Genomic DNA, 72,089 nt, shown 5'->3' with positions numbered 1-72,089 from the left:
AACCGGGGGGTGTTCGACTCATCCCCACATCAAATATAAAAAATTAACAGTGTATTTGTTGGTTAGGAAAGAAAAACACACAAATGGTGACACTCTGCTATAAATGGGTGACGTGTTTCAGGAAGACTTCAATCCCTTCTTCAGGGCTCTTTCAGGAGAAGGTCACAAATATTGAGTTCTAAAACAGAGCAAGGCAATTAGCAAACAAAAAGCAAGGGAGATAGAGAGATTTGAGTATATAGTAATAGTTAGCATGACTGTAGCATATCATCCACTGAAATATAGCAGATGAAAATTCTTCCCAAGTAAAAGCACCTCACCTATTATGCCCATTTGATCTATGTAGTATGTATTTCCCCCTTCTCCTACTGTACTCTAATGTTATTGCTATCTCGCTACTTGCCACTGGGGGGCGTCTTTGCATTGGGCCTGTGGCCCCATATGCTTCAGCCCATCTCACAGGGGCCTCCCGCATCATCATGTGGGCGGCTGATCTGTGGTGGTATTTGGGGAATCTGTTGCTGTCCGGGGTCACCATGGCCTGGACATATTCCTTTTCCCTCTGAGGTCATCAAGCCTATGCGCCGGTGGACCACCCATGCATGACGTCACTCCGCATCATGAGGGCTGGTGCCATGCATGGATGCTCTGGGGGATCCCATGGTCACCTTCTGCACGCTGTGTGCACTCCAGTGTCTACTGCGCATGTGTGGCTATGACGCGCGATGCACTCCCATTGGCGCAGACGCGATGGTGCACACGCACCTATTTTGGTGTGCACTGCGCAAGCGCTGGCATCTTTTTGTCACATTTAAGGCAGCCTGCATGATCCCTTCATGCATTGCTGCCATTAACTGGGATCCTGAACACTTTATCCAGATGGGACTCACTGGTAAGCCATTTTTGGACTAGTTCTCTTCTCTGTTATCATTCCACATGATTCTCGGTAAGGTAGGAATTTATTCTTGAAACCTTCTCCCTAGTATTATAAGCTAACAATCAGTGGCCAACCCTGGAATCTAGGGGACTACATAGACAGGCTACATATGTGAGATTTATAAGGTAATTTCTTAATTTACCACTAATATATATTCTCATTATAGACTACAATTTCCCCCTATGACCCTATAAGGTACCAGGATTCTCAGCGTCCTATATAACAAAGTGGTTTGTATCTGACCATTTGCGGCCATGCTCAATTGCCTTTATGTGGATCCTTGACTGAAATACATGGGGCCAAGGACATTCTATGTACCTTCATGCTGTGGCACAGTGAGAAACTCTTCTGCATTTGTTTTTACTTGGGAAGATTTTTCATCTGCTATATTTCTGTAGATGGTATGCTACAATCATGCTAACTATTACTATATGCACATATCTTCCATGCTTTTTGTTTGCTAATTGCCTTGCTCTGTTTTAGAACTCAATATTTGTGACCTCCTCCTGAAAGTCCCCTAAAGAAGGTATTGAAGATTTCCTGAAATGCGTCAGTAATTTAGAGGAGCGTGTCACCATTTATGTATTTATCTTTCCTAATCAACAAATACACTGTTGATTTTTTTATATTGGATGTCATACTTCAATATATTTTACGATGTACAATAAAATGTTGTGTTTTTACACAAATATTTCTTCATTTTTTCTGTTGCCTTTAACCACTTAAGCCCCAGACCATTTGGCTGGCCAAAGACCAGAGCACTTTTTTGCGATTCGGCACTGCGTCGCTTTAACTGACAATTGTGTGGTCGTGTGACATGGCTCCCAAACAAAATTGACATCCTTTTTTCCCACATATTTGATCACCTCTGCGGTTTTTATTTTTTGCGCTATAAACAAAAAAATAGCGACAATTTTGAAAAAATCACATTATTTTTTACTTTTTGCTATAATAAATATCCCCAAAAAATATATGAAAAAAACATTTTTTTCCTCAGTTTAGGCCGATACGTATTCTTCTACTTTTTTTGGTAAAAAAAAAAATTGCAATAAGCATTTATTGATTGAGCAAAAGTTATAGCGTTTACAAAATAGGGGATAGTTTTACGGCATTTTTTTAAAATTTATTTTATTAGTAATGGCGGCGATCAGCGATCTTTACCATGACAGCAACATTATGGCAGACAGATCGGACACTTTTGGTGCGATTTGGGGACCATTCACTTTTATACAGCGATCAGTGCAAGTAAAAATGCATTCATTACTGTGTAAATGTGATTGGCAGTGAAGGGGTTAACCACTAGGTGGCGTTGTAGGGGCTAAGTGTGTCCTAGGGCGTGATTCTAACTGTGGGGGGGAGGGGCTGTGTGTGACACAACACTGATCACCACTCCCGATTACAGGGAGCTGTGATCAGTGACAGTGTCACTAGGCAGAACAGGGAAATGCTTGTTTACATTAGCATTTCCCAGTTCTTCCTCTCCGTGAGATGATCGCGGGTATCCCCGCGGACATCGAGTCCATGGGACCTGTGATCACGCTCACAAATCTCCCGGCGCGCGCGCGCGCGTGCAAGCCACCTCTTAAAGGGCTAAGTACAGGTACGTGATTCTGCCTGTACATGCCCTTCTGCCAACGTATATCGGTGTGAGGCGGTCGGGAAGCAGTTAAAGTCCCATTAGTACCTGTGGGGGTTACTCACACTTTTTAACATATATTCAGGGATGTTGGCAACTTATCATATATGGCTTTCTGTGGGGGCTTAAATTCTATAGACGACACCACGCAGCTTCAGGATTCCATCTTATGCCCTGTACACACGGTCGGATTTTCCGACGGAAAATGTGTGATAGGACCTTGTTGTCGGAAATTCCGACCGCGTGTGGGCTCATCAAACATTTTCCATCCGAATTTCTGACACACAAAGTTTGAGCGCTTGCTTTAAAATTTTCCAACAACAAAATCCATTGTCGGAAATTCTGATCGTGTGTACACAAATCCGATGCACAAAGTGCCACGCATGCTCAGAATAAATTAAGAGATGAAAGCTATTGGCTACTGCCCCGTTTATAGTCCCGACATACGTGTTTTACATCATTGCGTTCAGAACGATCAGATTTTCCGACAACTTTGTGTGACTGTGTGTATGCAAGACAAGCTTGAGCCAACATCCGTCGAAAAAAATCCATGGATTTTGTTGTCGGAATGTCCGATCAACGTCCGACCGTGTGTACAGGGCATTAGAGTTTCCAACTAATGATTAGCCAGTCATTGATAGTATCCTAAAGGACATGTGGGTGACCCTGTGCAGCACTATTCATTCAGACATAATGACACTAGTTTAATAGTTTAGATCTGAAATACATAAGGTGAGCAACAGGGTGACCCATATTGAGAACAAAATGGGGGAATTTGCAGCTACTTTTAATGAACTGGTGGATGCCCATAATGAAAGAGATGATGATCTACAGTGGATTAAGGCAAAACTGTCAGATCTGGAAGACAGATCAAGAAAAAATAATATAAAAACATCTGGTCTGAAAGCTTGCTTCACTAATATACTGAAAGAAGCTCTTCCTGATACACCAATAGAAGATTTGGTGATTGATCCTTTCCACAGATTACTAAAACCAAAACACGTGCCAGCGCATCTTCCGAGAGATACAATTGCACGCATTTCTACCACATCAAGTACAGGCTGCTTATGCTCACTAGAAACCAAGAGCAACTCCCACAATGTCTGCAAGGCCTCACTTTATTTGGAGATCTTTCAGCATACACTATGCAGCAAAGGAAGAAGCTGGCAACTATCACCAAGCCACTTTGAAACCACAACATCATATAAAAATGGGCAAACCCATCTAAGCTACTAATCACATGAGAAAGAAACACTGTCAGGAAAGAAACTAGAGAAGAACTGGCAGATATACCAATATCCATTATGGCTGCGCAAATCCACGCATGCCCATTAGCAATTGGCATGTAACGGCGAATGCACGTTAGAGACGGCTAACGTGCGTACACAAAACGTGCTAATTACCAGTGTTCTGGTGTCCTATATAAGGACTCCAAGTGCTCTCATAAATTGCTGGATTATCTTCAGCTCTGTATCCTGTGTTCCTGTGTTCCTTGCTCCTGTTGGATTAACTGTTACCGACCTGGTTTACCCTGACCTGCTCTGGCTTCTCTCCTGGCTCTGAACCCAGCTTGTTTCATGGACCTGCTCTTGTCTGTCCAGATTGACTTCCTGTGTTTGACCCCAGCTTGATCACAACTAAACCTCCTGCCTCTGCTTCTATCTGCCTTCCTGTGTTTGACCCCCGGCCTGGCTTCTGACGACTTCTCTGCTTTTCCACCTGTTAAGATCCACCAGTACCTCCAGGGAATCATTGGCTGTGACCACCCTCTCTGCTCCCGGGTGTCCGCTCCTGGAATCATCAGACAGCTTCACCGGCAGGCAACACGTGCATCTCTGGGCATAGCACCCTCTGTCTCCAACTCCAGGGGTGCTCTGCAATCAGCCACAAGGGGAGCCCTCTCATCACCTCAGCCTCCAGCCTGGTGTGCGACAAACACTTTTGCCATTAACTCAGTTGAGGAGGGCCTGTTACAGCAGATCTGGCAAGCTCATGGAGTAAATCCCATTTCTTAACATTGATGTAACATGGGGGAAATCAGCTCAGATTCTATATAAAAATTGTTTCTTTTTATTTTTATCAGATTCTCACACATCTTTTTTTTGGCATAGATTTGAAATTATTAACCCTTTTGTTATCCAGTTTTTATTTTTCCAGGACGTTTTTATTTTGCGACCTGCAATGTATCCTTAGAGTGTGACCACGTATCATGATGGGATTCATCCTTGGAACACCTCACGTAACCAGCTTTCTGCCTCTCTAAAACCTTAACCTCACCTCAGGAAACGTTTGCCATGCACTTCGAATATTTGTAAGTAGTTATTTCTCAACACTCTAGGAAAAGTAGCAGTAAGAGGTTTAAAATATGCTCATTAACTGTTAAAGGACTCAACAACCCAGCAAAAAATGGAAATAGGCCTGTACCTTAAACTGTGACAGATAAATACCTACTCGCAACCAATTTCCCTATATTGCCAATTTCCCTATATATACTGCTCTAATGCAACTTCAAAGAAGAGAGGGGTCTCTTTAGCGATAAAGAACACTGTGTTATTTAAACTTGGGAAGATATATAATATTAATCTGTGAGATTACCAATGCTCTGCACACACTGATTAATGTTTACAGTATCTGCCTAATTTGAAACAACTATCCTTTCTAAAAAAGGATAGTTCCTTTCTATAAATTCCATGAAACAAGGTCATGTCACCCTCTGTGGGGTTTTTAATGCCGTACCTAACAGACAACTAGATATGTCTGACCCTACTCAAAATTGCCATTGCAGAGCTACATCATCTCACTTAATTTACTCCTAAAATTTGTTTGATGTTTGAAGATGCCACCATTCGACTGAAACTATTCTTTTTTCTCAAACTTGCACCTAACATACTCAAAAATGTACTTTTTCTCGGTTGATAAGTTTCTCTAGCAAAATATAAGCAAATCTGAAATACACAATATTATGTTGTCTGACCCAAGCACCAGTGTTGATCGCGATTGAAGGGACCCACACTGAAACAAAAGCAAACAGATGCCGCAATTATTTATTTTTGCTATCGCAATCAGAATACAAATCTATGAGAACTCATTCATTCTGAGAATTCTTTGATATAAACGCCTCTTCCCTTGACGATTCTTTTCACATTGTGGAACTCACATAAAGTATATCAGAGGAGGTTCTTATGAAACTGAGCAACACTGCAACTATCATGAAACAAACAAAAAAAAAGCAATGGACTCAGCAGTTTAAAGACTTTCACTCACTTATTCAAACATTAGAAATTTCAAACAAGAAAGCTCCTTCTCATACTATCAGTACACACTTATCCCAAGCAAGGCAGGAACTCAGTTCCATACTGCTTTCTTAGAACAACCATAATATTAAAATATTGAAATCTAACATTTATCACCATGGTAACATAGCAGGAATACTCTTTTCCAACCAGGTTAAAGAAAAGATCATAAAACAAAAAATGTCATACTCCGTACACCCAAAAACAGGCACCAAATTTTTTATTCCAAAGAGATGGATAAACGCCTTTAGCATCTACTACAGTTTGCTCTACAACCTCAGAGAAGACTCTATAACCCTACAACCTACCCATACTTAACTGATTTTGTTTTAGATTTGATCCCCTTACCCATAATCCTCTCTGATGATCTATTAATCCTCAATGAACATTCTCTAATAAAGAATTAGGAGATATTATTAAGACACTCCCTCACAACAAATTGCCAGGACCTGATATCTTTTCATCAGAATGTTACCAAATTTTTGTCTCACTACTGTCTCCTTATTTACTACCTATCTATAATTCTGCTGTGTCTAGAGCTTCATTCCCATCTTAAATGTTATTGCAAAGCGGGCAGTAAGGTTATTGCGAGAAAGAGCTGCGTCTAATTTTTACTTCGTAGTAAACCCAGGAGATCGCTTTTCACATCTGCAATAGATGGAGGAATGGCAAATGTCCAGCACTTGAGAATGATCCTTCTAGCAGACATGAAGCATGTAGCAAGCCAGGCTTTGTGGCGTGAATGTTGCACTTTCATAGATTTAGAGAGAGTACTGCCAAAGGAACCAAAGAGGAGCAGGTGGGGGTCATTGCTGGGTTGGTACCCTGTAACCATAGCTGCAAAGTTCTCTAAACGCTCTCAAAAGTGAGTGATTTGATGGCAGGACCAAAGCCTGTGGTACAGGAATGGTCTGTGCATTCCACACCAAGGGCAATGCTGCCATTCTGAAATTTGTGTGGAGGTCAGGTGAGGTATATAGGTTATGTGCACAATTTAGAATTTTTGTTCCCTTCAGAACTCATTGGAAACTAAGGCACAAGTTGTGTTGCAGCCAGCCAGTGCACGATATAAAGCCTGTGAGGAATGGAGGTCTTTGTTCCAGGAGAGGGATGAGGAAGTGAGTATTGGTTTAGTGAGGCGAGAGTTCAGAGGTCCGTAAATTACAGATATCTTGTGAGGTCCAGGAGAGTGTTCAGAATAGAGGTGCAAAATCTTAAGTCTCTGTTTGGGCATAGAGTTGACAGCTTGTTGGGCATAGAGAAGATGATGGGCAGGTAAATTGAAGTGGCTCATAAGTTAGTGGAATGGCAAAGCTTTACCAGTAGAATGGTCAAAGATTTGTACAAAATTAGTAAGCTCTTGAGAGGTCCAAGCAGTAAAGGCCACTTAGTGCTGCGTCTCAGGAACCATCGGGTGTCCTCGGATCAGAAGGCTAGGAGAAACAAAGGGCAGCAGACCCAATTTTTTCCTGGTCTCCCTCCAGGCTATAATCGTGTCACTTAGTAGTGAGTAGATTATGCTTTAGTGGAGGGGGGAGAGATTGAAGTTTGCAGTGCAGCAAAGCAGGTAAACTGCATGGGGCTGTCAATTTGGATTCCAGCTCCAAGTTTGAATATCTAGAGGTGCGAGTTATCTAATCTAGACCCACTCTCAGGAGGCAAGAAAGGTTATAGACCCTGATATTTGGTAGGTTGGCCCCCTTCATGCCTAGGGAGAAACAGTTTTTGTAGGGAGACCCACAGGCGACGATTTCGCCAAAGGTAGATGGTGAGAGCCTTATATAATTTTTGTAGATCCTAGTGGCATAGTAAGTGTGGAATAGTTTGTAGGGGATAGAGTAGTTTGGGGAAGCTGACCATTTTATACAGATGGCACCTCCTGAATAGCGGGAGAGTGAGGTCATCTCATGTTTCCAACTCACCAATGATTTTGGAAATAACTGGGGGAAAGTAAAGATGGTAGAGGGAAGAGAGAAGTTTACCTATTTTGATCCCAAGATAGGTGATGTGGGTCTTGGCTATAGAAAAGACTAAGTGCTAGCAAACCGTGCACATTAGTATTCCACTAATTAACAGATAAGGATTAAGTAATGATCATAAGTGAATAATGATAATAAACACCAATTCAGATGTCATGAAAAACGTGCTTAATTATAATATAGTGTCCACAAAATGCATATGTGAATATTCCGCTGGGTAAATCCGTGACTTCCACCATTGACAGAAACCGTCACCACAGAAAGATGGAGGCTTACCAGACAGCCCTTGTAAGACAGCATAAGATATCCTCCTCTTATGGATGTTGTCCTCCCTGTGGATGGTTCCTGATTGTGAGCGCTGTGATGGTGGTTTCCAGACTGAACCTCAGCAATAAAGGGAGGGGGGAGGGGGAATCCCCTCTCAGCGATGGTAAGAGTCCAAAAAAAAGGAAGAAGAAAATTCCAATAGTGTAAAAAAGTTTGACTTCTTTTATTTAGTTAAATCGCCAACAGGCATCCATGAATAAAAGTTCCTTGCAATGAGTTTAAAAAACAGCTCCAATGAAACAGAAAGTCCGCGCATGCGCAGTCCGTGCGTGCGTGTCAACCCTACGGCCGTTTCGTGATGATGTCATTTCTGACGAAACGGCCGTAGGGTTGACACGCACGCACGGACTGCGCATGCGTGGACTTTCTGTTTCATTGGAGCTGTTTTTTAAACTCCTTGCAAGGAACTTTTATTCATGGATGCCTGTTGGCGATTTAACTAAATAAAAGAAGTCAAACTTTTTTACACTATTGGAGTTTTCTTCTTCCTTTTTTTTGGACTCTTACCATCGCTGAGAGGGGATTCCCCCTCCCCCCTCCCTTTATTGCTGAGGTTCAGTCTGGAAACCACCATCACAGCGCTCACAATCAGGAACCATCCACAGGGAGGACAACATCCATAAGAGGAGGATATCTTATGCTGTCTTACAAGGGCTGTCTGGTAAGCCTCCATCTTTCTGTGGTGACGGTTTCTGTCAATGGTGGAAGTCACGGATTTACCCAGCGGAATATTCACATATGCATTTTGTGGACACTATATTATAATTAAGCACGTTTTTCATGACATCTGAATTGGTGTTTATTATTATTATTCACTTATGATCATTACTTAATCCTTATCTGTTAATTAGTGGAATACTAATGTGCACGGTTTGCTAGCACTTATGTTTTTGTTTTTTTCTTGATTACAAATTCCATTTGTCTACTGTTATAGTAGTCTTCCAGCGCTGCACTTTTTGTATATATATTTTGTTTTGTGCCCCCTATCAGGGTTATAGTGTTCAGCTGCAGGGCATTTAATTTAATTTAATTTTATTCATAAGTTTTCTGTCATTTATTTTCTTTGCACACCTAGCGCAAATTTTTCTTTTTAGATAAATATAGAAAAGACTAAGTTGGCTGTCCAAGGGGGAGGCAAGCGTGGTATAACTGTAGGATTTCACTTTTAGAGAAATGTATTCTAAGCCCTGAGTAAGTCCGAAATCGTATAGTAACATATATAGAGTTAGGTGAACGGTTTGGCCCGAGCATCAGTTTGGGCCAAACATTGGCTATTCGCCCTGTTCAGAGAACACCCAAATTTGCATGGTGTTCGGTTGGTGTTCTCCCCGCCGAACGCCCTGCAATGCACTGTAAGCTGCACAGTGCATTTGCACCCTGATTGGGCAAAGCTTTGCCCAATCAGGGCACAGTATAAGCTGGTTGTTAAGAAGTGGGGCCGTGGCATTCTTAAAAACCGATGAGTCATCAGCTGTCAATGGGCTGATGAGTAAAAAAATAAAATAAAATTGCTGGTAATTTTTTTTTTTTTAACGACGTGGGGTCCACCCCCTTTGGGTCTGGGATTAATTTTAAGGGGAACCCCATGCCAAAATTAACAAAAAAAACCAGCGTGGCGTCCCTTCCAAAAGCCATACCAGACCCTTATCCGGGCATGCAGCCTGGTAATTCAGGAAAGGGGTGGACAAGCAAGCACCCCCCTCTTGAACCATACCAGGCCACATGCCCTCAACATGGGGAGGGGGCTAAGTCACCTGATGGCACTGCCCCTTCTAACATTACGGACAGATGCTGGGTCAGTAACATCTGAAGGGGTGGTTCCATCAGGTGACGTAGCCAGATGACCCCGCTGTTGGCGGAAGCATTTTTATTTTTTTGTATTTTTTGGGTGTGCCAGGTGGCATGATTGATGATGGATTTACATCAGGGGACGTTGTTTTTTTTTTTTTTTTTTTTTTTTTTTTTCAATAAAGGAATTGTCAAAAACTGTCTCTGTGTTTTTATTACTTTATCACACTTGTTTGGTGAATAGGTAGTGTGGTACTATGTATCCCATACTCACTCACTTATGGGGACCGGGATCTGGGGGCCTCCATATTCATGTTAAAGGGGGCCTCCATATTCTGATAAGCCCCCTGCCCTCAGACCCCTACAACCACTGGCCACAGTTGTGGAGAGGAGGCTATTGTCCCCATTAACATGGGGATAAGGTGCTTTGGGGTGGGGGTGTAAAGCCCACCCTGCCCCAAAGCACCCACCCCCTATGTTGAGGGCATGTGGCCTGGCATGGTTTGGGGGGGCTTGCTTATCCCCCCCCTTTCCTGACCTGCCAGGCTGCATGCCCAGATAAGAGCCTGGTATAGATTTTGGGGGGACCCCATGCTGTTTAAAAAAAAATTGGTGTGGTATGGACTGGGGGGCACCCCAAGCCATTTTTTTGCTGGTAATTGCAACTGCAAGTCATTTTAATTGTGATTTTACTTTATTTTCTTTAGAAATGCCATTGTTGCTGCAGCATGTTCTATATATACAGATGTGCAACTTTATAGGGAGACTAAGGGGACCCCCAGGCACTATATTTAACAACTTGCTGACCAGCCACCACATTTGTACTGCAGCAGGGTGGCACAGCTGTGCAAATCTCGGCCATTGTACGTTGGCTGCTTTAAGAAGCTATAGGGTGCATGCGCACGCATCCGCGACACGACGGTGGAGCCTATGCACATGGCCGGTGCCCGCGATATCTGCTGACCACCCATGATCACTCCTCAGAGAGCCAGAATGGGGATCTGTCAATGTAAACAGATAGATTGCCATTCTAACAGGGGAGTAGAGAGAGTTCTGCTGTTCCTAGTGATCAGAAACAGTGATTTCTCTCCTCCACTGGTCAGTACACTGCCCCCATAGTTATAAACACCTCCCTAGGGAACACTTAACCCCTTGATCACCCCCTAGTGTTATTCCCTTCCTTGCCAGTGACATTTATACAGTAATCAGTGACTATTTTTATCTCTGATCGCTGTATAAATGTCAATGGTCCCCAAAAAACTGTCAAAAGTGTCTGATCTGTCTGCCGCAATGTTGCAGTCCTGCTAAAAAATGCAGATAGCTGCCATTACTAGTAAAAAATAATAAATAAATAAATAAATAAAATGACATAAATCCTCTATTTGTATAACTTTTGCACAAACCAATCAATATGCTCTTATTGCTATTTTTTTACCAAAAATATGTACCATATTTCCTAGTGTATAAGGCGACTGGGCATATAAGACGACCCCCTAATTTTACAGGGTTTTAAGATTTTTTGCCTGTACTCACTGTATAAGACACCCCCCCTTCTGAGGATTCCATTTTTTAAAAACATTTGGCATGGGGTTCCCCTTAATATCCATACCAGGGGCCTGATATGGAATTTAGGGGGACACCCACGCATTTTTTTTTCATTTTGGTTCGGGGTTCCCCTATGGGGGAATCCCATGCCATTTTTATCAATTAACCTTTATGTGTATTGCCGGACCAACAATTCATTATTGTAGCGAGTAGTTTTAGATGACTTTTTTTCCTTTAGAAATGTAATTTTGCTGTCAGACTGTTCTAAACACGGGAAACATGCACCACTTTACAGGCATACTATAGACACCCCCCAGGTACAAAATTTAAAGGAATATTACATTTTATTGTTTCACTTTAAGCATTAATTAAATCACTGCTCTCGAAAAAACAGCCTTGGTTCTACAGTGATACACCTATATGGAGGGCCAAGGGGGTAGCAGTAGGGTTTTCTAAAATGATTAATTCTCTTTGACCAACAGAATGATGGACCCTGAGGGTCACTATCTCTTTTTCAAGGGCAAGCTAGGGAATAAAATGTTCACTTTGGCAAATATATACTGTCCTAATAAAAACCTGATCGGATTTCTAAAGCAGGTTTTGGACAGGTTGATGGAGTTGAAGAAGGGGGAGGTTGTCCTGGCGGGGGACTTTAACTTTTGTGGGAACCCTTCCTTGGGTAGTACGCCCCAGGCACAGGGGATGAGAAAGGCGCAATTAAAAATGATTAGGCGCAGGCTGCATCAATGTCATATTATAGACGTGTGGAGAGTGCAGCATGCAAAAACAAATGATTATACTTTCTTCTCCCCTGTACACGGGACATACTCAAGACTAGACTATATGATGGTTGACCATAGCTTACTGGACCTAGTGGAGGATACTAAAATAGAAATAACCATGTTATCTGACCATTCCACAATCTCAATGAGGATAAGGATACCGGGGACCCAAAGACAACCATTTTCAAGGAATTTAAATGAAAATCTATTAAAAGATGATAAAGAGGTAGAAACAGTACAGAAAGAAATTGATTTTTTCTTTAAGGTCAATGATACAGGGGAAATACCAGATTCCACACTTTGGGAAGACCATAAAGCATATATCAGGGGGGTCCTCATATATATCGGGGTTGGAAAAAAAAAAAGAGAGATTAAAAAAAAGGGAAAACCTTATTGAGAAAATACATAGATTAGAACAAGAACACAAAAAACATAATGAACATCATCAGGAATGTTTCCACCAACTGATAAATAAAAGGGATGAACATAAAGATAGTATGGAACAAGATTCTAGGAGATCCCTCAATAGAATAGCAAGAGATAGATATTTCTGGAGGAAATAAGTCAAGTAAACACCTAGTGAGGTTACTGGATAAGAAAAGAGACATGAATTTTATTGAGAAAATTCAAAATAAAAATGGTGAGGTAATCTATACAACTAAAGAGATAGCAGAAGAATTCAGGAAGTACTATGAAGCCCTGTATACTATAAGACAAAAGGGACAACAGGAACAAAGAGAGGAAAGGAAGGTGGAAGAATTTTTGAATGGAGCAGGATTGCCAAGTCTGACTGAAGGAGACAGATCTGACTTGGACAGACCTATAACAGAGGAGGAAATCTACACAGCACTAAGGGATTCTCCCTCGGGAAAAAGTCTGGGACCAGACGGGTTTACTACTTATTACTTTAAAAATACAAAAAAAAATCATGGTTCCGAAGCTTTGCCATTATTAGAATGGCTTGGGTACCAACTGGGAAATGGAGGGAGATGCATTATCTGCAGCAATAACTCTAAAATTAAAAGAGGGTAAGAACAATATGTTGTGCTCTAGTTATAGGCCCATTGCCCTACTGAATGCAGACACCAAGCTTTATGCCGAGGTCCTAGCTGGCAGGTTGAAGGAAAAAATTACTATCCTGGTGCACCCAGACCAGGTAGGATTTATACCTGGAAGAGAAGGAAGGGACAACGGAGTGCGCTCATTGCTTCTTCTTGAGTCCATTAATTCCGGTGGGTCCCCAGGTCTAATCCTGTCGATGGATGCCGAAAAAGCTTTCGACAGGGTAGACTGGGGACTCACGATAAAAACATTGAAATCTATGGCAGTAGGACCAAGATTTATTAAATGGTTAAGAGTATTATACAATCACCCTCCGGCATCCGTTAAAGTAAACAAGGTTCTTTAGAAACCTTTCAAGATGGAGAATGGAACCAGACAGGGGTGTTCACTGTCTCCCCTCTTATTTGTATTAACCTTGGAACCCCTGTTGGCTTCTATCTGAAACAACCCAGACTGCAGTGAGGTAAAGATAGGGACAGAGGAACATAAACTTGGGGCGTTCGCCGATGATGTTCTCTTCTACATCACCAACCCAAGGATTTCGATTCCAAATTTGCTGCAGATTTTAGAAAGATATGGTGATATCTCAAATTTTAAGATAAATCTCAGCAAATCTGAAATCTTAAATGTAACTGTAGATAAACAGGAAAAAGAAAAAAACTTTCAAGGGAATTCCATTTTCCTTGGAGAAAGGACATAAAATACCTAGGAGTTAAACTGTCTAACTCACTGAAGAAAATATATCTAATAAATTATATTCCATTGCTAGATGAGATTAAGAAGGAAATTTAAAAGATATTAACGCACCCTCTCTCTTGGATCGGGCATATTAGCACAGTAAAAATGGTGCTGGCCCCGAAAATCCTTTATAAATTCCAGATGCTTCCAATTTCTCTCCCACAGCCATTCATGAGAGCTCTATGAGGTATAATTGCGAAGTTTGTCTGGTGTAACAAAAAACCACAAATAGCATACACGGTTCTGAGCAGGGGGAAAAAACAGGGAGGTTTAGCTATACTGGATTTTAAAAAGTACTACATTGCAGCAACACTTTCACGGGTTATGGAATGGTCAAGGGAGGTTTCAGATAAGAGATGGGTCAACATTGAACATAGTATGAGCAGCACACATCTAGGCCACACAATATGGAACCCTCTGCAATACAGAACACAGGCACAAAGACACCGGAGTTAACACTTAATACACTAAAACTATGGGACCAGATTCACTCACAAAATAAATGGGATTACAACTCACCCTTGATTTATTTGAAGGCTAATACATTTTTTGAACCAGGGATGAGGGAGGTGGGAGGAAATTGGATAAAGAATGGAAATACACAATTAAAAGATATAATTAAAGAAGGGAAAATTCGCACTTATGACGATTTAAGAACAGAGACAGATTTAATGGTGATTGATGCATGGCGGTACATCCAGTTGACGCACTTTGTTGAGAAACTTCCAAAGCCGATTAGAGGCAAAGAAGACTACAGGCCGCTGGAGCAGCTCTGTAAGAGAGAAAAATCAAAGAATAATATTTCACAACCTTATAAAATTCAAATAAAAAAAAAATATTCTTTCCGGTAAATTTTGGGTAAACTTCCAAAGGTCAACCAGGTGCAGTCCATGCGCAAAATGGGTTAAGGGGGTGGTGGCTTCTGTGGGGTGATCTCCGAGGGGGTCTGGCCCAGGGATTTGTCTTCCAGTGTGTGCATTATTGAGTTGAAATCACCCCGACTAATAGGGGGAGGTGAAGGATGGGCGCTATTTGTGTGGCCAGGTTTTGGAAGAAATGTTTTGTAGGGGAGTTGGGGCATAGATTATAGAGAGGGCCCTCTCTTTCTGATCGTTATGACGCAACCTTCCATGTATGCCTCCATCGAGAGGACTTCACAGGGAAGGGATTTGTGGATGAGAATAAAAATCCTTGCTTTCCCCTTGACTGCTGCTGACCCAATTACCTGGCCAACCCATAGCTTGAGCATGCAGATAAAATTATTCCTCTTGTGGGGTGAGTGTAGACACTTTACGTTCCAAGACATGACTTTTGTGTAAGGGTAGTATTAAGGAGGGGTCCCAAGTGGGGATTTGGCAAGCCACTAGAAAGGGATTTAAAGACGCCTAGGGGTGCCACCTATTTAAATTATGATTGAGGGGGTGCTTGGTTCCTGGGAGGGAGGGTTTAGAGGAACAACTGGCCCAACAGGGACCAAAAAGGTGGGACAAACAAAAACATGGCAAGCATAGCAGCAATAGTTGTGCATGGCATTTTCCCCAGTGGACAGCCAGTAAAGGCAGTGAATGCAGGCTCTGGGAAAGCCATGGCTGAGGAAAGCGATCAACAGAAAAAATAAAACATTCAAAGATGCTAACCCTGTGCTGGAGATGTAGTGAACGGATGGACAGCGGAGAGTTTGCTGTGCCCAGTTAGGAGAAAGGACATTAGCTAGGCACGTGTAGCTGGCATATTAGCGAGATTTGTAACAACCTGGGTTGTTGGAGAAGCAGAGCATTTTGGCTGGATCTCTCATCGGGCTGCACTGGTCTCTGGCTTTGAGTGGCCATGAAGGAGCTGGTGGCAGGGTTCTATTAACATGTGAAAATTTGTAAATAGCTAGTCCCCTTTTCCAGATGAGAGAATGATTTTGAATCCCCTGTTGGGTCGGTGAACCATAGTATGGCGGGATAGGCCAGAGTGAACTTTATACCTTTTTGGAAGAGCGCCACACAGATGAGTTGAAATGCTTTGCATCAGCTAGATATATCTTGAGAGTAGTCTGCAAAGAGGAGTAATTTGTGGCCTTTCAATTGGAATCATATGGAGTTGCGAAAGGAAAGCAGTATGGCAACTCTATCGACATAATTGAGGTAGCGAAAGATGACAGATCACCATTTATTCAGAGGGATGCCCATGCGGTGTGCTCTTTCCACCAAACAAGGGGCTGTGATCCCCAAGGCATCTGCAATGCGTGTAGCACGGATCTCATGCAGGGAACCAGGAACATAAGATTCAGTGAGACCCATAATTTTCAGGTTGTTCCGGTGGGAACAATTTTCAAGGTCATCGATTTTCTCCAAAGGATATTGCTGGGTTGGAGCATATTGTTGGTCAGCAGCATGAGAACCTTGGACCTCATCCTCCAGGTCTGAGAGGCGGTGCTCCAGCTCAGACAGGCATTTAGCATGGTCTCAAAGTTCTTTCCTCAATTGTGAGATACATGCTGCGATCGCCTTGTCTATTGCAGATGTGATAGTAGGTGAAAATAAGGCAGCTACTGCCTGGGCAGTCTTGCTGTATTGATCATCAGGGAGTACATGCATGGGAATTGCATAGGCTGCTAGAGAGGTCACCTTGTTTGTCTCCATGTTGTCTGCCAGACCATCCACGTGGGAGGCAGAGAGTGTCGGCTCCGGGCGGGAGACTGGAGCCATGCAGGAGCCTCCATGCACCAAATAGCGATCCATCCATGATCTCCGGTGGTGTCACAGAGGGAGTGAAGTGACTGGTGAGCATCTGCCAGCTATGGAGCAGGTTTTGTAAGCAGATTGCTCCAGAGCCGCCGGTTTTTACTCCCTTCAAATGTGGCGTCGGCACCGGAAGTCCCAGACTTTTTTTTAAACCGTGCAACAGTAAATATCTAAATTTGTCTGGGCTAATGGCAAGGCAAGATGCTCTCATAATATTTTAATAAAACAAAAAATGTAGGGAGAATGGGTATGCCTGTATTGAAGCATTACTACAGTATATGGCAGCCTTGTTGGAACAGATTAGAATCTGGTACTTACCAACACACCTGGAACATTGGAGTATACTAGAACAAAACTGGGGTTTCCCCAGCAGCCTCTCCTACTTTTATCCACAACCTCTCACATATTTTCAAGAAGTATAACCATCCAGCTATCCCAGCAGTCCTCTATGCTTTGGAATAATTCTGTAAAGTTAGCGAGGGATCAACAGAAAAAGACAATGAACCCCATACCCTTAGTTCCTTTAAATTCCTAATACCAAGGTCCCTAAAGACATGGATGAGCGAGATTGGGGTGGAGGAACTTGACTGGCCTGCACAGAGTCCTGACCTTTGTACAGGGGAAGACTGATATATCTCTCTCTGGAGTTCATACCTCTCGTAATACAAGAAAGAAATTTTGCTTTGGAAACCACAACTTGGCATTTCATGCTATTATTAAAGTGTAACTCCACTTTTGTTGAGAAAAAAACATTCCCCTCTGCGTGATCTATGTACTTCATCTTTTGTTATTCTGAGGAAATCACTGTTTTTTCCTCTGTGTCACTGTGCTGAGTTAGTCTAATGGGAGTCGTTTTATAATTATCAACCAAACTGCTGCAGCTGTAGAGCTCTTATGAGGAAAACTGCTGGGTCGGCATCCCCTTAGACGTGTTCCTATTGGGAGTATCTTACCAAAAATTACATATTGTTGCAGGGGATGCCAAAAACCTGACTTGTATCTTAGTGTAGGTGTCTGGGAAAATCATTTACAGAAAATTATCAACGTCTGTATTTCATTAATCCATGAATTTTTGCGTCCTTGATTTCCTTTTTACATATTCGTTTATATTCTTTGTAATATTTAAACAGCAATAGTGTCCCTTAATTTTTATATTTTTTACAGCTCTTTTCTTATTATTTATATATATATATATTTTTTTTAAACTTTAGTCGTGAGCCATATAGGTTTTATTTTCAACCTTTTATACTTTTTGCCCATGGGAATATACTTTGCAGTAGTAGTAGAGTTCACATACAGTCTACTTTGCTGTGAGCTCACATACAAAATTGCCATTTCTCTTCTGTGTTCATGGATGCCAATATTCCCTCCCAGTCTACGTCTTGGAGAGCAGCCCTCATCCTTGCAAAATTTGCTCTCCTAAAGTTAAGTGTATTTATATTTCCAGTATGAGTTTGTTGCTTACAGCTAACATGAAATCATATTATGGTCACTGCTACCCAGATTTTATTTATATGAACATTGGTAATAAGCTCTGCATGATTTGAGATTAACAAGTCCAGCAGAGCATCATTACTAGTCGGGGGCCTCAATAAACTGGAGCATAAAATTGTCTTGTAACAGGTTTATACATTTTTGCCCTTTACCTGTTCCAGCAGTGCCATTACTCCAGTCAATTTCTGGGTGGTTAAAATCCCCCATTATTACCACTGCTCTTCAGCCCTTTCTATCTGTGGAAGGAGCTGAGTCTCCACCTCCTCATTAACACTGGGAGGTCTATAACAAACTCCAATTATAATCTCTGCAGTAGGTTATAATTGTCAGTTCTGCCCATAATGCTTCAGACTTATCGCACTCTCCATCAACTAGGTTCTCTTTCACACTCGCTTTGAGATCACTTCTCACATAGAGACGGACACCACCACCCCTCCATTTTACTTTGTCTTTCTAAAGGGGGCATAGCCAGGAATATTAACAGCCCAGTCATGTGAATAAGGAAGCCAAGAAAAAACAATGAAATCATAGTTCTCCTTGTGCACCAAAGCTTACAACTCACCTACTTTGCTTGGGTGACTTTTGGCATTGGTGAACAAATACTTTAATTCATTGTCACATTTTGCACACTTATCTTGTATATTTTTTATTTTAGTACAAGTAGTACCATTTCTAATAGAACCTTTATATCACCCGCCATAGCCCTGTCCACATCTTTCCCCATTCCACCAACCAATGAGGGCTGACCTCTTTCTGACCCATCTGCCCCATTATAATCTAATTCACCCTCCCCCTCAATCATAGTTTCAAATACTCCCCCAGCCTTCCCATAAACCTCTCCCCCAGCACAGCAGACCCCTTTCCATTTAGGTGCACACCATCTTTGGCATATAGGATGTACCCCAATGAAAAGTCATATATAATAGTCACATATATTATATATTCATTGGCATATATTTTTTTCTTCAGTTTGCATTTAATACTTTGATACTTATGAGTATTACTTCCTTAACCATGTGCAGCTAGATTTCTACTTTTGTCTGTTAGTTTGTTGTGAATATTTTAGTATGTTTGTGCTACCACAATTTATATTTTTGAGATCTAATATCTCTATGATATGGTTTGGTAAATTTGAGCTTTGGACTTTAAGTGATAGCTTCAACACAACAATAGAATTCTATTAACAAATGTCATAATAGCATGTGGGTCTAAAACTAACAAACAGCAATATATCAAGTTACAGAAAAAAGAAAAACTTCTCCTATGGATCATAGGAGTGCAGTTAGTTCTGCACTCCTGTGATCCATTTTCCGCAGACAGTGGGCTAAAGCCCGCTGTCGGCTCACATCACATACCTGGTCCAGGCTCTGAACAGATCCCCATAGGGTTAGGATCTGCCCAGATGCCCGGCCCAACAGCTGGCTCATCTTCTCAGCCAGCCGCTCCTGCCTCCCCAAACAGCCCAGTGCTCCAGTGAGTGCTGGAGGGGCAGAGCAGAGAGCTGGTACAGGCTGCAGGCTGAAGACAGAGAGCCGAGTGATCAACAGTGTTTTATCAGTCAGTTCTTGGTATTAGAGGAGGCGGGGAACAGCTGCAGCTGGGATTAGTGTTTCAGCCAACTAGGTAAGTGTGATTTTTTTTTGTTATTTTTCTACTAGTCCTATATTTCTCTTTTAAACTTAAAAAAGTTATAGAACATACTATAACATAATAATAATACAAAAACAGTGAGACAGACAACACATGACAAGACAAGCATGTATACATGTAAGTGCCAAAGAGATGTCTGATATTTATCAGCTGTGCAGCAGGGAGGCCCCTGCTCTTTGGATCTCTCCCTGTCTCCATCCAAGACCTAACCAAATATTGACATCTTGATATCTTTCATAGACTTGTATGGGACCATCCTGATTGGTGAACCTATCTATTCCATCTATTCAAATCTGACTAATCTCATCCAGGATTGGATAATTTCCCCATCCCCTGTAGTTAGCATAAAGTATGCAAGTTCATAACCTTTTTGGAGGGATAATTAGTTTGCAAGTTTCTGGCCTATTTGCAGGTAAATGATGCATTCTTGGACAGATGATCACCCTCATTGTATATCTAAAGAGGGGGTCCTTTGAAGTGGATATAGTGAAAAACAAAAAAGATATAAATGGCCTGGTATACAGTATCTCACAAGAGTGAGTACACCCCTCACATTTTTGTAAATATTTTATTATATCTTTTCATGTGGCAACACTGAAGAAATTACACTTTGCTACAATGTAAGTAGTGAGCAGCTTGTATAACAGTCTAAATTTGCTGTCCCCTCAAAATAACTCAACACACAGCCATTAATGTCTAAATCGCTGGCAACAAAAGTGAGTACACCCCTAAGTGAAAATGTCCCAATTGAGCCCAAAGTGTCAATATTTTGTGTGGCCACCATTATTTTCCAGCACTGCCTTAACCCTCTTGGGCATGAAGTTCACCAGCGCTTAACAGGTTGCCACTGGAGTCCTCTTCCACTCCTCCATGACAACATCACGGAGCTGGTGGATGTTAGAGACCTTGCGCTCCACCACCTTCCGTTTGAGGATTCCCCACAGATGCTCAATACGGTTTAGGTCTGGAGACATGCTTGGCCAGTCCATCACCTTTACCCTCAGCTTTTATAGCAAGGCAGTGGTCGTGTTTGGGGTCGTTATCATGTTGGAATACTGCCTTGTGGCACAGTCTCTGAAGGGAGGGGATCATGCTTTGCTTCAGTATGTCACAGTACATGTTAGCATTAATGCTGCAGCTCAGTTTCAGGGTCTTGGCAATCTTCTTATAGCCTAGGCCATCTTTATGTAGAGCAACAATTCTTTTTTCAGATCCTCAGAGACTGCTTTGCCATGAGGTGCCATGTTGAACTTCCAGTTACCAGATTGAGAGAGTTAGCGATAACATCAAATTTAATACACCTGCGCCCCATTTACACCTGAGACCTTATCACACTAAGGAGTCACATGACACCAGGGAGGGAAAATGGCTAATTGGGCCCAATTTGAACATTTTCATTTAGGCTCAATTCACATATATGCATGTTGCTTTTGAGCGTTTCTGCAGTGCTTTTCGCTGTGCTTGCCGCGTTTTTGGACACTTTTTTACCGCAATATTACCTCGAATTTGCAGCGATTTATGTTTTGTGTTTTTTTTTTTTTTACATTGTATACAGCTGGTTGCTAAGGAGTGGGCCTGGAAGCATCTTTAACAACCGATGAGTCATCAGCTGTCAATGGGCTTCCCCACTTAATGTAAAAAAAAATTTTCTGGCTAAAAAAAAAAAAAACGTGAAAAAAAAAAAAAGCATGGGGTCCACCCCAAAATCCATAACTGGCCCTTATCCGAGCATGTAACCCGGCATGTCAGGAAAGGAAGGGGATGAGCGAGCACCCCCCCTCTGGAACCATACCAGGCCACATGCCCTCAACATGAGGGGGTGGGTGCTTTGCGCCCCCCACCCCAAAGCACCTTGCCCCCATGTTGATGCGGACAAGGGCCTCTTCAGCAGTTTTTGACAAGTCTTTTATTAAAAATATCTTCTTCCACGCTTCTCCCGCTTCTTCCTCCAGTCTTCTTCCTCTGCCAAAGACGACCCTCCTCTGATGCTGCGTCCCGCTGATCTGTCTGCACTGATGTCAAGCATGTCTTAGATAACGATGGGGGCATGGCCATTGGGTAACGTCCTCCGGAGGCCCTGCCCCTTTGTGACATTATTACCCATCATGCCCCGGACTTGTCAAAAACTGTCTACTGTATTTTTTCACATTACACTACTTTTTTGTGGTGAATGGGTAGAGGTACAATGTACCCCATACTCAATCACATGGTGGGGGCAGGATTGGGGGGGCTTCAAGATTCTGATAAGCCCCCACCCACAGACCCCGACAACCACCGATCAAGGGTTGTCAGGAAGAGGCCCTTGTCCCCATCAACAAAGCACCCAGCCCCCCATGTTGAGGGCATGTGGCATGGTATGGTTTTGGGGGGCGCTCGCTTGTCCCCTCCCTTTCCTGACCTTCCAGGCTGCATGCTAGGATAAGGGTCTAGTATGTATTTTGAGGGGACCCCACGCCATTTAAAAAAAAAAATAGCGTAGGGGGTCCCCTTTGAATCCATACTAGACCCAAGGACCTGCCAGGCTGTATGCTCGGATAAAGGTCTGGTATGTCTATTACATACAAAATACTGCATTTTGCAGGAAAAAAGTCCTTAACCCTTTCCAAAAACCCAGAGGCACAAAAATGCATTGATGTGAACATGTTCCATGCATGTTCCGTGCAACATATCTGTGAGATACTGTAGATAATTCCTTCAGCCACATAGAGTCTGAAATAAGGAAGTAAATCTAATTGTTGTCCCTTCTCACATACAATATTAAAACTGGTAAATAATAGAGTATTCTCTGTGGCACACACATGTTTGGAATATCTTATTAAACTTTGATCAAACATACCTGCTAAATCAATCAATCACACCCCTCAACCTGAATCCTTGTTTCTAAATATATTTATACACATAGCTTTATACACCATTGAACTTGTTACTTGTATAAAATATAGTTATACAAATATCTATTTGCATTCTCAAAGAGATTGTTTACACTTGCTTCAAAATGTGGCAGTGGGCATGCTTTTTTAACCCCTTCCCGACCAGCCTCCACAGTTATACTGCGGCAGGATGGCACTGCTGCGCGAGCCGGCGTAGCTGTACATTGGCTCTTTGAGACACTGTAGCAGGCGTGTGCGCCCGCAGCGTGTCCCCGGAGCCCACACGTGTGCCCGGTGGGCACAATGACCACTGGGCACGCGTGATCGCTAGTGACAGGGTGAGAACTGGGATCTGTGTGTGTGTAAACACACAAATCCCGGTTCTGTCAGGGGAGAGGAGACAGATCTTTGTTCCTACTAAGTAGGAACAACGATCTGGTTCCTGCTCTAGTCAGCCACATTCCCCCCATAGTTAGAACACATCTAGGGAACACATTTAACCCCTTGATCGCCCCTTAGTGTTAACCCCTTCCCTGCCAGTGACATTTATACAGTTATCCATGGCTATTTTTAGCTCTGATCGCTGTATAAATGTCACTGGTCCCAAAAAAAGTGTCAAAGTGTCTGATGTGTCCGTCACTATGTTGCAGTCCTGATAAAAATCGCAGATCACTGTCATTACTAGTAAAAAAAAAAAAATATAATAAAAATGCCATAAATCTATCCCCTATTTTGTAGACGTTATAACTTTTGCGCAAACCAATCAATATACGCTTATTGCAATTTTTTTTACCAAAAATATGTAGAAGAATACATATCAGCCTAAACTGATGAAGAAATTTGTTTTGTTTTTGTTTTTTTTTATTTGGGATATTTATTATAGCAAAAAGTACAAAATATGTATTTTTTTCAAAATTGTCGCTCTTGTTTATAGTGCAAAAAATAAATACAGCAGAGGTGATCAAATACCACCAAAATAAATCTCTATATGTGGGGGGAAAAAAAAGACATACATTTTGTTTAGGTACGGCATCGCACGACCGCGCAATTGTCAGTTAAAGCGACCCAGTGCCATATCGCAAAAAATGGCCTGGTCAGGAAGGGGGTAAATTCTTCCGGGGCTGAAGTGGTTGAAGCACTCTTAACTCCAGTCAAAGCCCCTGTCACTATATAAATTGGTTAGCTTACTGTCCTATTTACATGTTGTGTTTGCTTTGCTTTGCTTCAAAAGTGATACCCCATGTAGTTTTTTTTTTTCATCAGTCGGTTTTTATTGAGATTTTACAGGTAAATACATGTAACAATGTGAACATTGTACGCTGTGCAACGACTTTGAGAAGTGATAAAATACACTAGAGAACATATTTATATCTAACAAATTGTTTGTAAATTAGCTCAAGATGGATTTTCATTGTTTATGGACTCCTCTCCTTCCCTGACACCCCAATCGGGAGCACTTTTGTGTCCCAGGAGGAGAGAATATCAGACACGAAAAAGATTGGTGAGGATAAGAACCTTGTATAGCTTGTAGATCAAACATTCACCCCTGTAGTTTTAATAGTGCTTTAAAGCATCTCCAAAGCCTCCATAGAAATCTATGACAAAGCTCCCTTACAGCACCTGCAGCTTTTGAGAGGCTTTTATTCAGCTTTAGCTTCGCTTTGTTTTGGAGGTATTACAGGTATGAGATATCAACACACACACAGAGCATCTGCCAATCTTCATTAACCACTTAAGGACCGCCTCACGCCTATTTACGTTGGCAAGGCGGCACGGGCAGGCAGAATCACGTACATATACATGATCTGCCTGCCGCGGGTGGGGGGTCCGATCGGACCCCTCGGTGCCCGAGGCGGTCCTCTTTTGTCCCCCGGCGATCGGAGGTGAGGGGGAGGCACACAAAACACCCCCGATCACCCCCGATCGCCCCCCAATCACCCCTCCCCCCCCCCCCGTCACACTGACACCAAGCAGTTTTTTTTTTTTCTGATTACTGCATGGTGTCAGTTTGTGACAGTTACTGTGTTAGGGCAGTTAGTATAGCCCCCTTTAGGTCTAGGGTACCCCCCTAACCCCCCCAATAAAGTTTTAACCCCCTGATCACCCCCTGTCACCAGTGTCGCTAAGCGATCATTTTTCTGATCGCGGTATTAGTGTCGCTGATGACGCTAGTTAGGGACGTAAATATTTAGGTTCGCCGTCAGCGTTTTTTAGCGACAGGGATCCCCATATACTACCTAATAAAGGTTTTAACCCCTTGATTGCCCCCTAGTTAACCCTTTCACCACTGATCACCGTATAAGTGTTACGGGTGACGCTGGTTAGTTCGTTTATTTTTTATAGTGTCAGGGCACCCGCCGTTTATTACCGAATAAAGGTTTAGCCCCCTGATCGCCCGGCGGTGATATGCGTCGCCCCAGGCAGTGTCAGATTAGCGCCAGTACCGCTAACACCCACGCACGCACCATACGCCTCCCTTAGTGGTATAGTATCTGTACGGATCAATATCTGATCCAATCAGATCTATACTAGCGTCCCCAGCAGTTTAGAGTTCCCAAAAACGCAGTGTTAGCGGGATCAGCCCAGATACCTGCTAGCACCTGCGTTTTGCCCCTCCGCCCGGCCCAGCCCAGCCCACCCAAGTGCAGTATCGATCGATCACTGTCACTTACAAAACGCATAACTGCAGAGTTTGCAGAGTCAGGCCTGATCCCTACGATCGCTAACAGTTTTTTTGGTAGCATTTTGGTGAACTGGCAAGCACCAGCCCCAGGCAGCGTCAGGTTAGCGCCAGTACCGCTAACACCCATGCACGCACCGTACACCTCCCTTAGAGGTATAGTATCTGAACGGATCAATATCTGATCCGATCAGATCTATACTAGCGTCCCCAGCAGTTTAGGGTTCCCAAAAATGCAGTGTTAGCGGAATCAGCCCAGATACCTGCTAGCACCTGCGTTTTGCCCCTCCGCCCGGCCCAGCCCAGCCCACCCAAGTGCAGTATCGATCGATCACTGTCACTTACAAAATACTAAATGCATAACTGCAGCATTCGCAGAGTCAGGCCTGATCCCTGCGATCGCTAACAGTTTTTTTGGTAGCGTTTTGGTGAACTGGCAAGCACCAGCGGCCTAGTACACCCCGGTCATAGTCAAACCAGCACTGCAGTAACACTTGGTGACGTGGCGAGTCCCATAAATGCAGTTCAAGCTGGTGAGGTGGCAAGCACAAGTAGTGTCCCACTGCCACCAAGAAGAAGACAAACACAGGCCCGTCGTGCCCATAATGCCCTTCCTGCTGCATTCGCCAATCCTAATTGGGAACCCACCACTTCTGCAGCGCCCGTACTTCCCCCATTCACATCCCCAACCAAATGCAGTCGGCTGCATGAGAGGCATTTTCTTTATGTCCTCCCGAGTACCCCTACCCAGCGAACCCCCCAAAAAAGATGTCGTGTCTGCAGCAAGCGCGGATATAGGCGTGACACCCGCTATTATTGTCCCTCCTGTCCTGACAATCGTGATCTTTGCATTGGTGAATATTTTGAACGCTACCATTCACTAGTTGAGTATTAGCGTAGGGTACAGCATTGCACAGACTAGGCACACTTTCACAGGGTCTCCCAAGATGCCATCGCATTTTGAGAGACTCGAACCTGGAACCGGTTACAGTTATAAAAGTTAGTTACAAAAAAAAGTGTAAAAAAAATATATATATGAAATAAAAAAAAATAGTTGTCGTTTTATTGTTCTCTCGCTCTCTATTCTCTCTCTATTGTTCTGCTCTTTGTATTCTATTCTGCAATGTTTTATTGTTATTTTATTTTATCAAGTTTTCTTTTCAGATATGCAATTTTTTATACTTTACCGTTTACTGTGTTTTATTGTTTACCATTTTTTTGTCTTCAGGTACGCCATTCACGACTTTGAGTGGTTATACCAGAATGATGCCTGCAGGTTTAGGTATCATCTTGGTATCATTCTTTTCAGCCAGCGGTCGGCTTTCATGTAAAAGCAATCCTAGTGGCTAATTAGCCTCTAGACTGCTTTTACAAGCAGTGGGAGGGAATGCCCCCCCACCACCGTCTTCCGTGTATTTCTCCGGCTCTCCTGTCTCAACAGGGAACCTAAGAATGCAGTCGGTGATTCAGCCAGCTGACCATAGAGCTGTTTAGAGACCAGAGTGGCTCCAAACATCTCTATGGCCTAAGAAACCGGAAGCTACGAGCATTTCATGACTTAGATTTCGCCGGATGTAAACAGCGCCATTGGGAAATTGGGAAAGCATTTTATCACACCGATCTTGGTGTGGTCAGATGCTTTGAGGGCAGAGGAGAGATCTAGGGTCTAATAGACCCCAATTTTTTCAAAAAAGAGTACCTGTCACTACCTATTGCTATCATGGGGGATATTTACATTCCCTGAGATAACATTAAAAATGATTAAAAAAAAATGAAAGGAACAGTTTAAAAATAAGATAAAAAAGCAAAAAAAAAATAAAAAAAAAAAAAAAAGCACCCCTGTCCCCACTTGCTCTCGCGCAAAGGCGAACGCAAGCGTCGGTCTGGCGTCAAATGTAAACAGCAATTGCACCATGCATGTGAGGTGTCACTGCGAAGGTCAGATCGAGGGCAGTAATTTTAGCAGTAGACCTCCTCTGTAAATCTAAAGTGGTAACCTGTAAAGGCTTTTAAAGGCTTTTAAAAATGTATTTAGTTTGTCGCCACTGCACGTTTGTGCGCAATTTTAAAGCATGTCATGTTTGGTATCCATGTACTCGGCCTAAGATCATCTTTTTTATTTCATCAAACATTTGGGCAATATAGTGTGTTTTAGTGCATTAAAATTTAAAAAAGTGTGTTTTTTCCCAAAAAAATAAGTTTGAAAAATCACTGCGCAAATAGTGTGAAAAAAAAAATGAAACACTCACCATTTTAATCTGTAGGGCATTTGCTTTAAAAAAAATATATAATGTTTGGGGGTTCAAAGTAATTTTCTTGCAAAAAAAAACATTTTTTTCATGTAAACAAAAAGTGTCAGAAAGGGCTTTGTCTTCAAGTGGTTAGAAGAGTGGGTGATGTGTGAAATAAGCTTCTAAATGTTGTGCATAAAATGCCAGGACAGTTCAAAACCCCCCCAAATGACCCCATTTTGGAAAGTAGATACCCCAAGCTATTTGCTGAGAGTCATGTCGAGTCCATGGAATATTTTATATTGTGACACAAGTTGCGGGAAAGAGACATTTTTTTTTTTTTTGCACAAAGTTGTCACTAAATGATATATTGCTCAAACATGCCATGGGAATATGTGAAATTACACTCCAAAATACATTCTGTTGCTTCTCCTAAGTATGGGGATACCACATGTGTGAGACTTTTTGGGAGCCTAGCCATGTACGGGACCCCGAAAACCAAGCACTGCCTTCAGGCTTTCTAAGGGCGTAAATTTTTGATTTCACTCTTCACTGCCTATCACAGTTTCGGAGGCCATGGAATGCCCAGGTGGCACAAACCCCCCCCCCCCCCAAATGACCCCATTTTGGAAAGTAGACACCCCAAGCTATTTTCTGAGAGGTATAATGAGTATTTTGCAGACCTCAATTTTTGTCACAAAGTTTTGAAAATTGAAAAAAGAAAACTAAAAGTTTTTTCTTGTCTTTCTTCATTTTCAAAAACAAATGAGAGCTGCAAAATACTCACTATGCCTCTCAGCAAATAGCTTGGGGTGTCTACTTTCCAAAATGGGGTCATTTGGGGGGGTTTTGTGCCACCTGGGCATTCCATGGCCTCCGAAACTGTGATAGGCAGTGAAGAGTGAAATCAAAAATTTACACCCTTAGAAATCCTGAAGGCGGTGATTGGTTTTCGGGGCCCCGTACGCAGCTAGGCTCCCAAAAAGTCCCACACGTGTGGTATCCCCATACTCAGGAGAAGCAGCTAAATGTATTTTGGGGTGCAATTCCACATATGCCCATGGCCTGTGTGAGCAATATATCATTTAGTGACAACTTTGTGCAAAAAAAAAAAAAATTGTCACTTTCCCGCAACTGGTGTCAAAATATAAAATATTCCATGGACTCAACATGCCTCTCAGCAAATAGCTTGGGGTGTCTACTTTCTAAAATGGGGTCATTTGGGGGGGGGTTGTACCATCTGGGCATTTTATCACCTTCAAAACTGTGATAGGTAGTGAGGAGCAAAATCAAAAATTTACGCCCTTAGAAATCCTGAAAGCGGTGATTGGATTTAGGGGCCCCGTACGCGGCTAGGCTCCAAAAAAGTCCCACACATGTGGTATCTCCATACTCAGGAGAAACAGCTGAATGTATTTTGGGGTGCAATTCCACATATGCCCATGGCCTGTGTGAGCAATATATCATTTAGTGACAACTTTTTGTAATTTTTTTTTTTTTGTCATTATTCAATCACTTGGGACAAAAAAATTAATATTTGATGGGCTCAACATGCCTCTCAGCAATTTCCTTGGGGTGTCTACTTTCCAAAATGGGGTCATTTGGGGAGGTTTGTACTGCCCTGCCATTTTAGCACCTCAAGAAATGACATAGGCAGTCATAAACTAAAAGCTGTGTAAATTCCAGAAAATGTACCCTAGCTTGTAGATGCTATAACTTTTGCGCAAATCAATAAATATACGCTTATTGACATTTTTTTTTACCAACGACATGTGGCCGAATACATTTTGGCCTAAATGTATGGCTAAAATTGAGTTTATTGGATTTTTTTAATAACAAAAAATAGAAAATATTATTTTTTTTAAAAATTTTCGGTCTTTTTCAGTTTATAGCGCAAAAAATAAAAACGGCAGAGGTGATCAAATACCATCAAAAGAAAGCTCTATTTGTGGGAAGAAAAGTTCACAAATTTCGTTTGGGTACAGCATTGCATGACCGCGCAATTAGCAGTTAAAGCGGCGCAGTGCCAAATTGGAAAAAGTTCTCTGGTCCTTAGGCAGCATAATGGTCCGGGGCTGAAGTGGTTAAAAAAGCATTGCAGAAGCATCAAAAACACAATAAAAATAAGCATGTTGAAGCGGTAGCGGTAGAACTTTAATGTGTGTTGAAGTCAAAGCAAGTGTAAATAAGCCCTAATGGATATTACACTCAAACTCCTCATACAACAACAGTTTGTGTAATGTAAATTATTTTAAACATAACATGGATATTTTTTATATTAATCAATGGTTAAATGCAATCTAACTTCAATAAAAGAACTTTGAATGTGTGGCAAATCACATTAGATAGAGCAACATGTTTTCACAGAATCTGTCACTGTCTGGATTGACACAACAATTAATTACTTAACTCTAGGTGTAGATGTGTTCAATAATTTTCTGTAGTGTCCAATGCTTAGAACACAGTTAGGAGCTCTGATTCTGATTGAAGAACTCCGGAGATTTAAAAGTAATCAGTGAAAATGGAGTAGTTAATCAACTTAGCCAGACATGGAAATCAGACCTTGTAGAGGGTCTCAAAACCTGGATTGTGCTATTAGCAGTTACTGTGGTCAGATTCAGGGTCATTATCTTCTCCTGCCTTCCATAGGCTTTTAAGGCAACCATAATAATTTGAGTTCAGTGAAACACAGAAGGCAGGATGAGCAGACCTGAAATTCATGTCTTGTTTTGAAGATGCTAGCTGAATAAAAGAGTTATCCACGTTTCAGAACTTTTAAGACACTCTGCAAAGCAAAATGATAGTTCATTCAGGCCCCTCTAGATGTCTTTTGTCAATGCATGCTACATTTTAAGCAATTTTCAGGTGACCAATTAATTTTAAAAAACATAATTTTAAATAAGTTCCATTTTTTTTTCCACTATTGATTACTTGCTTATGGAAGGTAATGAAAAATAATTACACTGCTTAGATGATCAAAATGTTACCTAAAGACGATGAAAATTATGGTAATGATAATAATAACAAAAAGTAATAATAATATTAATCATTTTTTTAACAACAATACAGATTGTGCTACAACAACACGTTTGCTCATATCAATATAATAGATAAGGTCATACTAAGCTATTTATGTAATTTCAGCTAAAGTGCACAAATAATGACATAAAGGAACATTGTCTTGATTTTATAGAAATGTAACAAATGTAACAAGTGAAAGAGAGTACAAACAGTTTGATGAAAAGATTTTCTGGACCAAGCTATTGTGAAGTAATTGCAGGTGGTTTAAAGACTGACAGATTGAATGAGAATTAAGTTCATACATATTGAAATACTTGATTCTTAAAAGCCATGTAAAATGCTGGTGGCCTCTAAAGGTTCAATTTAATGTTATTATTTAAAGTCTTATTCCTATCAATTATTTTCCTGATTACATATCCATGTATGTAAGCAAAGTTTTGAAAAGTTTAGATAATTATTTTAATTTTAAATTTCAGGATATATTATATTTATTTTGATGCATTGCTAAAATGATTTTTGATAATTACATTGTTGCATTTTTTTGTTTACATGCACATATCGAAACGGCACCCTAATTAACATAACTGTCATATGGTTTTATTTTAATTTAGTTAGTGGCAATGTTGTAAACATTTTTTTTTAATCTATTACAAAATCATGTTTATTTTGTTGCTATCCTTCCTCATAACAAAACTAACTGTTCGGTGGGAAACAAAAAGGACCTATTTATAAAGTGGCAAATGTGACTTTGACAAAACTTCACTGCAGGTCAATCGTCCTTGTGCATTTCTTTAAAATTACAGTGAATAATTACAGACTGTGACTGTTGGTCGAATTTTACATTCACTACTTTATATATATATGTCCCTTAAGGTGTTTGCTTACAATGATGTAGACTTATTTAACCAGCTGAGCTCTGTAAGGTTTTACCCCCTTCATGACCAGGCCATTTTTCAGCACTGCATTACGTTAACTGGCAATTGCACAGTCATACAACAGTGTACGCAAATGAAATTTATATCATTTTTTCACACAAATAGATCTTTCTTTTGGTGGAATTTCATCACCACAAGGTTTTTTTTATTTGTTATAATATAAATGAAAAAATATATATTTTCTACTTCCTGTTATAAAAAATATCCAATAAAATCACATTTCATCATACATTTAAGCCAAAATGTATACTGCTACATGCCTTTGTTAAAAGTGTATATTAATTGGTTTGTGTGAAATTTATAGCATCTACAGACTATAGTATATATATATATATATATATATATATATATATATTTGAAAATTGATCAATCCTTATATACTGATTTCTTGAGGCCATTAAAATGCCAGGACAGTGCAAATGACCTCCTTTTGGAAAGTGTGAGGTAGTCTGTGGCATTTAGTAAGTCTGGGGCATTTAGTAAGAGACATGGCAAGTTTTTTGAAGTTGTATTTTTTGTCACAATTTTAAAAAAAACAATTAGTTCTTTTTTCACTATTTTTTTTTAACATACTGTTACCAGCATAGAAAAGCATCAGCATATGACTGGTGTGGCAGAGATCTGGGACACTGGCTGGTGACAGTATGTAGAAAAAAAAAAAACAGTAAAAAAAAAATTTGAATATATTTTTTTATTAAATTTTTACATTTTTTTTTTCTTTTTTAATATTTGTTTTACATGCTTTCATCAGTGTATTTCAATGTCAACATAGTAACACTATACTGCTCTGGGTGGTGATTAGGGATTTTTCTGCACAGAACAGTACTGGAACATAGCAAATTATATCAAAAACGCGCTGGAACTATGGTGTGAACTGTAAGCAAAAACCGATCTGGAACGTATCCGGAGTGCATTTTTGTGGTGTGAACTGGCCGTGAAAATGCATGCACAGTGCTTTCCATGTATTCCAATGGCTCTAGTTCACACCAGTGCTGACAGTTCCAGTCAGTTTCCGGTCAGTTTCTGCACCGGAAACTGACCTGAAACTTACTGGAACTGACAGCATTGGTGTGAACTAGAGCCATTGGAATACATGGAAAACAATGTGCATGCATTTTTAGTGCAGAAAAAAGCGCACGGAACTGGATCTGGTGTGAACTGGCCCTCAGCGTAAAGTGCTGCTTGCCATTTTTACCTCAGTAGAGATCTTCACTACTGAAAGAAAATGCTATGGGCAATAAACAAAAACATATTTTGTTTTTTCAGCCTTTTTAATTTCAATATATCTTTTTTGAAAAAGTTTTTGGACACTCCATGACAATAAACAAACATGTGTTACATGACAATATGATGACTACCTCATGAAAGGAGAGACAGAAATGTGGGTAGCCCATAGGGAGCTGGGCGACAGTAGAGGAGGAAGGACAAGAAAAGCTGAAGGGAAAAAGAGCTGGGACATGGGGAAAAAAGAAGGAGGGGTGAATTGTTATGGCTTTTGCTAAATGAGTTGTGATAAATATATTGTAACAGGACAGTAAATATAAAATAAAATATGTAAGTGAGTGTCATGATGTAGACATGGATTCCAAGGCTCCAGTTGGGAGGGGCTATAATAAAATAATATTTTATGAGCAATTAGGATGTTGTAACCAGAGACCCCATTGGTGACAGAATCTATTTTGCAAGAGATAGGCTCTAGCAAAGGAGTATTCATAGTAAGCATGGTCATTAAGAATAGGTGTAATTGTTATGGGATCAGGGTATCGGCTGTTTTGAGTTACGGGCAATGGCTCATCGGGCTGCAATGAAAATATGCATAACTATGGCATGGAACTCCCAGGGCCAGGAATCCATGTCTATGCCTGATAAAGCAACTTATGGATTAGGTGAAGTATTAATTCCATTGATATAAGACACTAACAAGAAGACCCGAGCCCAAAAGTTCTGGATGAGAGGGCAGTACCACCAGATGTGGGGTAATGAGCCTAATGAAACGCATTGTCTCCAGCAGAGGGGGGAGTGGATTGGGAAGATTAATGCTAATTTGACAGGGGTGTAGTACCAGTTGTGTAAAAGTTTGAGAGATTCCCAGTGTGTAATACAGCTTGAGTGCTTCAGCATTAGAGAAGATGCTGCTTGCCATTGTTTAAATGTAAAGCACAATGTTTATTCCCAAAAGTGCAGCATGGCAGGTTTCTCTGAAGAAGGTGGAGCAGTGAGGAGGGAATAGATTGGTGAAATTCCTTTGCAGCTGGGTTGAGAAGATTCAACGTTCCAGAAGTTTGTCCAGGAGCAGGAAGATGAAAACTGGAGTGTGTTGGAGAGCAAGGCAAATTTTAAGATATTTTAAGAAGGTGGAGGGCAGAATAGAGGAAGTTGAGCACGAGTCCTGGAAAGATTGTAGATTCATATCAGAGTATAGTTGAGATATTGTGTGGATGCCTGCAGATTCCCAGGATTGAAGAAATATATCAGGGATAAGATGTTCTAGCAAGCTTAATGGTATCATCGGTAGAGAAATGAGGAATGCTGAGGCGAGACTAAATTCTACAGTGACCATATCCAGGAAGTGACGTGTGGGATGTGGGATGAGGATGGGGGATTGCCGATCCTAGAGTAGATTTAAGATTGGAATTAAAAGCTGTTCCTTCAATTTGAGTCCAAGAGAGAGGTGATATAGGGTTCCATAAATTTTTCAGTTGAGATGACCCAAACATCCCTCGGTCTGGTTTTCGCCAGAACTCAGACCGAATGAAGACCCCCATGGAAGTCTATAGGACCTGAGCAGGAGAAGTATAAAAAATGCTCATTTTGAAGGCTTATATGCATGTTATTGGCCATAAAAAGGGTATGGGGGCCCGGGTACTGCCCTGGGAGACATGTACCAATGCAAAAAAAAACTTTTAAAAAAGATTGTTTTTAAAGGAGCAGTGATTTTAATGATGCTTAAAGTGAACCAATAAAATGGAAAATGTCTTTAAATATAGTGCATGGGAGGTTCCCTTAGTCTGTCTTTAAAGTGGCACATCTGTACAGTGTATATATCTTGCGGAGCAAAACTGACATTTACAAAGAAAAAAATGCCATTTAAATTGATTTTCCCTGCAAGCTTTCCCTATTTAGTAAACAATGGCTTGGGAGCTAGTCTGTATGATGAGGCCACATTTTAGTGCACTCGGAACAAGATTCAAGATTTTTTGGATAAATTCTGGTGTCTCTTTGGCACACTTTGGATGGAAATAATAAATTTTTGCACCACAGTGAGCAAGTGTTATGTGAAGAAGCCGGCTCAGTGATGTCATCATGGAGGAGTGGAAGAGGACTCCGGTGGCAACCTGTCAAGCTCTGGGGAACTCAATGCCCAAGAGAGTTAAGGCAGTGCTGGAAAATAATGGTGGCCACACAAAATGTTGACACTTTGTGCCCAATTTGGACATTTTCACTTAGGGGTGTACTCACTTTTGTTGCCAGCGGTTTAGACATTAATGGCTGTGTGTTGAGTTAAAAAAATGTGAGGGGTGTACTCACTTTTGTGAGATATTGTGATATTGTGTTTATATATACACACACACTGTATGTATAAATTGCTTAAAACAGTAAGAACACTGTAAAATGACATGTATACATATCCTAACATTTGACACAATCCACATTATTATGCACATTCTATGATAGCAAACACATTTTTCAACAGAGACAAGCATGTCATTATCATTACTCCTCAATTGCTACTTCATGTTAACCTTGTTTTATGCATGTTTTTATGCCTGTTAATCAATGCTATTTAAGTTTACAATGTGTTTGGACTTTATCCACTTGCCACAATGAAATATTAACAATTACACTGATGTTTCCTTTTAATTTTGCCATGGTGTGTTGAAAAGTTAATATATATGAGGATGCAATTTCTCTTGACATGCTAACATTTTATCTACCCTAACATAAAAGTTTGGATATCAGAGTTATAGCACTCTAAGCTATTACCATTACCCCTCTAATAATTTTACGCATTGTGTGTTAGAAGATACATGTTTGTACACTGGGTAAATTGTTTAATTTATAGCAAAGCTTGTACCAGGACATGCTATTTTTTTACACATCATTGCAGGTGTATAAAGCCAGAGAGGATTTAAAATGTTTTTCCAGTCTTTATACAGTATCTTGTGCCATAGCATTCTAGTAAAAAAGAAATACAAATATTTAATTTAAGTGCAGTTTAAGCAACGCATATTTCTTTCTCGAACATCACGGGACACAGAGCCACAGTAATTACTGATGGGTTATATAGGTATCACTGGTGATTGGACACTGGCACACCCTATCAGGAAGTTCAACCCCCTATATAATCCCTCCCCCTTGCAGGGATACCTCAGTTTTTACGCCAGTGTCTTAGGTGATGGACGTGTAAAGATGTCCTGTGCTGAGCTCCAAAGGGAATATCCTAAGATCCTATACTGGGGCAAGCCAGGCGAACCGGATCCATTCAAAGTGTCTTTTCATGGCCGAATTGAATGGTACCCGGGCCTCGTGTCCGAAGAAACGATGTTTTACCCATAACGCTTCTCTTTTTAGAGAGCTGGACCCCGCAGATTAGAAAATGGCTTTAAACTTCCTAATTTCTGGCGAGGTGCTTTACGGTCCCAGAACTGTTGGATCCCCCTATTCGTAGGGGGCCCCAGTCTCTGACGGTTTTTTCAAACGGAGCCCACCGTGAGAGGTGAAGATTGGGTCTGTGTAAACAGCACCCTGCAGCCGGATAAGGTAAGAGGAGATTCCACAGAATTTTTGAGTTCTAGTGGCTTTTCTCCTTTAAGGTAAATGCATGCTATGCCTATTGTGACCACCGGGGGCTGCCAAGAGCACAAACCTGCACATGCTGACATGTCTGTCTCAGTGTTTGTTCATTGCTGTTCATGTCCCAGCATCTCAGGCCGGCTGCAAAAAAGGTAAGGTGGAAGGGGGGATTTCTCATGTTTGAATGTTCCCCCCCAGGCTAGAGAGGGGCCGCAGGGGTCTAGAAAGTGGTTATACCACCCGGGCTCTGCGGCCTAATGGCCACCATCTCTGAATCTAGCCGTTCAGGCAGATCTTGCTACCAGCCTCTTTCCCTCCCCCCCCCTCCCCCAGCCTTTCTCCAGAAACATGACAGGAGAAGTGGGCCAGCGCGGGAAGCACTCGTTTTTTTCAAAACTCAAAGGGGGCGGTAGAGGGGGGGGGAGTCAGCACAGGTGCTTAGACTCCCACTCAGGCCAGCAGCAGGCTATTAAAGGCACTCTGTACAGGTGCACTCAGCCTTCTGAGAGACACAGAGCTGACGGTCGCATGTAAGGTGGGACACAGGCATTCTCCTAGGCAGCATTTACTGAAGTAACACCAGACTGAGCATTGGGTAGCAAGGCTTTTAGCCAGACTACATCGCTCAGCAGGCAGTGTTAATTTGTATACCTCACACCTTGTTGCTTTGCACTATGGGTAGAAGAGATTCAAGCACCCCAGGAACCAGAGACACTAGGGGATCTCGTTCTGGTTCTGAGGGCCCCCTGTCGGCAGCATCCTCCCCTCCTAAAGATGGGCCAGGGACAGCTAGCCAGGGAGAGCCATCGGGGTCAGGGGCTACACCTGCTTCTGGCACTTCAGCCCCTGTATATATTACACAAGAGGTTTTTTCCTCAACCATTAATGGTCTAGAGGAAAGATTAATGGCCGTGATTACGTCTTCACTCAGTGGAAGAAAACGCACTAGGCTTTCCTCTGTTCCCCAAGACCCTCAGACAGAGGAGCTCTGGGATAAAGGAGATGAATCCCTTTCAGAGGATCGGGATGGGATGGATGATTCCTCTTCGGAGGATTCAGGTGGAGAGGGACCCTCTGCGACTTCCCAAGAGGAGAAAGTCTTAGTGCAGATCCTCACTGGATTGGTCCGATCCACATTTAAGTTGCCCATACCTGAAACTGCTAAAGAATCCTCTTCTGCTTTGGGGTCACTGAAACCTTTCCAAGCAGCACATGCTTTTCCTGTTCATACTTTACTTGAAAAGCTCATTTATTCTGAGTGGGATCACCCAGACAAACGTTTTTTTCCGCCGAGAAAGTTTTCAACACTTTATCCGATGGAAGAAAAGTTTATTAAAATGTGGGGAATACCGGTTATTGATGCCGCCATTTCCTCCGTAAATAATAGCCTGACTTGTCCTGTAGACAATGCTCAGATGCTCAGGGATCCTGTAGATAAAAGGATGGAATCCCTATTGAAGGATGTTTTCTCCTTAGCAGGATCAGTGGCCCAACCTGCAGTAGCAGCGATTAGAGTCTGTCAATACTTAAGAGACCATGTTAAGCAGGTCATCAAAGTATTACCTGAACAGCAGGCCCAGGGGTTGCTAACCTTCCAGCGGCCTTATGCTTTGTGGTTGACACCATTAGAGATTCTATCGTGCAAACCTCCCGTCTTTCACTGGGGTTGGTACATATATGTAGAATCCTATGGTTGAAAAATTGGTCAGCCGAAGCACCATGTAAGAAGCTACTGGCTGGGTTTCCATTTCGTGGTGCAAGGTTGTTTGGAGAGGAATTGGATAACTATATCAAGAGAATCTCTTGTGGGAAAAGCACTCTCTTACCTGTCAAGAAGAAGAGTAAGCGTCCCTCTTTCAAACGGACTCTTTCCCCAGCGCCGGAGGCTTCAGCCTCCAGGCAGTCTCGACGGCCGCCTCCATCGGGGTCCAGAGACAAGAGTCAACCCCAGGGACAAAAGAAGTCCTGGGGAAAGAAGCCTACTAGGCAAAACACTAAGACCTCTGCATGAGGGGGCGCCCCCGCTCACTCAAGTGAGGGGAAGACTGCGACAGTTCTCAGAGCTCTGGCAGGAGGACTTCCAGGACAGATGGGTAATCTCCACGGTAACCTTAGGGTACAAGCTGGAGTTTCAGGAATTCCCCTCTCCCCGGTTCCTCAGATCAAGTGTTCCCAGAGACCCAGAGAAGAAGCAGTCGCTCCTTCTAGCGTTAGAGGGACTTTTGTCGCAGGAGGTCATTATGATAGTTCCCGAAAAGGACCAGGGATTGGGCTTCTATTCCAACCTTTTTACGGTCCAAAAGCCAAATGGGGATGTCAGGCCCATTCTGGACTTAAGGGATCTGAACCGATTCCTAAGGATTCAATCCTTCCGCATGGAATCAATTCGAACGGTAGTTCCCACCCTGCAGGGAGGAGAATTTCTGGCATCAATAGACATCAGAGATGCATATCTGCATGTGCCCATTTTTCCTGCTCATCAGAAGTTTCTGCGCTTCGAGGTAGGAGGGCGCCATTTCCAGTTTGTGGCTCTGCCTTTCGGGATAGCCACTGCACCTCGAGTGTTCACAAAGATCTTGGCTCCTCCTCTGGCCAGATTAAGGGCTCAGGGTATAGCTGTCATAGCATACCTAGACGACCTGCTCTTGATAGACCGGTCGGTAGCCTCTTTGAATGGAAACTTGAGGACCACAGTCAGGTATCTAGAACACCTGGGTTGGATCCTCAACTTGGAAAAGTCTTTCCTAAAACCAGTAAGAAGACTGGAGTATTTAGGTCTGATTATAGATACAAGCCAGGAGAAAATATTTCTACCCCAGGCAAAGATCACTGCCTTGAGAGAGCTGATTCTGACAGTAAGAACCAAGAAGGGTCCCTCAGTCCGCCTTTGTATGAGGCTACTAGGGAAGATGGTGTCTTCATTCGAAGCAGTTCCCTATGCTCAGTTTCACTCAAGAATGCTGCAACACAGTATTCTGTCAACCTGGAACAAGAAGGTTCAGGCATTAGACTTTCCGATGCACCTGTCGCATGCGGTGCGTCAGAGCCTCAATTGGTGGCTCATACCCGAAAACCTGCAGAAGGGGAAATCCTTTCTACCGGTTACCTGGACGGTGGTAACAACAGATGCCAGTCTGTTAGGTTGGGGAGCAGTTCTGGAACAGGCTGCGGTCCAAGGGGTATGGTCCAAGACAGAGAGGACCTTACCCATCAACATTCTGGAGATCCAGGCAATACATCTAGCTCTAAAGGCCTGGACTATCAGGCTACAGGGTTGTCCGGTCAGGATCCAGTTTGACAATGCCACAGCAGTGGCTTATGTCAATCATCAGGGAGGCACCCGGAGCCGAGATGCTCAAAAGGAGGTGAACCAGATCTTAGTCTGGGCAGAGATGCATGTGCCATGCATATCGGCAGTTTTCATCCCGGGAATAGAGAATTGGCAGGCAGACTATCTAAGTCGCCAGCAGTTACTTCCAGGGGAATGGTCTCTGCATCCCGACGTCTTTTGGGCCAGATGCCAAAGATGGGGGGTTCCAGATGTAGATCTCTTTGCATCCCGATTCAACAAAAAGATAGACAGATTTGTGGCAAGGACAAAAGTTCCTCCTGCATGCGGGACGGATGCGTTGGTGATTCCGTGGCATCGGTTCTCACTGATTTACGCATTCCCGCCTATTCTGCTACTACCACGACTCCTTCGCAGGATCAGGCAGGAAAGGAAGTCGGTACTTCTGGTGGCCCCCGCTTGGCCCAGAAGGACCTGGTATGCAGAAATAGTAAGGATGACAGTAGGTCCCCCGTGGACCCTACCGGTACGCCCAGACCTGTTATCTCAAGGTCCAGTGTTCCACCCTGCCTTACAAACGCTAAATTTGACGGTTTGGCTATTGAGACCCACGTTCTGAAGAGTCGTGGGCTCTCAGGTCCTGTCATATCTACCTTGATTAATGCAAGGAAGCCAGCTTCCAGGATAATTTATCATAGAGTCTGGAAAGCTTATATAACCTGGTGTGAATCCAGAAGCTGGCATCCCAGGAAATATGTCATAGGTAGAATTCTTGATTTTCTACAATTAGGATTAGAGATGAAGCTGGCCTTGAGTACCATCAAGGGCCAGGTCTCTGCTTTATCAGTATTATTTCAGCGGCCACTTGCTTCGCATTCTTTGGTCCGAAACTTTATGCAGGGGGTGATGCGTCTTAATCCTCCGGTTAAAGCGCCCCTAAACCCCTGGGACTTGAACTTGGTCCTGGCTGTGTTACAGAAACAGCCTTTTGAACCAATAAGTCAGATTCCTTTGGTCTTGTTGACAAGGAAGTTAATTTTTCTGGTGGCCATCTCTTCTGCTAGAAGAGTATCAGAATTAGCAGCTCTTTCCTGTAAAGAGCCTTATCTGATTATACACAAGGATAGAGTGGTACTACACCCTCATCCTAGTTTTTTACCGAAGGTGGTTTCTGATTTTCATTTAAACCAAGACATTGTTCTACCTTCCTTTTTTCCAGATCCCTGTTCTCCGGAAGAGAGATCTCTACATTCGTTGGATGTAGTAAGAGCAGTTAAGGCCTATCTAGGGGCAACTGCTCAGATCCGCAAGACGGATGTTGTGTTTGTGCTGCCAGAGGGTCCCAATAGAGGACAGGCAGCGTCAAAAGCTACCATTTCTAAATGGATTTGACAATTTATCATTCAAGCTTACGGTTTGAAACAGAAGATTCCTCCGTTTCAGATCAGGGCACATTCCACAAGGGCTATTGGTGCTTCTTGGGCAGTGCATCACCAGGCCTCTATGGCTCAAATCTGCAAGGACGCAACTTGGTCTTCAGTCCATACATTCACCAGATTCTATCAGGTGGATGTGAGAAGGCATGAGGATATCGCCTTTGGGCGTAGTGTGCTGCAGGCAGCGGTACAGGGTCCTCAGGTCTGATTGCACCCTACTTGGTCGTGGTTCCCCCCCCTCAGGTAGCATTGCTCTGGGACATCCCATCAGTAATTACTGTGGCTCTGTGTCCAGTGATGTTCGAGAAAGAAAATAGGATTTTTTAAAACAGCTTACCTGTAAAATCCTTTTCTTTCGAAGGACATCACGGGACACAGAGGTCCCGCCCCTCTTCTAATACACTATATTGCTTGGCTACAAAACTGAGGTATCCCTGCAAGGGGGAGGGATTATATAGGGGGTTGAACTTCCTGATAGGGTGTGCCAGTGTCCAATCACCAGTGATACCTATATAACCCATCAGTAATTACTGTGGCTCTGTGTCCCGTGATGTCCTTCGAAAGAAAAGGATTTTACAGGTAAGCTGTTTTAAAAAATCCTATTTTTGATCTCTTTATAGTGCTGTATTGCATTTTACGAATTATGTTTTTTTTTAATTGAAAATGTCTTAAAATTATGGCCTCACGCTTTAGTTCTCTATGTTGACATAGCATAGCATAACATCCACATCTCCTCAAAAATGACATCCTGCCAATTTTTATAGAAAAGAAGAGAGGTTGTGTATCTGACCAGCTGTTAAATTTTAGACTGAACTTTGTCTAACTGTCTAGCTCAGGTGCCCATTAGACTATACAGTCATTTTTACAACTGCTGTATGTATGCAGCTGTAAATACAATGTCTGAGTGACTGCATATCCATTTCTAAGATTTCAATTGGGCTTTAACACTTACAAGTTGATTTGCAAACTGTACTGTTGCTGACACACATACCCCATTGTTTGACACTGCTAAATATTTTCAGAATACCAGCTGAAACATCAATCTTGAGTCAAATATGTTGTGAGGGATTTTAATTTTTTTAATAAAGGTCTTGTGAAATGTTTGTTTGTCTTTATTTCTAGGTTACAACTTTTTTGTAAACAAGAAAGGATATAATGTACCCTATTCTCATTCACATGTAAGGAGGGTGGTATCTGGGAGCCCCCTTATTATTAAAAGAGCTTCCAGATTCTGATAAGCCGCCATCAGCACACTTCACAACTACCAGCCAGGGTTGTGGGGATGAGGCCCTTGCCCTCATCAACATTGTGACAAGGTGCTTTGCTGGGGTGAGTGCCATGCTAAGGACATGTGACCTGGTATGGTTCAGGAGGAGGGTCATATATGTCCCTATCCTGCATGGATTTCCTGGGGGACCTCATGCATTTCTTTTTTTTTTATGTGAGTTACCCTCTTAGGATCCTTACCAGACTCAAAAGGTTTGATTTACTAAGGGAGCACAAAATCTGGTGCAGCTCTGCATAGGAACCAATCAGCTTCCGGGTTTTTTTGTCAAAGCTTTTTTTTTTTTCATTCTTGTTGTAATGATAAAAAATTATACAGTTTACAGTAAATTGCCATAAACATGTTATCAAAATTTTCAGCCGGTGATCCGTTTTCAAGTAAAGTAATCCAAGCAGCACTGCAGCTTCACAATAACTTTTACGAATCTTGGAATTGGGCCACCCTCCTGCCACTGCCTACCGCCATTGCCAGGCTCTCCTGCTCCACCAGAGAGACCTGAGATGCTGCAAGGGGTCAGGTCAGCTACAGACATAAGGGGAGCAATATCCATTCCTTTCTCTGCTCTGTGATGAATGAAGCCAAAAGCAATCAAGATTTTGCCACTTCTAGTTTTGTTTCAGTAGTTACCTGATTAGTACTGGCCAGGGAAGCAGCCATTCAAATAGATCTCAATTTAACCACTTAAGGACCGAGCCTCTTTCTAAACTTTGGTGTTTACAAGTTAAAAACATTATTTTTTGCTAGAAAATTACTAAAGAACCCCCAAACATTATATATATTTATTTCGAACACCCTAGAGAATAAAATGGCGGTCATTGCAATACTTTTTGTCACACCATATTTGCGCAGCTGTCTTACAAGCGCACTTTTTTGGGAAAAATTGCACTTTTTTTAATTAAAAAATAAGATAACAGTAAAGTTAACCCAATTTTTTTATATTGTGAAAGATAATGTTACGCTGAATAAATTGTTACCCAACATATAACGCTTAAAAGTTGCACCGGCTCGTGGAATGGCAACAAACTTTTACCCTTAAAAATCTCCATAGGCGACGTTTAAAAAATTCTACAGGTTGCATGTTTTGAGTTACAGAGGAGGTCTAGAATTATTGCTCTCACTCTAATGCCCCGTACACACGGTCGAACATTGATTGGACATTCCGACAACAAAATCCTAGAATTTTTTCCGATGGATGTTGGCTCAAACTTGTTTTGCGTACACACGGTCGCACAAAGTTGTCGGAATTTTCGATCGCCAAGAACGCGGTGACATCCACCACGTACGACGAGACTAGAAAAGGCCAGTTCAGAACCAAGCACGGCACCCTTTGGGCTCCTTTTGCTAATCTCGTGTTAGTAAAAGTTTGGTGAGAGACGATTCACGCTTTTTCAGACTCGTGGTTTTCAGATTGTTTTCTGCTGTTCAGTTTGTGCTTGTGGGTTTGTATCTGCTCTTCAGTGCATGCAGCAAGCTACACGTGACTTTGATTAGTCATTGTGTTCTTGTTCATTCGTTACTGTTTTCCAGGTCGCTCTTCACAGGCCTTGCTGTTCTTCAGTGCGTTCTGTTACTTCGTTCTGAGCAGCCGACCGTTTTCTAGCCATGTTGCATATACATATTCCTCGTAGAGTTCGTGCTGTGCGGGGGCTTGGTGTTGGGGTCCTGACCTTGACACAAGTCCAGTCCATGAACAGGGTGGGGAGGAGTTCATGGACCAAGAATTGGTTGCTTCAGCGTGACCAGTTCTCTCATATGCCTTTGCTCCGTGAGATCCGTGAGAATAATCCTGATGATTTCAGGACCTTTTTCCGGATGACGGACCCCGTATTTCACCGTTTGTTGGCTTCACTGACCCCTTATATTAGCAGGCAGGATACCTGTATGAGGCAAGCCATCACTCCGGAGCAGAGGCTAGTCGCCACCCTGCGGTACTTGGCGACGGGGAGAAGTCTGCAGGACTTGAAGTTCTTGACAGGCATCTCCCCCCAGGCTCTGGGTATCATTATCCCAGAGACCTGTTCTGCCATCATACAGGTCCTGCAGAAGGAGTATATTAAGGTAAGATTTGTATCCTTTAATATCACCTTTTATTGTATTTAATGTTTGATAATATATTGTATTTCTTTCCCTAATTATCATGATTGTAATATGCCGTGAATGTCCCCTTTGTTCTCATGCATGCTGGATTTTTATGTAATTATTTTTTTTCTCCTTCATACATATTTGCCTTCACTTACCTCCCCAGCATGCTCTCCTGGCCCTATATTCACCTCATGTAGTCACTTAACAATGTATTTTGCCAGCTCCATAGTAGTGCTTTACCCCAAACACCCCCAAAAATGTTTTTAAATGTGATTTGTGCTTTAAATTCAGGCAGAGTGCCAGAGGCTTTTTTTGGTGGGTCCCCAAATCATTTGGAACCCTACCTCCCCCCAACTGCTAAGTCAGCTGATACCAATTCTCTATCTATCCTCAATCATCTATCTGCTGACTTTGCCAAACCCATACACACTATACCCATCTCTTTTGTGCTCAGATGTATGGATGAATTATCCCAAGCATGTAGTGCAAGGGCCTGCCTGTATACTTTCAAATGGTACTGTTTAAAGTTTTTGTATCCTATTATTATCTTGCTAGGTAATAGCAGAATGTCCAAATGTGCTCAAATGTGTACAGTGTGTATTTACATCTTTGTATTATGACACTTCTTACCTGTCCAGTGGGCTGCCAATAGTGTAACTAAGGAGGGGCTGTTCCAAGTAATACCCATTATTTAGGCATTCATCTCTCAATGAAGTGGAGAGGGTTCCCTGTCCAAGAGCTCCCCCCCTATAATGTTAGAAATGGCCCATGGGGGGGGATCTGATAGGTGTACCTTATATCTTGGTCTTTAAAAATTCCCATTAATAAATGTTATCTTGATGTTGGCCAAGAAGTTTTGTGTCTAATCTGCTTTCCATGTTTATTTGCAAAAAGACTATTTTTTTTCATTTTCCTTAACAGTTTCCTTCCACGCCACAGGAATGGCAGACTGTGGCCTCCCACTTTGTCCAGCGGTGGGACTTTCCTAACTGCGGAGGGGCAATTGATGGGAAACACGTCCACATCGTCCCACCACCCAAATCGGGGTCGTATTATAATTATAAGGGGTTCAATAGTATTGTGATGTTGGCGGTGGTGTCAGCTAATTACGAGTTCCTGTATGTGGACGTGGGGAAGAATGGCCAGATGTCCGATGGTGGAGTCATCACCCAGACGGAGTTCTACAAGCGTCTCCAGAATGGCAGCTTGGACTTGCCACCTCCAGAAGACAATGTGGAAGGACTCCCATTCGTCTTCATTGCGAATGAAGCATTTGCACTGGGGGACCATCTTATGCGGCCATTTCCTATGAGGACCCTCACCCCGGACCAGAGGGTTTTTAATTACCGGCTGGCCAGAGCCAGAAGAGTGGTGGAGAACGCATTTGGAATCATGGCCAGCCGGTTCCGCCTATTTCTTACACCCATACATATGGCGGAGTATAAACTGAATCATATTATCCTGGCGTGCTGTGTTCTACATAACTTTTTACGTCAACATTCTGCCAACTATGCTGGCTCAGTTGGGCATGAGGCCGGAATTATAAATGAAACAACCCTGATGGCGCTTGAAAGTGGCCGTCCTGGCTTGCCCTCCCTGAGTGCTCGTGATGTCCGGCTAAGATACCTTGAGTTCTTTGCGGGTAGGGGGGCAATCAATATGCCAGACAATGTGTGAAACCTTTATCAAATAAAAAAAATTAAGCAAATCTTTGGTGACATTTACTGCTTGTGTTTGTTTTAGCTGACCCTGACAGAAATGTGGTGAGTCCTGAAAATGGCGTGATTGTGTAACCTTACAAAGCACTGTTGGGTGTTATTTACTAAAGGCAAAGACACTTTGCACTACAAGTGCACTTGAAACTGCACTGAAACTGCACTTGTAGTGCAAAGCGGATTTGCCCTTATTAAATATCCCCCATTGTCACATAAAGCAGCAATTGGAGCACCACAAAAGTGTTGTAGCGTTGAGACAATTATCCACACATTCTTGATTAACAATCTTTTTAATACCAGCACAATCACATGTGCATTTAGAAAAGGTTTTTAAAACAAACCAACATGTTTTTTGTATAACAATTTTTGGGGTGGCATTAGAAAAAGTAGAAATGTCCATTTAAGAGAAAACAGGCATGTTTCAAACCAACAAGAAAGACACAAATCTTGAACTTACAAAGTTCACATTTGGTAGAACTTGAAGGCAATATCAGACATGAGTATTTAGGAACTGTGTTTGATATTGCGTTCAGATGGGGCGAAGTCACCCCAGGAAAAGCCAAATTTTGAAGATGCACACCAATTTACAAATTGAGGAAGGGGTTGCACCCCCAAAATGCGTCCATTGATCTCCCGTTATGGCAGATAGAACATGTTGGCACACTGTGTGCATCCTCAAAATTTGGCTTTTCTCCAATTCTGGAAAAAAAAACTATTGTAGTACACCATAAAAGAAGGGGTTTTGGAGGGGTTTTAAACTCGCCCCAAAACATCAATGATGTTCTTATTTTTTTTAATAACATCATTGATGTTTTTCTTGATGTTTCCCAAGGCAACATTACACCCCATGATCTCCCCGATCAGGATCTGGGCACTTTCCGAGGTGAAATGATCTGAATCCACAACATCACGATCACCTAAAAAGAGAGAAACAAAAAAAAACATGTATTATGAATATGGCGGTATCCATCTCTTACCTGAGTCTGTGGTCACAGACACTCGCCTGTTGTTGTGACTAGTTCCACCATGTCTTCCTCCTCCTGTTCTTCTTGTGTTTGGGGTATTTCCCCTTCTTCCAGAGTTGGGGGGTATCTGGTCTCCTCGGATGAGGGGTGTCCTCCGAGTCTTTTCTCCCCTATGTGAAACAAAAAAGGTATACTTAGCACACAGATATTTGATGGCAGAACTATAAATATGAAACATTGCTTGGAAGTGGGGTACAATTGTCTATTTTGGCTGAGTTCCAAGATGTAGAATTTTTATTGTCCTTTGTCAAGCTTCAATACTTTACCTGTCTTGTACAAGCTTCACAGATGGAGACCCCCCTATAGTATACACTGGAGCACCTGTGTGGGCCCCCTAATAAAAAGGGTGTTCTTGTGTCCCACACTAGTGCTCCAGCATCCAGATGTGTAAACTGCTGCTGAGTGTCCTCTCCTTACACAGAATCTAGTTTGCATTTCATTCTAGTAACAAACACATCTACACAACCAAATTAGTTTCATATAAGTAAGCCCTAAAAAATGTGGTGAAATGCATATGGCAAAAACAATAGTGTTTTATAGGCCGAAAGAAAAATGTTTGATACGAATGAATAATGTGCCCATGAACATGAAAGTTGCCATTTTAAACTGTACAACAGTTCCTAAAAGCACATGGAGCAGCATGAACGTAAGAGACACAAAAAGAATAGGAACACTGGACAACTACTTTTTTGCAGCACTCTCCGGATCTTTCTGTACTGCTCATGTTCTCTTAATTTCAGGTCCAACAACCGCTTCCCGAGCTGATCTTTCGATCGTCGTACCCCGAAATTCCGGTGCAGACTCTTGACCACTTTCGCCATTATCTTGGCCTTTCAGACATTGGGGTTGGGGTAAGGTCCATACTTTCCATCATAGTCGGCCTTCTTCAAGATGTCGACTATCTCCAACATCTCCCCAAAGGACATATTTGAGGCCTTAAATCTTCTCCTTTTTGATCCAGACGTTTCCGGATTCGGGCTTTTCTCCTCCTCCTCCTCCTCCTCGTTGCTATAATTAGCATGCACCTGCTGTGTCTCTGCCATGTGCTCTTCCCCCACTGCGCCGAATGAAAAGGGGCGGGGAATAGACAAGAAAGAACGTCAGGGGCGGGCGGAGTTACATGCATGCGCAGTGTCTATAAAGCGTAACACGCGTGCGTAGTACGTACGATCTGTGAGTGGAGGAAGGGGTATCGGAGGCGCCGATCGTGAAAACGAAGGTAAGATCTAAACTTGGGCCTATACCGCTTCTAAATTGAGGCCTATATTGTAACAAGATTAGGAGAGTTTTGCCTGACATTAGGGTTTGTCTTGTGTTGTGTCTTGCAGAGAAAATGGATGGCTTCAAGGACCACAATTTCCTCCCCCTGTTCATAGACAAATACAGGGAGCTGCCCTGTCTGTGGCAGGTGAGACATCCTCATTATAATAATAAACAAAAGAGGCAGGCAGCGCTGGAGAAACTGCTGGAGTTGGTGATGCCGGTGGTCCTCACAGCAACCATCCCCTATTTAAAAACCAAAATTGGTGGCCTGAGGAGCACTTATCTAAGGGAGTGCAAGAAGGTCACGGATTCCCAGAGATCCGGAGCTGCAGCAGATGACGTTTATGTCCCCAGGCTCTGGTACTATGAGAGACTGCGATTTCTGTCAGACCACACTGAAGTCAGGGAATCCCTCTCCACTCTTCCTTCCGCTCTTCCTTCTACCCCAGCTGAGGCTTCCGATGTCCAACCTGGGCCTTCCAGCCAGGAAGAAGTGGAGGAGCCCAGCTTGAGAACATATAATATTGTATAAAGTGACAGACAAATTTCTTTTTACAACAACATAAGAACAAGGTGGTCAAAAATAGGAGGAAAAAGTGTATACTACAGATTCACAGATGGCAATTGTTGCATATTAGTCCGACATGTTTCGCATAGTCGCTTTTTCAAGGGACATGCAACTGTTAAGTGAGTCATCCAACACTTTTAGTGATTCTACAAAAATAGAAAAAAGAGGAATTTTTTATGTACATACATAAATAGTGTTCAAATGTTAATACAGCAGTAAATACAATAAAATAAAAAAAAACAAAAAACAAAAAACAAACACGTGTTGTCACTCTGAGAAGTCCATAATGGCTTACCCCTAAATTTGACCCAACAAAGCCTCATCAGAACCGACGTATGCAGACCCAACCAAGCAAACAGAACAGCAGGGAGCTTGGTTGGGTCTGCATATGCCGGTTCTGATGAGGCTTTGTTGGGTCAAATTTAGGGGTAAGCCATCATGGACTTCTCAGAGTGACAACACGTGTTTTTTTATTTTTTTTTTTTTATTTTATTGTATTTACTGCTGTATTAACATTTGAACACTATTTATGTATGTACATAAAAAATTCCTCTTTTTTCTATTTTTGTAGAATCACTAAAAGTGTTGGATGACTCACTTAACAGTTGCATGTCCCTTGAAAAAGCGACTATGCGAAACATGTCGGGCTAATATGCAACAATTGCCATCTGTGAATCTGTAGTATACACTTTTTTCTCCTATTTTTGACCACCTTGTTCTTATGTTGTTGTAAAAAGAAATTTGTCTGTCACTTTATACAATATTATATGTTCTCTTTTAATTTATTGTAAACAATAAACTATTTTTAAAGAAGTAAAAATTGCACCGTTAAAATCCCTCTAGTCCTTCCCATGTTTATCTATATTCTTGCTCAGGGATGTGGTGCCTACATATGATGGTGTTTTTCCCATATTCGGAACCAAAATCTCCAATAACCCAGCTTGAGTCAGGTTTAGCATTCTTCTACAGATTTCTTGTCAATAAATAAATGATGTTTCCTAGATGTTATTATTGATCACTAATTGCTGATTGAAAAAAGTGTTTTACATATCAATAGACAGTAGTGGGCACAAAAAATTGGGTCAAGAATGAAAAATGCTGGGCTTAGAATGATAGTCTGTTATATTTGTTAACATTCAATTTGCAACAGTCATGAGATGAAAATTGTGTGTGATTGATGAATAAAAAACTAAAACTATGTCCCTTTTTCATACACAGGAAGACCTCAGCCAGGAGGAGGCTCTGGAATGTGGCAGCGAGGAGGAGGCTGTGGAATGTGGAAGCCAGGAGGAGGCGGGGCTAAGTGTCAGTCAGGAGAAGCCTGGGACCAGTCGCAGCCTGACAGAATCGCAGGTTCCTCCCCTGCGCCTTCCATACAAAAGACCCAGGAAGGCGACTCACATGCAGGATTCAGTGCTCAGGCTCATTCAGGAGGCTTCTGCGTCCCTCAGAGCCTTACCCACTCCTGAAGAGGCCTTTGCCTGCATGGCTGCCACAAAACTGCAGGGCATGCAGGAAGGTCAATGCAAGCTATGTGAGGACCTGCTTTATAAAGTCCTAAGTAAGGGGGTGAGTGGGGAACTAACACCCAATACCCACCTGAGTGAGTTGGCCCCTCCTCATGACGGGACTTCCCTGCGGCATTCCCCGTGACATCACAGGGAAGTCCCGTCAAGTCACCATGCATCAGAGGGGGGCGGGGTCACCGGGTGGCCCGGCCCCAGTTATTTAAGAACCATCAGATGAGGAGACGCCGTCACACAGCGGGAGCCTCCCTCCATGCCAGGATGGATGCGGAGCGGCCCGGAGAAGAAAATGAAGAAGAAAAGAGGAGAAGAAGAGAAGAAGGAAGAAGAGAAGAAAATTAAGAGAAGAGCGGGAGCCTCCCCCCATGCCATGGGTGCGGAGCGGACCGAGGAGAAGAAGATAGAAGACGCCGCAGAGGAGATGCTGGACGAGAACGCCGGAGGAAGAACCAGAAGAGCCAGAAGAACCAGAAGAAGAAGATGAAGGAAGATAGAAGAAAGAAGAAGCATTTAAATAAAGGAATTGTCAAAAACTGTCTCTTGTCATTTTTAACATTTTTGACAGTTTTTTAGTGAAATGGTAGGGGTAAGTACCCCCTTACCATTTCACACGGGGAGGCCGGGATCTGGGGGTCCCCTTGTTAAAGGGGGCTTCCAGATTCTGATAAGCCCCCCGCCCGCAGACCCCCACAACCACCGGCCAGGGTTGTGGGGATGAGGCCCTTGTCCTCATCAACATGGGGACAAGGTGTTTTGGGGGCTACCCCAAAGCACCCTCCCAATGTTGAGGGCATGTGGCCTGGTACAGTTCAGGAGGGGGGCCGCACTCTCGTCCCCCCCTCTTTTCCTGCGGCCTGCCAGGTTGCGTGCTCGGATAAGGGTCTGGTTTGGTTTTTGTGGGGGGACACCACGACGTTTTTTTTTTTTTTTTTGGCGGGGGGTTCCCCTTAAAATCCATACCAGACCTGAAGGGTCTGGTATGGAATTTGGGGGGAACCCCACGTCATTTTTTTAAAAAATCTTGGCCGGGGTTCCCCTTAATATCCATACCAGACCTGAAGGGCCTGGTATGGAATTTAGGGGGACTCCCACGTCATTTTATTTTTTTTAAATTTGGTTCGGGGTTCCCCTGTGGGGAATTCCCATGCCGTTTTTATCAATGAACTTCTATGTGTATTGTCGGCAATGCAGTAGCCGCGAGTAGGTTTAAATGGGTTTTTTCCTTCGAAATGTCATTTTGCTGTCAGATTGTTCTAAACACGGGAAACATGCGCCCCTTTACAGGCATACTATAGACACCCCCCAGCTACAAAATGTAAAGGGATATTACACTTTTATTGTTTGACTTTAAGCCTTATTAAAATCACTGCTCCTGAAAAAACGGCCGTTTTTAAAACTTTTTTTTGCATTGATCCATGTCCCCTGGGGCAGGACCCAGGTCCCCAAACACTTTTTATGACAATAACTTGCATATAAGCCTTTAAAATTAGCACTTTTGATTATTCATGTTCGTGTCCCATAGACTTTAACGGTGTTCGCGCGTTCAAACAAACTTTTTTCCTGTTCTCATGTTCTGGTGCGAACCGAACAGGGGGGTGTTCGGCTCATCCCTAGCCCTTAATAAAGGAATTTTTTGATCAATTATACTCGCCTATGTGTGTTTTCCTTCAAAAAGGACAGTTTGTTTGTGAGGGTTCAGGTACATTTCAAAATACAATGTGAAATCATCAAGAGACACCAACACCAAACAATCTCATTGAGATTCAATAATACAAGATATCAATGGTGTTGTGGTAACTTGACACACAAAACACACACAAAAATATTATAGAGTAAAACACAACAAAAACAACAATAAAAACACAGTCTTGAAAACAAAACAAACCCCCCAAAAAATAAAAAAACAGCCTGGAAGAAAAAAATTTACAAACAAACCAAAACAAATTTGGGCAGATGTGACAAATCTAAATATATTGAGGGAATCCCGATAAATAATAAAGAAAGAAGTTTGTGAGAAGTCTGTGTGAATATGAGCAGCAAAACTATTTAATTCTTCTCACATTATAAAGAAGAAGAGAGTGCGCTGTATTAAACTATTTTTTACATTGCAGCGTGACGAAAGTGCTGTATCCATTCTGAACGCTAATTTTACCAGACCGAACTGTTCCGTCTCAGAATTTCTTCTGAGCATGCGTGGCACTTTGTGCATCTGAACTGGCCACACACGGTCGGAATTGACACGATCGGATTTTGTTGTCGGAAAATTTTATAGCCTGCTCTCAAACTTTGTGTGTCGGAAAATCCGATGGAAAATGTCCGATGGAGCCCACACACGGTCGGAATGTCCGACAACACGCTCCGATCGGACATTTTCCACCAGAAAATCCGACCGTGTGTACGGGGCATAACAATCGTGGCGATACCTCACATGTGTGGTTTGAACACTGTTTTCATATGCGGGCGCTGCTCACGTATGTGTTCGCTTCTGCAAAGGAGCTTGGCGGGGCACGTGTAAATTTTTTTTTTTCTTATTTATTTTACCTTTTATTTTTAATTTTTACACCGTTCTTTAATAAAAAAAAAGGTCACTTTTATTCCTATTACTATTAATGTAAACATCTCTTGAAAAAAAAGAAAGAAAAAAGCATGACAGGACCTCTTAAATATGAGATCTGGGGTCAAAAAGACCTCAGATCTCATATTTACACTAAAATGCAATAAAAAAATGATATGGAGACAGGTGGGGGCCATCTTCCCCTCACGCGTCTTCATGTCAGGCTAGGGAGAGGATCCGATCGCCTCGGCCACTACCGACTGCTCCAGTAAGCAGCGGAGGGCACCCACCGCCAATAAAACTGATCTTGCAGTGAATCCGGTGCAGAGGCCACTTTTATCTTAAAGCGGACCGCCCGCTCTTAAAGAGGATACCGGGGTTATAGTAGCTAGCTGCTACCATAACAACGGTATTCCTCTTCAAAGTAGCGATGTAAAATGACGGCGTGCAGTCCTGATGTGGTTAACCACTTGCTGACCGCCTAACGCAGATATACTGTGGCAGATTGGCACAGGCAGGCAAAATCACGTACCTGAGGCGGTTGGCATCTTTAGGGGAGCGATCCGTACTGAGGGGGAGGCCACTCATTCGTGGCCACCCCCTCACGATTGCTCCCAACGAATGACAATCTTCCTCTGCCTCTGTAATGTAAACAGAGGCAGAGGAAGTGATGTCATCTCTCCTCATGTCGGTTTTTTAGTACCGGCGCCGAGGAGAGAAGACATCCAAGTAAGTGCACCAACACTACACTTACAGTAGAACACTCTAGCACACATTTCACCCCCCAGTCACCCCGATCACCCCCCTGCACCCCCTGTCACAGTGACACCAATAGCAGTTTTTTTTTCTGTTTATTGCATTGGTGTCATTTGTGACAGTTATAAGTGGTAGGGCAGTTAGTGTTAGGCAAAAAACCAAAGTGCAGCGCTAGGAGTATCCAGTATATACTAGACACATATGTGAAAAACAAATAAAATAATTATTGAACATATACATATAACACCATCAAATGTGAAAAGCCAGGCAAAAGCCCTGCTTTAATTGGAGTGTCCAAATAAAAAACCAGGACAGCAAATGGTAAAATTCCATAACATGTGAGGTAAGTCGAACAGCTCCTGCATACGTCCTCCAATTCCGGACCGGGAAAATCCAAAGACAGCAGTTCAAAATAGGGCCATGGAAAAAGAAAAGAAAAAAGGAGGCTCCACATAGTGTAGGTAAAAAAAATGGGATTTATTGGATAAAAACCATATGAATAAAAGTGATCACAAAAAGATTAAAAATGGCAATGTGGGAAGCTGAAAATGCTAGCCCTACGCGTTTCGACTGAATAGTCTTCAACAGGGGCATAAACCAGCCTCCCCACATTGCTCTTACTTATAGACTGTACAAAAATTTGTAAATGAATGGCTCCGCCCCCAAAACGGCGGAACCGGAAGTGAAACAAACATGATGAAATATAAAACATCTATAATACTGAGGGTACAGCATTAGTATAACAGAACTGTGTACAGTTCAAAAGGTTGCAAGAAAAACGAGGCTATACTCATGTAAATACAGATAGAGATAAGGCTGATGGGGACAGCTTGTGTTCCAAGCCTCGTTTTAGAGCAGACAGGAAGACACAAGTGTATGCAGCTTATGTTCCAAGCCTCTCTTTGGGACAGGAAAACACAAGTGTATACAGCCTGTGTTCCAAGCCTGTCTTTGGGGCAGGAAGACACAAGTGTATGCAGCTTGTGTTCCAAGCCTCTCTTTGGGGCAGGAAGTCACAAGTGTATGCAACCTGTGTTCCAAGTCTCTCTTTGGGGCCGGCAAAACAGGATGACACATCATCACCAAGCCTCATTTTGGAGCAGGCAGGAAAAAGCAAGTGTATCCTGCTTGCGTTCCAAGCCTCTATTTAGAGCCGACAAGACAGGATGACAAATCATCACCTATCACTGGCCAGCAATCTTAACCCCTCACACTGGGGGCCCACTCTTCAAGCCCCATGCATGAAGGGAGGACAGTACAGCCAGGACAAGTCATCATCACCGCCCGTCATTCGCACAGCGTGAAGCACTAGGAGTATATTGGGACTGGCTAACACACCGCGTCGCAATATAAGTGTCACAGCCAGAACATTTAAAAGAAATAACATAATGAAAATGGTAAACAATAACTGGAAATAAATCAGTGTACCATAAAATGTCTAATCACAAGTAGCCCACACAGTGCAACGTCTTTCTATAAAAGTAGGGACATGATAAAACCAGGATCTGGGTGAGAAAAATATATCCCCGGCTCACAGGTCAGGTAAATCATCACTCCCCCAGAAGATGTGTTGCAGCCCCCATCTTTACCAGTTCTCCCCTGCTTAATTAGTTCACAGGGAGTTTTTATTTTTAATTGTGGTGGCTCATACATACCGATTTTCTGGGGGAGTGATGTTGTACCACGTAGAGCCGACAAACTGCCCTGACTACATAGGAAGTGCTGGCAAGATTGTGTGGGACTTGGTGTCATCCTTATTTGGAAAGGGGTACCACTAATATGTGGACAATTATTATGCCACTTTTTAGTCACTTGTTTGATCAGCAGATTGGAGCATGTGGCACCGTGCGACCTAATCGCTGGGGCTTTCCCCAGCGGCTTGTAGATTCCCGTCTTAGGCTGGGGGAGAGAGCCTGCTTCAAGTGTAATAACTTGCTCGCTATGAAGTGGAGGGATAATAAGAATGTTTTCGTTCTTACCTCCCTTCATGCAGACACGACGGTCCAAATTACTACGGCAACTGGTGTTGTGGAGAAACCCCTCTGTGTCCACAAATATAACCAAAATATGGGAGGGGTGGCCCTTAACGACCAGTTGTTGGCACCGTACCTAATTGCCTGTAAGGCCAGATGCTGGTACAAGAAAGTGTCTGTTTATTTATTTCAATTGGCTTTGCTGAACGCTCATGTGCTATACAGAGCTTCAGGACGTACTGGATCCTTCCTTAAATTCCAGGAAGAGATCGTCAGAGCCCTTCTGTTTCCAGACGGTGCTCCACTTCACCTTCCCCAGCCAAATGCAGTAAGCCGGCTGCATGAGAGGCATTTTCTTTATGTCCTCCCGAGTACCCCTACCCAACGAGCCCCCAAAAAAGATGTTGTGTCTGCTGCAAGCGCGGATATAGGCGTGACACCCGCTATTATTGTCCCTCCTGTCCTGACAATCCTGGTCTTTGCATTGGTGAATGTTTTGAACGCTACCATACACTAGTTGAGTATTAGCGTAGGGTACAGCACTGCACAGACTAGGCACACTTTCACAGGGTCTCCCAAGATGCCATCGCATTTTGAGAGACCCAAACCTGGAACTGGTTACAGTTATAAAAGTTACAGTTACAAAAAAAGTGTAAAAAAAGTAAAAAAAAACACAAAAAAATATATAAAATAAAAAAAACAAAAATAGTCGTTTTATTGTTCTCTCTCTATTGTTCTGCTCTTTTTTACTGTATTCTATTTTGCAATGTTTTATTGTTATTATGTTTTATCATGTTTGCTTTATAGGTATGCAATTTTTTTATACTTTACTGTTTACTGTGTTTTATTGTTAACCCTTTTTTTGGTTTCAGGTACGCCATTCAGCTGCAGAGCTGATTTACTTATCTTGACAGCAACAGCGTTTGCTCCCACAATGCATAAAGCTGTGACTCCAGCGCTGTCGGAGGTGATTTCACCACCACAGTTAAAAAAAAGAGCATATATGCCAAAGCATGGGGGCAGCAGGGGCGGAGGAGCGATTTGCTCCTACCTTTTGGGGCGGATGCCCCCATGCTTCGACATATATAAACGGTGCATGTATGCCCACCATTAGAAGTGGGTGGATGAAGGGAGGTATTCTAATGGTGGGCCTACCCACCGATCAATCTCTTTTTTTCGTTCAGCCCACAGGCTGCATGAAAAAAAGTTTACAATATATGCCCAACAAGGACCAGCAATGTACAGGTACGTTGCTGGACTTTGAGTGGTTATACCAAAATGATGCCTGCAGGTTTAGGTATCATCTTGGTATCATTCTTTTCAGCCAGCGGTCAGCTTTCATGTAAAAGCAATCCTAGCAGCTAATTAGCCTCTAGACTGCTTTTACAATCAGTGGGAGGGAATGCCCCCCCCACCATCTTCCATGTTTTTCTCTGGCTCTCCTGTCCCAACAGGGAACCTGAGAATGCAGCCGGTGATTCGGCCAGCTGATCATAGAGCTGATCAGAGACAAGAATGGCTCCAAACATCTCTATGGCCTAAGAAACTGGAAGCTACGAGCATTTCATGACTTAGATTTCGCCGGATGTAAACAGCGCCATTGGGAAATTGGGAAAGCATTTTATCACACCAATCTTGGTGTGGTCAGATGCTCTGAGGGCAGAGGAGAGATCTAGGGTCTAATAGACCCCAATTTTTTCAAAAAAGAGTACCTGTCACTAACTATTGCTATCATAGGGGATATTTACATTCCCTGAGATAACCATAAAAATGATTTAAAAAAATGAAAGGAACAGTTTAAAAATAAGATAAAAAAGCAAAAAAAAAGCACCCCTGTCCCCCCCCCGCTTTCGCGCAAAGGCGAACGGAAGCGTCGGTCTGGTGTCAAATGTAAACAGCAATTGCGCCATGCACGTGAGGTATCACTGCAAAGGTCAGATTGAGGACAGTAATTTTAGCAGTAGACCTCCTCTGTAAATCTAAAGTGGTAACCTGTAAAGGCTTTTAAAGTTTTTTAAAATGTATTTAGTTTGTCGCCACTGCACGTTTGTGTGCAAATTTTAAAGCATGTCGTGGTTGGTATCCATGTACTCGGCCTAAGATCATCTTTTTTATTTCATCAAACATTTGGGCAATATAGTGTGTTTTAGTGCATTATAATTAAAGTGTGTTTTTTCCCAAAAAAAGAGTTTGAAAAATCGCTGCGCAAATACTGTGTGAAAAAAAAAAATGAAACTACCACCATTTTAATCTGTAGGGCATTTGCTTTAAAAAAATATATAATGTTTGGGGTTCAAAGTAATTTTCTTGCAAAAAAAAAAACATTTTTTCATGTAAACAAAAAGTGTCAGAAAGGGCTTTGTCTTCAAGTGATTAGAAGAGTGGGTGATGTGGGTGATGTGTGACACAAGCTTCTAAATGTTGAGCATAAAATGGCAGGACAGTTAAAACCCCCCCAAATGACCCCATTTTGGAAAGTAGACGCCCCAAACTATTTGCTGAGAGGCATGTCGAGTCCATGGAATATTTTATATTGTGACACAAGTTGCGGGAAAAAGACAATTTTTTTTTTTTTTTGCACAAAGTTGTCACTAAATGATATATTGCTCAAACATGCCATGGGAATATGTGAAATTACACCCCAAAATACATTCTGTTGCTTCTCCTGAGTACGGGGATACCACATGTGTGAGACTTTTTGGAAGCCTAGCTGCACACGGGACCCCGAAAACCAAGTACCGCCTTCAGGCTTTCTAAGGGTGTAAATTTTTTATTTCACTCTTCACTGCCTTATCACAGTTTTGGAGGCCATGGAATGCCCAGGTGGCACAACCCCCCCCCCCCCCCCAAATGACCCCATTTTGGAAAGTAGACACCCCAAGCTATTTGCTGAGAGGTATAGTGAGTATTTTGCAGACCTCACTTTTTGTCACAAAGTTCTGAAAATTGAAAAAAGAAAATAAATACATTTTTCTTGTCTTTCTTCATTTTCAAAAACAAATGAGAGCTGCGAAATACTCACCATGCCTCTCAGCAAATAGCTTGGGGTGTCTACTTTCCAAAATGGGGTCATTTGGGGGGGTTTGTGCCATAGGTAGTGAGGAGTGAAATAAAAAATTTACACCCTTAGAAAGCCTGAAGGCGGTACTTGATTTTTGGGGTCCCGTATGCGGCTAGGCTCCCAAAAAGTCTCACACATCCCTGTACTCAGGAGAAGCAACAGAATGTATTTTGGGGTGTAATTTCACATATTCCCATGGCATGAGAATCCTGAACACATGTGGTATCCCCATACTCAGGAGAAGCAGCTAAATGTATTTTGGGGTGCAATTTCACATATAGCCATGCCATGTGTGAGCAATATATCATTTAGTAACAACTTTTTGTATTTTTTTTTTTTTTATCATTATTCAATCACTTGGGACAAAAAAAAATAATATTTAATGGGCTCAACATGCCTCTTAGCAATTTCCTTGGGGTGTCTACTTTCCAAAATGGGGTCATTTGGGGGGGTTTGTACTGCCCTGCTATTTGAACACCTCAAGAAATGACATAGGCAGTCATAAACTAAAAGCTGTGTAAATTCCAGAAAATGTACCCTAGTTTGTAGACGCTATAACTTTTGAGCAAACCAATAAATATACGCTTATTGAAATTTTTTTTACCAAAGACATGTGGCCGAATACATTTTGGCCTAAATGTATGACTAAAATTGAGTTTATTGGATTTTTTTATAACAAAAAGTAGAAAATATAATTTTTTTTCAAACTTTTCGGTCTTTTTCCATTTATAGCACAACAAATAAAGGCCACAGAGGTGATCAAATACCATCAAAATAAAGCTATATTTGTGGGAAAAAAAGGATGCAAATTTTGTTTGGGTACAGCATTGAGTGACCGCGCAATTAGCAGTTAAAGCGACGCAGTGCCAAATTGTAAAAAGTGCTCTGGTCAGGAAGGGGGTAAATCCTTCCGGGGCTGAAGTGGTTAATAAGCTGTTTCGGAGGGCAGGAGGAACCAGGGGTCTAATAGACTCCTGATATATGAATAGAGTACCTGTCACTGCTCAAGTTATCACAAGGGATTTTGTTCATTCCTTGTGATAACAATAAGGTTAAATTTAAAAAATGTGTAATAAAATATAAATACAATAAATAATAAAATAAAAAAATAAAGCACCCCTGGGTCATGCTGACTGCTGTGTGTCCCAACACAAAAAAGAGTGCACAGCTTGGTGACAAAGCATTATATTCCCCCCTCCTTTCTGTACTTTGGCTAATATAATGCTCCCTAAATGGTCACTGTACCTAGCAAAAGTATATTGGTCACAGCCTGATTGGAGGATTCAAAGAAGACTGCTGTTTACAACCCACGTGGGATGTGATAAGGGAAAACAAAAGGCCAGAACTATTTACAGTAGCATGAACATAATGCTTAATGGTTTAAATATATTTCCATCTAACTAAAATTTGTTCCTAATTAAAATATTATTTATATCAATTGATGAAGATTTCACATAAACACATTATTTAACACAGAGCTCACATTTAACTCTAAACTGGTAAACTGTAAAGGCTTTTAAAGAATTGCAACATTTTAAATCCTTAATTTTTTTCTGTCTATTTACTAAAATGCATATAGGTGTATTTTTGACAGAAAATTTGCATTTGATAAATGGCTGCACAAATATCGTGTGACATAAAAAAGTGAAACAACCACAATTTATTCTCCTGGGCTTCTACTTTCAGAAAATATGTCATTTTTGGGGGTTCTAAGTAAGTAATTTTCCAGACAGCAAGTGGTTAAATAAAGCAGCACACAAACTCCTCCAAAAGTTCCCTCAAAATACATAGCAGACCCTTGGAGGGGTCTGTTTGCTGTTTTTTTTTCAACAAAGAAGCTGCCCATGTTATTTGCAGGCAAATACATAAAGCATAAAGAAAATAATAAGCAGTACTAACATCAAATTAGAGCAAAAAAATATATATCTAAATAAATACAACACAAATGTGCTTATGTTATATATACACACATTAAATGTCAGTGCTATACGGTAATATTCTATATTAACCCATAACTTCTATAATCTGTGAATTACGTTTAGGGAATTAACATTGATAAACCAGAATGTCCAATGAAGTGCTTAAAGTGGTTGGAAACCTCAGTCATGGAATTTGAGCAAAGCACATATATCTTCAGTGTTTACTTATATCTCTCCAAACCTCTTATGCCGCGTACACAAGGTCGGACTTTACGGCAGACTTTGCCTGGCGGACGGGATTTCGTCGGACAATTCGATCGTGTGTGGGCTCCAGCGGACTTTGTTTTTTCAAAAGTTGGACAGACTTAGATTTGAAACATGTTTCAAATCTATCCGACGGACTCGAATCCGGTCGAAAAGTCCGCTCGTCTGTATGCTAGTTCGACGGACAAAAAGCCACGCTAGGGCAGCTATTGGCTACTGGCTGTGAACTTCCTTGTTTTAGTCCGATCGTAAGTCATCACGTACGAATTCAACGGACTTTGGTGGATTGTGTGTAGGCAAGTCCGTTCATTCAGAAAGTCCGTCATAAAGTCAGTCGAAAAGTCCGCCGGGCAAAGTCTGCCGTAAAGTCCGACCGTGTGTACACGGCATAAGTGTCATCTCTTTCTGGTGCTTCATTCCTCTGATAGAGCCTTAGTCACTTCTGAAAAGTTTTCCTGACACATGAAATGTATTTTTGTGTTGGGGGGAGCTCAGAACAGAGTTTGTCTATTCAGAACACAGTTCTTCTGCTGTGTGGAGGGGGTGTGTGCCTTTCCTCTAATCAGCTCTCACACAGTGTAACTGCAGTCTCTCCACCCTCTCCTCTGTGCTGCTGACAGATTAAGAAAGATTTTTAATATGATCTGCACTTTTGATGGGGTGTAGACAGAAGAAGACTGCAGATAAACATGTAAAACCTATGTAGGAGGATTTGTTTCATCTCTATCTATCATCTGAGGCTGTTCACTTCACTGTGTATATGAGAGGGTTTACAACCACTTTAAATCTTTGTAAAAGGCAATTAATCATTTGTAAGTGCTCCAAATAAAGTTTCCGTGCTCCATAAACAAAATGATGTGCTGCTTCACTCCAGCCTCAACACAAGTGCCATGGTCCCGAGTGCCTCCACAAAAGTGCTCACTCACCAGATGCAGATGACTCCTTGATGTTAAGTGGGTCAATTTGTGCTTTGTTAAGGAAAGTTCCGACACTTCACCACTCCAGGAATGGGGCCCCGTCTCTATATGTTATCCTTTGATAATACAGCTCAGACAAGAGAAGAGTAGACCCACAAAGGAAATATTATTGTGCAACAAATGTATTAAAATGCATTAAAAACATATAAGTGATAATAAAGTGTGGCGCTAACGAATGGTGGGACACATGTTAATAGTCAAATAACAGTGATCTCTATAGAGGAGTGTTAAAACTTGAAGTGTATACTTATTAAGTGAGTGGTAATTGTTTTGTAAAACATCCCAAAAAAAATATTATCGGACCAGTTGCACCTTTAACACAGAAGGAGTTTTCACAGCCTATGGAAACGGGAAGTTCGGCTGAATCTAGGGTGTCACATACCCCCACAGCACCTCTACCTCCCCCAATTGGAACAAACAGACGTCCCATCCATCCCCCCCTTGTTTCTACAACCCAACACAATGGCCCCCCCTCCTACTCTGGAAATAGAGGAAGAAACAACAGGGGGAAAGGTAGGGGCAACAGGGATCGTTCTGTACACTATGAAGAATACAGACAGGACTACTCCCCTCGAAGACGGAATATGAGTCAGAATGTACCAGCACTATCAACCATATCCGCAAAGAACCCCCATTAATATGAGAAACAGATTCTCACCACTTAGAGATGAACGATCTAATGATTATCGAAATTCCCAATATCGTTACGACTATGGGGACAGAGATTATTCCGATAGGTCACCCTTCAATTACAACCAGACTAAGCCGAAGCCTATATACCCGGGGGGTTTTCACAGAGAACAAGAATACCCCACACGAAATCCAGAACAAAACGTGGTACCCGAGGGGGGAGGCGCACCAGGAAAGAGAAAACAGGTTTAAAGGATAACGGCATCTTTAATTTAAGTAAAGCCGACTTCACCTCAGCGGAGCTCAGTGTCCTGAACAAAGGATTGAAATTTGCCCCCCCAAAAACATTAAGTAAATTTTCTACATTTATAGATGTGCATAAATTTGTGCGCAAATTTAATGTGCAAAGATACATTGCGTCCAACCCAAGTAGGCCCCCAAACCCTCTTGCGAACTCTCATTCTGTTCACTCAGGGTTAGCTAACCCATCTTTATTCAACCCCCCAGCACCTATAGCCCCTTCCATTAAAGTGTTCCATGACTTAGTATTGGAGGACCTAGATGGACTTCCAAATAAAAAATTTCACACTGATCCCAATATAAAAATAGGTTTAAAGTCTCTCTGCGAACGCAAAGACCTCGTCATCCGCCCGGCTGATAAGGGCGGAGGAATTGTCGTTCTCGATAGAAAAGACTATCAGGCAGAAATGACCAGAATTCTAAGTGACACAGAAACCTATTTGCCCCTTGGATCTAACCCCACTACAGGCTTTAAAAGAACATTAGTGGATCTGATTGATACTGGCTTCCAGCTAGGCATATTAGACAAAAAAGAAAAAAACTTCTTGGTTCCGGTGGCTCCACGCATCCCCATAATGTATTACCTGCCCAAGGTACATAAAAACATCATCCAACCTCCTGGTCGCCCAATTATTAGTGGGATTAATTCCGTAACCTCTCGTATAGGGAAATATATTGACCACTACTTGCAACCCATAGTGAAAACGATACCATCTTTTTTGAAGGATACCCGAGACACCATCAATAAACTACAGCAGATTACCTACAGCAATGACCTCATATTAGTAACTGCAGACGTTACTTCCCTATACACTATTATCCCCCATGAGCTGGGCCTAGGAGCAGTTGAATTATTCCTGTCAAGAGACAAAAACATCCCCAAGATCCAAAAGAGGTTCATTATGGATTTGCTATGTTTTGCTACCAAGTCGAATTACTTCTGGTACAATAACCGCTATTACCTGCAGACAAAGGGGGTAGCTATGGGGGCAAAATTTGCCCCCAGTTTGGCCAATATCTTCATGGCCAAATGGGAGGAGGATGTCGTCGGGGTCCTAAAACCCCCACAGCTGGCCCTGTGGGCCAGGTACATCGACGACATCCTCCTCCTATGGAGAGGCACCATGGAATCACTGAACCATTTCATGTCGACCCTAAATGAGAATGAAGTGGGCATCCACTTATCTTATGAAGCCAGCTCCTCTACAATACATTTCTTAGATTTAGAAATCACAGCTGTCAACGGTCAATTGGAGACGAAAACCTTTTTAAGGTCACCGACCGTAACGGATACATCCCGATTGACAGCTGCCACCATACAGCATGGCTGAAATCAGTTCCTCGGAGCCAACTGATGAGAATCAGACGCAATTGTTCCCTTTTACCGGATTATTACAGACAAGCAGAGACCATCAAATCTAGATTCAAAGAAAAGGGATGGGATACGATGGAGGACAAATTGACCACGAAAACCAGAAAGTAGCCCACATCGATCGTTCATCGCTGCTAGTAGAGCAACCTAAAAGATCTTCGGATGATAGACACAGATGGGCCTTCCTTACCAATTACTCTATCCAACATAAACAGATAAAGAGTATTATCTCAAAGCACTGGAAAGTATTAAAAAACGACCGAATATTGGGTCCATTACTCCCTAAACAGGCTGGAGTGATTTATAAAGGTGCACCATCGATAGGGGGCCGGATTGCACTGGGTGTGGTGGACCCTCCAAAGGCGCCATCCTTTTTCCACAATCTCAAAGGCTTCTACCCCTGCAGGAAATGCACGGTATGCAAACTTAATGCCTGCAAATCCCGTAGAATTGAAACCTTTGTGTCATCCTCAACTGGGAGGGAATATAAGATGAAGCACTTTGCCACATGCACCACGAAGTTCATCGTATACCTCATCACCTGTCCCTGCGGTAAACAGTATATAGGACGAACTATACGTAATTTTTCTATACGAGTGAACGAACACATCACAGCTATAATAAAAGGACGCACAAATCATAGTGTTCCCAAACACTACCTACACCACCACAACCAAAATCCATCTGGAACGAAGTTCCAAATCATTGACAAATTCGTTCCACATTGGAGGGGGGAACCAAACATAAGGGGGGTCTCCAAACTTAAAACCTTTTGGATACACCTCATGAAGTGCTATGTGCCACACGGACTCAATGTCGAGTGGGATATCAACGCTTTTATCAATCAATCTTAGGCGTTGGTATCCCCCCGATGGCTGACCCTGGACGTCTGTGGATCACATGGTACTTCTCTGGACCATCCAGATCCGCGAACCTTTCTTACTTCCTACTGTTCCTTCAGATTTCCGTTAACTTATTTTTATTAGTAGATACCACCTTATGAAATTCGTCCAACCTCATCTGTGTGAGCACCATGAGTGCTCCCCACCAAGCCCCTAATGAGTACCCACTTCCACACTGTAGAACATAATACCCCTCTAGAAGATTTTTTGAATTTAATTAATTTAATTAATTTTTCAAATTTTTTTATCTTATGTAACAACACCTCATCCGCCACTGAGCTATATATGTAATGAATCTCTGAAATTTGATATTGGACACAATTTTCGTTCATAGAATATCAACACATTTATTATTCATTTTTTCCTTTTCGGACCTCCCCGTTAATGACGTCCTATATTGGTCCACTCCTATAGGCTACACTGATTTTTATTTTCCTTTTTTATGAATGGTCTATATACACATATGTTGTTTAAATATAATTCTATACAGGTTGCACTTTATGACCCGTTCCATAAAACACAATTTTGCACAGGTCTCTGCTTTATGATCTATATTTTTTATATGTATTCTGCAATTTTTGAACCATTCTTGCTCGATATGCCCATTTACTATCACTATTACATAGAAATGCTACACTATCTCCTATTCATATATGCTGTCTGTATGTTTAGAATCCTTAGTGATTATTTGCACAATATGTAACTCATATAATTTTACACTGAGATAGTATTTGAGGATTCCCGGGATGTGGACTGTGTCACACGGAATTAGATCTAAAAAAGACATTAATTTTATGGACCGCCGCTATGCTTGCGTTCCATGTCTCAGACTGGTAAGCTCCCACTTCCTATCTCCTATGATACGCAAGCTGAGAGCGGCCTGTCGTCACTCCTTAGGATACATATCACATGACCGGCATGTGACTACCAAGACAAATAGGAGTGACGCTCTGTTGATTGGAGAACAGAAGTGAGGCTTGGCTCCCGACCAGTTCTTTGGAGATGTGATTGGCCACAGAAACATCATGTGACTACCTGTCATCTGTGACGCCGCCGAACCCGGAAGTCATTCAGTGTAACAGCGCTAATCAGCTGTTACACTCCATTTGAATTAGAATATATAAAGCGCAATTGTTTGGGGGGCTTATTCATACCCCAGCAGAAGCCTTTGGAGGCGAAACGCGTCGGGTTTCTATGACTACACCCCACCACTACTCACTGCGCTGTTTTTATGCTTTTTTATATTATTTTGTTATTTTGAGCCGAGTTTTTACTGCCCTCGCTTGTAACTTTTCGGAGTGTACTCCTTAATAAAGTGCTATAACGCTTTTTACAAATAAGGATTTACACTATGTGGAAGTTTTTTCTTTTCCTTGTTTACTCGTTCATGTGATGGGTCACTGAGGAAACGATCACTCGGTGACCGAAGCCGAATCCTGGAGGCTCCTGATCCCAATTTGGTATACCATCTGATGACTTCTGACGAGATTTTACACAAGATCTCCTTACTGATCGACACCCCATACTGCTTGACGGTACAAGCTCGTTTGACTCACCGCCAAGGGCCTGTGAGTCCACCCTATCTGGTAAGGGCATCCTTTTGCTTTTCTTTCTCTATGTTGAGACCATCCACATAAGTGAAGAATCCACCTGTATTTAAGGATTCCTTTAAAACAGTCTTTAATCACTTCACATGAAGACGGCCTACGCCCAGATGACTGTGGAGTTAATTAGGAGTACCCCATCTACCTAATAACAGACTTTCAGTATCCATATATGTTTACCCTTCTTTAGGGACTTTGACGTCCTTTCTCTTGGCTTTTGCCCAGACGAACACTATTTTTGCTGAGCTACACACTCAGTATATTGTGACACTTTGTATAATTATTTTGTTGTATTGCTTTTTTTTGAAAAAAAAAAAAAAAAAAGAGGTGTTTTTTCCTTTGGGTGAAAATAGAACTATTAATTTTTGTATATGGGATAATAGTCCGACACCTGGGTAAAAGTTTCTCCTTAAGGTATATGGGGTGTACCCTGGGTTATTATTTGCTCCCCGTCTTCCTGGTTGTGATAATTTTACCCTAAATTAATTAATGGGGTTAAAAATAGGTTCATGGAATGTTAGGGGGATGGGTACTCCCTCAAAAAGAGCACTGGTATATGATATGTTAGATATTTTTAAAGTGGATATTGCTTGCCTGCAGGAGACGCACCTGACAATGGACACTAAAACGCAAATAAGAAACAAAAAATACAGGTGTCAATTTCATGCGGTGCACACCTCATATTCAAGGGGGGTGGCGGTGCTAATCGGGAAAGAGGTTGAGTTTACCTGCAGGCAATGCAATATAGATGCTGGGGGTAGGTATGTTTTTCTGCACTGTATAATAGGGAATAAAGAATGCATATTAGCGAATATTTATAACCCGCCACCCTTTAAATTAGATGTTTTATATTGCTTACTGGAGTTCATAGCGGACAAACCGAATATTCCTGTCTTTGCGGTTGGGGATTTTAATGTTGCAATAAATAAAGAAATAGATAGATTCCCCCCAGGGAAAGAGGGGCAGGGTTTATATGGGATCAGAATGGGCCAGTTTCTTAAAGTGGCAGGGTTGATTGATCTCTGGAGAATGAGTAATCCGGGAGTACAACAGTTCTCGTGTCATTCAGGCTCTCGCACCGCACTCTCAAGAATAGACCTCGTATTAGGCAACGACCTGGCTGCACATATAGTTAGAGATATAACTTATCAACCTAGGGGGGTATCAGACCATTCATTGGTGACAGCCAGGATAGAGATTGGGACAAATAAACAATGGGGTACATGGAAGCTGAACCCAATATGGATCGAGTTATTTGAGGACCCTAATGAGATTATAACCAGGCTGAGGGAGTTTATAAGTTTAAATGAGGACACTACAGGGAGAGGGGTAATGTGGGATGCCCTGAAGGCTTATCTGAGGGGTCTATTGATCCAACAAGTTTCAAGATTAAAAAAAGCTTCATTGGCAGGTGAAGAGAAGGCCAGGGAAGAGTAACGAGCAGCAGAGAGGGAGCTTGTGAGAGAACCATCCCCGGAAAATCACCAGAAGTGGGAGAGCAAACAGTCAACATATAAAGAAGTAATATCGAGGAAATCAGAAAACAAGAGGTTATTCCAAAAACAAGTAATATTTGGGGAAGGGGAGAAAGTGGGGAAGATTTTGGCCCATATTGTCAAGTCAGATTCTCCCCCTCCGACGATTCCCGCTATTAGAACTTGGGAGGGTGAGATTACATCTCAAACAGAAAACATTAACGCAACGTTTAAAAAATATTATGAGGAACTATATAAATCCCGGGGATCTGGGGACGGGGTGGAATTGGATGGATTTTTTAAGAAAATAGAGTTGCCCTCCCTGTCAGGCCTGGATATCGAGATACTGGAGGCCCCGCTCACATTAGAAGATATCAAAATTGCAGTAAAGGAACTGGCCAATCAGAAATCCCTGGGCCCTGATGGTCTCCCTGCAGAGATCTATAAGAACTATGGGGAGATATTGCTACCGGAGCTCCTTAAGGTGTTTGAAGGGGCATATCAGGAGGGGAAGCTACCAGATTCAATGACCGAGGCCACAATAATAATGCTACCTAAGGAAGGAAAGGACCCCTTGGAACCCGCATCTTATAGGCCTATCTCTTTATTATGTTCAGACGCAAAGATCTTATCAAAGATCCTCGCCACTAGGTTGCAAAAAATAATTCATAAGTTGATCCACTCGGATCAAACAGGGTTTATTCCCCAGAGGTCAACCAGTGAGAATATTAGGAGGTTCTTTTTGAACTCGCAAATTCCAACAGAAAACTCTGGCTCCAGAGCTGTCGTGATGTTAGACGTAGTAAAGGCATTTGACAGCTTGGAGTGGAGTTTTATCTGGCAGATATTGAAGGTATTTGGCTTCGGCCCCTCATTTAGTAAATGGGTAAAAATTCTATACAACAACCCTAAGGCAAGGATCAGAGTTAATAATGTGCTCTCTAGTGAATTTTGTTTGCAGAGAGGTACAAGACAGGGGTGTCCGTTGTCACCCCTGATCTTTGCCTTGGCAATGGAACCAGTGGCCGCCGCTGTAAGGCAAAATAGGATTATGGAGGGGTTCCGGAGAAGAACCAGGGAGGAGAGGATCGCGTTATACGCGGATGATGTACTTATCTTCCTGGGAGATACGGAGGGTTCACTTAGACAGGTGATGGAAATCTTTACAGATTTCGGGGGAATCTCGGGTCTCTCCATAAATTGGGAGAAGTCGGTTTTGTTGCCGATTGATCCGCTTAAGCAAGGTACCTTCCTGGAGGAAACCCCACTAAAGATAGTGGAGAAAACAAAATATCTTGGTATTCACATAACAAAAGAACCGGACAACTTTATAAACAATAACTTAGCCCCACTGTTGATGAAATTTAAAAAGAAGACTGACATATGGAGGGGACTTCCACTATCGTTAGCTGGAAGGTGTAGCCTGATCAAAATGCTATGGCTACCCCAGTTATTGTATATCCTACATAATTCTCCAGTATGGATCTACGGAAAATGGTTCAAAAAGATAGATATGCTGTTTAGAGGACTGGTATGGAAGGGGGGGCACTCCAGAATAAGTTTGCAAACACTACAGTTAGCAATGTGTGAGGGGGGCATGGCGGTCCCACATCCACGTAGCTATTTCTTGGCGTCCCAGCTGCAACATTTGAGAGCAGGTAGTGGTCCCATGGGTAATAACAACACGGAAATAATGATTACAGGAGCGCCCCATGGGTTGGTTTTGGAGGTACTGGAGGCAAACTCTTTTGCTTACAGGACACCCACAATTAAATTAATGTTAAAAGTATGGAAAGCCATAAAGGGCCTGAAAGTTATGGAGGGGGAAGCAAAGTGTAGCCCCCTTTGGGATAATAAGAACTATCAAGAACTGACACAGATAGGTAAAATTAAGATCTGGGAGTTAAAAGGGATAGTTAAATTAGAACATCTATATAATGGCAATATGATAAAAACCTTTGCATCTCTGAAAGAGGAATTTGGGATTCAGAATCAGTCGTATTTCAACTACATACAGATCAGGCATGCACTGCAGGCTCAATTTGAAGAACAAGGCCCGAAATGGAGCCAATCTCCTATTCCCCAAAAAATAGAAAGTACTGAAGGTTCGAGGGGGTTAATAACAGAACTCTATCAGCATATCTGTAAAAACAGCAGGAAGGGTTCAGATAACCTTAAGTGTAAAAGGGGGTGGGAAAAGGACCTGGGGGCTATTTCGGACACGCAATGGAAGGAGATATTGGAGGGGGTCACCAGGTCTCGGTCTCACCAGCACAGAAATTTTCGCACCTATTGCTCCTACACAGGGCATATTACACCCCTAAAAATCTTTTTGAGTATGGGAGAAGGGTGGATGCTAACTGCCCTAGATGTCAAAACATAGGAGACCTACTGCATATGCTTTGGAAATGCCCGAAGCTATTTCGATATTGGGCGGATGTAGTTGAGGCTATAAATAACATCTTTAATCTGAACCTTAAGGTAGACCCAAAGCTGTGTATTTTGGGGGTGGGGGGGGACCTAGGTAGTGGGAGGGATAAAATAAAAGCGGTGCGTAGATGCCTTTATCAGGCAAGAAAGCTAATAGCTAAGAGATGGCAGGCAGAGAATCCCCCTTCTGTAGTGGAGTGGCTTAGAACGGTGTCAGAAACAGTGGGGAAAGAAAAGACCGTATATGTAAGGGGAGGGAATATAAAGGAATTTAATAAAATCTGGAATCCCTGGCTTGAGAAGCCGGACTATCCTAGGCAAGTATAGTGTAAATGGAGGATGGGAAAAGGTGTAGGCTCCAAGATAAGAGCATAAATGTGTGTTAGGAACTATGATACAGAGAGGGTATGCTATTAGGGTCAGGGGTAGGGTAAATATGGGGGAAAAAAAAAGAGGAAGAGCACTTTATGTAGGTTAGTTTTATACATCTAATATTGGTGGTTTTATTTTTTTTTTTAAATTCAATGCTTTTTATTCATGTTCATACAAAATACATCACATCATACAATATACATATATCATCATGACAAAAGAAAAACAGAAAAGAAAGAAGGAAGAAAAATCACCTTCCTTCTTATCCAATGTGTGTGTCACTTCTATAAGAGGTATTTTCTCAATTTTTCTCCCATTTTACTCCCTCAGGTCCTAGTCTATAGTCAAGTATCCAGCCCACTCTCACTCGTAATTACCCTACTTACATATTACTGCCATTATATAAAAACTACATCTTCCCTTTCCTCTCTAAATCTTCAATACTTAGGGTAGTTCATCTTCATAAGCCAGGGGTTCCACATTTTCTCAAATTCTTTGATGTTCCCTCCCCTTACATAGACTATCCTTTCTTTCCTTATTGTTTCACACACCGTTTTGGACCAGTTCTCTATTGTGGGGGGTTTCTCTGCTTGCCATCTCCTCGCTATTTCCTTTCTTGCCTGGTAGAGGCATCTCCGTACTGCATTTCTTTCCGCCCTTCTGTTACCTAGATCTTCTCCCACCCCCAATATACACATTTTCGGGTTTGCGCTAAGATCTAGGTTAAAGGCCTTATTTATGGACTCCACTACTTCCATCCAGTAGCGAACTAACTTGGGGCATTTCCATAGCATGTGCATCAGATCTCCTGTATAAT

This window comes from Aquarana catesbeiana, linkage group LG05 (genome assembly GCF_042186555.1).
Source record: "Aquarana catesbeiana isolate 2022-GZ linkage group LG05, ASM4218655v1, whole genome shotgun sequence".
Lineage (NCBI taxonomy): Eukaryota > Metazoa > Chordata > Amphibia > Anura > Ranidae > Aquarana > Aquarana catesbeiana.
Note: the sequence above shows the minus strand (reverse complement) of the source record.